The 72089-nt window shown below is 45.3% G+C and overlaps 2 protein-coding genes across 2 annotated transcripts; one reads left to right on the forward strand and one right to left on the reverse strand.

The window, feature by feature from the left end:
- The first annotated feature begins 4920 nt into the window (after positions 1-4920).
- On the forward strand, positions 4921-15408 carry LOC126540620 (defensin-like). The gene is made up of 4 exons (XM_050187462.3): positions 4921-4996; positions 5670-5823; positions 6734-6793; positions 15242-15408. The coding sequence occupies exons 2-4, from the start codon at positions 5781-5783 to the stop codon at positions 15361-15363; spliced, it is 225 nt and encodes a 74-aa protein (XP_050043419.1). The 5' UTR covers positions 4921-4996; positions 5670-5780; the 3' UTR covers positions 15364-15408.
- A 4402-nt stretch (positions 15409-19810) lies between these two features.
- On the reverse strand, positions 19811-57864 carry LOC126540619 (uncharacterized). The gene is made up of 9 exons (XM_050187461.3): positions 57617-57864; positions 50700-50826; positions 49744-49883; positions 48037-48145; positions 46639-46811; positions 39481-39625; positions 36285-36424; positions 29859-29979; positions 19811-24304 (listed from the first exon to the last, which is right to left on the reverse strand). The coding sequence occupies exons 1-9, from the start codon at positions 57690-57692 to the stop codon at positions 23917-23919; spliced, it is 1419 nt and encodes a 472-aa protein (XP_050043418.1). The 5' UTR covers positions 57693-57864; the 3' UTR covers positions 19811-23916.
- Positions 57865-72089: the final 14225 nt, after the last annotated feature.

Genomic DNA, 72089 nt, shown 5'->3' on the forward strand with positions numbered 1-72089 from the left:
GAACCGATACGATTTCAGTCGATATTCTGTGTTCTATGTAGGAACTTTCAGCATATAGGATATCTCTTACAGAGCATTATACATCACATTATCGCAGCTCACGTAGTTCCAAATGGCCTAAAGCAGTGACTGGTCATTGAAGCTTATAAAAATGGCGCCAAAACAGAGTTTAACACTACCTTTCATTAACAATACTTCTAAAAATTGTTTTGAGTTTGGAAAAACGCAATAAAATAGTTGTGCTTAGTTTTCTGAACACTTATAATATATTTTCCTGTAACCTGTTTGCTTTTATAAGTGACCGTGGTATTTTAGCAGCACTTAAAGAAGCTGCTGGTGTTTTAAGGCTCCCAATTGAAAAGAACGCATCCGCATGTGAACCTTTTGTTGATGTCTCAAACGGATTTGCCACGGTTAGTTACGACAAACTACGAAACAATTTTTGCTGTTACGTATTGAGGGCTTCTTGTTTATTCGTTATTGCATGGCCGATCCCAAATTTAGCATTGGGTAAAATTCATAACGATTTTCTTCAGCTTCACAGTGACGTACCTCAGGGCTACATACTGACGCCTATCTCCTTTAACATGTACGTATATGATCTAGATAATAACATTTAACATTTTCAAGTGTTCCACTATGATGATGACCCTCTGCTTACCTTCAGCAATCTAAGTATGCTATGATGCTATGACTAACCTGCAATAAGATTCAGAAGTTGGAAAGTGGTTTAAAAATATTTTGATTACTGTAAACAGCAGTAGGAGGAAGCTGGCACGTTTTTGTAACACTTTTTAGCAAATTTGTACCAACGTTGCATTAATTCTACATGTGCCTAGTTGTCGCTATTGTGCCTGTCTAACTATGAAATCTGTATCTTCTGTGAAGTACTTGGAAATTGTTTTTTATGCTTACATGCTTTGGACCACTTATACTGAATATGCTCGCTATGAAATTTGAAAAATTGCTTATTTTTCAGTCACTGTGTGAGCTACAAATACGAAGGTCGTTAACGTACTCTTTAGCATACAGTTTGCTGAAGTTTGCCATCTCTTGCTTTTATCTTTGTTCGAATACTTGGCAAAAATGGTCAATTATGTATGGCCTGCACAAGAACCATGACCGGAAAATGTTTTTATACCTGAATATGCCTAATTTTGATCTATTGTTTGAATAACTAATTGTATGAAGTACGTCCAAAAAAGAAAGCGTTGTGCTTGCTTATAGGCTTGACTGAGACCTCCGTTCACGTTAGCATTTTGTTGTTCCTCGTGTATGGACATTAAGCTTTTTTTTAATAATTTGCCTATGGAGACGTTCTCTATAAATGCTCACAAAGTTCTGAAGAAAAAGCTTTTTGAAGTTTATTGCGTTTAGACCTCTTATTTGTCAATTTTTATTCACTATGTTCCTATGTTTGCAGCTGCCGAGTACTTCCCTTGGAGCCCTCCTTTGTCTTTGTCAGGGGCACTTTTAGAACACCTGTTCTGCTACGCGCTTTTTTGGGAGCTCTTTTCTGCTATGTGCTTCAGCAGTTGTGTTCCTTGCTCTTAAATATTCGTCACAACCACAAAATGACGCCCTTGGAGCTCGAATTTGTCATTTGGGACAAAAAAAAAAGTACGAGGGGCCTAAATCTGACATGTTAGGAGGATGCTCCAGCACAGTAATAAAACTGTGTGAAAAACAAAAACAAAACGTGCTATCACGCACTTACTGTCACAGCTGAGTGGTGGAGAATCCAGCACCCCTTTTTCAATTAACTTGGTCACGCGTGTCCTTGTTGGGTTGGTCGCACACGATTACTCAGACGCTTCAGGATCTCCAAGCAGAAAGCTGCCTTAACAGTTTGACCTTCAGGTATAGCTGCCGTGGTGTACAATTGCACATGAGGTAAAAAAAAAGGAAAGCATGCTCAACATACTTTTATTCTTCCTTTGTTCTACGGCACTTTTTTTTTTGCTTTAGCTCATCTTTTTTTGTCCACTCCTCCTACGACTTCAGTTTGAAGTTGTGTTCTTAGATTTAAGTCTAGTCGCCAGGGACGGCCTTCTGCAAATAATTTATTGCTGTCGTCTCAAGAGTTTTAATCAATGCAGCATTTTTTTATTGCAACTCTTATTCAGGAGTCAGCAGTTTCGGCATCTTGGCTAAAACCTTTTACATTTGACAAATTTCTACGCTATACCCTTGCCCAGTTTCACAGAAAATTCAGTAGCGATCATTTATTATGTCTGTTCGTCGATCTCAATTTCGACAAAGACTGAAAATTGCTTGCATATAAGTGCGCGCATAAAATTCTTCTTTGTCATATAGCAGACTGGCCTGTACTAGAGGTCAGCCAAGTCCTTTGAAATGGAGAGAGCTGTGCCACAGCACACTCTCCAGTTTGGAGAGATGCGCCATTAAACTTGCCCTGAAAATGCACTGTTGTTCCACTTGGTTCTTTAAGAAAACGCTCTTTTATGCATTGAACCAGAAAAGTAACGAGAACGCCCATGTATTTCGCGTCACACTTTGGGAAATGATGTCTCGAAACTGGTGTCATTATGGAAATTATTTCCATGTTTTAAAGTGGCCTTTTTATGGCCATAGCATAAAGCATGGACAGCCACGGAGACAGAGGACATCCTTGCTTCAGTGCTCGGTGAATTCCCACCACTTCATTATGATGGCGCTGAGTTTTCCCTCGCAGCGCCATCTAGTGCAGCCGCCACGAAGCCTGCGGATGCCCAAAGTCGTGCGGGTGCGCAAAATGTAAAACTCACTGTAGAATATGTACATAAAGATATACATAAAGTGTATGAAGTATCCTAGGAATGCTAATCGCATTGAAAGAGTCAATAGGTAATGCTGGGAGACCCTCTTTTGATGATCTCCAAAATGTATGTGCACCCCATTTTAGAATACATATTTGTTTTACTTTCCTGTGGACCACGTTATTAATTACGGTCTTTTGTTCTACTCGAGTGTGATGCTCTGCCGTTGTGCTATGTTTTGCAAGAATTTGGCGCTAATAATGTGTTGGCTCAGGAAGTAATGTAGCCTTATTTCGTGGGAAGATTTCTATTGGTTACTGTTCAATTATTCGTGAAGGTGCACGAAGTACGATAAAAGGATTCGAAACATGTTTTGTTTGCAAGTCTGCGCTATTCTTTTAGAGTTCATTGGCCTCGATTTTACACACCTCAGGAGGCCTTTATACAGAATCTGGTTGGTCCTTTGAATGTACGTATCCGTGAGATAACCCCTGTTGATGGTCTGTGAGAATGTCTAGACATAACTTGTGATGAATCCGCGAAACGTCTCTCCTACAATAACTTATTTGGGATAATACAGGATCATTTATTGGGTCTAGCAATAGGTACTGTCATTGCGACAGATACCCCAGAATGCGAATAATGGCTTTTTCAAAATTTTCTCCTGCTTTTGATTCGCATTTTTCGATTAAAATTCTCGCCTAATTAAGCGGCTACGGCGTTGCGTTGATAAGCACGAGTTCGCGGTATCCAATACAGGCCGCGGCGGCCGCATTTCCATGAGGGCGAAATGCAAAAACACCTGTGTCCCGTGCATTGAGGGCACATTAAAGATCCACTGGTGGTCAAGATTAATACTGAGTACCCTACTGCGCCATGCCTCATAATGAAATCACGGTTTTGGCCCGCTAAACCCCAGAATTCAATTCTCACTTATAATTCCTTGCTCCATGCCAGCACCTCTGGCTGAATCCCCAGTAGTGATATTAGCCCTACCAGAACTAACTTCGTCAGTCACATCGGTTACAATATTACCAGATTCTTTATCCTCATCTTTGTCGTTGACTGATAATATTGGTGCTCACATTCGGTGTACATTCTATTCTCTAGTGGCTTCTCATTTCAAATCAATTATTCTCGTCTGGGTAGCAGGTCATAAGGGACCATTAATGAATGAAATGGGAGATAGCCCGCCCAGAGCGGGCATTATAGTGGCCCAATTATCTAGGTACTTCCCTCATCAACGTACTTCACTGCAGCCAGATTCAAGGCACATGCAATCTTGCTTGTCTTTTTGAGCCCAGCAGTTGATATTCACCTGGATGCGTGTGAGGGAAACTTGAAGGGGCTGTATATGTCGCAATGTCACATTACAGTAGGCAAAGCTGTGACAGTGATTGGAAAGGGTTAACAGTTCATTAAGATAAACTATGCAAGCGATAGAATGGGAACTATTTACAAAGACATCTAAAGACTATCAGTGCCGTGCGACTGGCTGCTCTAGGCACTTTGCTTGTATTCGCGGGCTTGTTTCGCGCTCGGAAAAACAGTTTTATGTAGTACGTACTGAGTAAAATAAAGCTGTATCAGGAGTTTTTCATGTTGCTCTACAATTTTCTCATTGGCACTTTTCATTTAACTATAATATTTGAGAAGTTGAATATTCAATAAGAATAATCATTGAATAAAGCGGAATGAAAAAAAATAATTTGAGTATCTCCAAGCGACGGCAAACAAAATGACATTAGTTCTGTCCAGCTACGTGGCATTGGCATATTTTAAAACTCTGGCTAAATTTAACTGGGACTCCCTGCATGGTGACAACATGATAATGATATTTCAGTTTAGCGTATTAGTGTTTATAACTACAAAGATAAACCTCTTTATGAAAATATGAGTTCAGGATAATCATGACAGAGGCCCCGAGGAGGTAGACAAAACTGGGGAAAGGTCACCTTGAACACAGAATAGAACACGCATTGTACTTCGTAATGGAGACAATCTGTCACCTCTCTTTTACATTGAAAAAGTAGGCTTGACACTTCGCAGAATTGGCTCATGACGTTATAAAAACGCTTTGTTGTATTCAATTTCACGCGCTCGTGTTCTTTATAGACGTTGTCACTCATACGTTTGTGAATTCGCTACATTGTACACATGCAAAAGGAGTGCCATATATAAGGCAAGAAGCTTGCCTTACGTGTAGTGTCTTTTTTGCAGGACTTCTATTCTTGCAGGTAAAAGCTCAATTTTTATCGTGGGCGCGGACTGTGAGTTTACAGGGTAACTAAAATTAGAATTGTATTGTGAGCGTTTGCGCAACGACAAAACAAAATGAAAAAAAAAGTTCCCTGCGTGTAAAAGGACGAACACCATCCCAAGCGAAATGCCAGAAGGGAGTGGTGCAATGTGTTTACATTGCTTTTCCACTGGGATTTAAGAACTGTTACTCGATGTCTGTGCTGTGTTCGGTGACCGTTCACTTGAGGTAGTGCTTTGATGATCTTTTGGGACCTGGTGGCCGCTGTTGCCTCGAAATACGCTTTCTTGTTGCTGATGTTTATTAATAACCGAATGATGACGTTGCTCTTACACAGTGCCGTAAGCACGTAATGTTCAGTCAATGCCATTTCTCGTTCTTTTTATTCGACGCGGAAGCGCCTAAGTTTTACCATACAAAATTATTTCGTTCTCCGCTTCCATGTTGGCCGATTGCTTCGCATTTTTGTTGACTCTTCGTGACCGCGTAAGGTGAGGCTGAGCTGAACGTTCCGAAGTTGCAAAGTACCTGTACCTCAAAAGACATCTTGAGATGCTTTTAAATCTTGAATACACCACACTTCTTAATCGCGGCAGCCACAATACCTCTAAGTGTTTTCTATTTTTCTTTATTTTTTTTCTCATTGACAGTGCTTGCGAACTCGGAGCTTTTTCTAGCAATAACTGGAAACCTTGCCTAGCTAGCGGCATTCGCTTGAGTCAATTGGAACCTTGCGCGTTGAGACCTGCTTGGCTTCTAACATGAGGATCCTCTCCGCTGTCTTCCTGCTGGCGGTGCTGACCGGTGAGAAGGTTGCGTCACAATGAGGCGCAGTTTTCTTTTAGTATATATATCTACGCTTAAGACCCTTGTTGCTGGAGTGCCTATGATACAATTCACTGGTACATTTGGTACTCGAGAAAAGTGCACTTTGCCCCTGAGATTTTGCTTGTGAGCGCCATCCGCTTACCGTTTTAGTTTCTTCTGCTTACTTCGGGGCGGGAGGGGGGTGGGGGGTTATTGATAGGAGTTCGTGTAATCTCGAAAGAGTTCTTGCGATAGCATGAAAGAGTTCTTTGTGCAACATGCGTGTTATACATGTGCAGCAACAATAGAGAAAAAAATGTTATGCGCGAGGATAAGCAGCAAATAAATGAATGAATGAATAAATAAATAAATAAATAAATAAATAAATAAATAAATAAATAAATAAATAAATTATTAAATACATAAATAAATAGTTGGCCTCGCATGCGTTCATTTGATTGTGAGTCTGCTAGCACGTGATCTTATGACGTTGCCGCGCGAATAGTCACGTGTTTTGCATGTTAAATGCTGAAATAAAGGAATGGAATGGAATGAATGGAATGGAATTTATGGATCGACATCCCTCGGGGATGCTGCTGCATATATTTATTTGTAATTTCGTAAACAACATCCACGGAATTGGGTTTGAGGATAGAATGTCGCACAATGAGCCAGCATTGTCCTTCTCGTCGCGTGGTTTTCGAGTGCATAGTCAAGATGCCCGTCGCTCAGCAGAGATGTCGCACCGCTCGTTACACCACGAAAGAGGAAAAAAAAAAGCATCCCGCGGGGGTTTTCGTATAGAATGCAGCCTCACGCACTTGTTAGGACTGGTGCTGTATGCAGAACTGCACAGTTGAGCCGTGACCTCGTGGTTTCTGAGTGTTTCCGTATGGTGTTCGCGCAGCAATCCTGGCTTCGGTGTCTGCTACCGAGGAGCAAAGTGAAAAGGCGCACCACAGGGTCCGTAAGTATGCAGCGCACGAGACGCCTTTGTCTGTACGCTTTTGGTCGATGCTCAGTTTACGCATCAGAACGGACGTTGTGAGACTGCGGGAGTTACTCAATGCGTGGAGGCTGTTGCCATAGTCTAAGGATCCGCGCGCACGCTGACATACACGCACTTACAAGCAGAGAACGTAACGGTGTGTCTGAAACAAAGACAGTTCGAAGAATAGTACCCGGTAACTTTAACCGAAAACACTTATTTAACGTTACGGGTATAAAACAGCGAACGCTAAAGGCTCACAAGCGTTAGAATAGCAGTAACATGTACCGCATAGAAAAGTCGTTTAAGTTGTAACGCACATTAGGCATTTCCAGCCTGCATCAGAAGCAGCTTTCGATGCTTCATTTTTGCACATGATAGAAGCTATACGGTACGTTTCAAGCTTTTAGTTTCGTCTATGAGCTTTCTTTATGTGCGCTTATGGAATCTCAGTTCACTTAACGAGAGTGCAGAATTCGGTTACGTGAACAGCCCCGAGTGCAGAGCGTACGTACCCAGTGCGTGTCCAAACCTTGGGTTGTTTGCGTGGATTTCATTTAATAGGTGGCGCTTGAAGCCCAATCGCAGCAACTGAATCCCGTCATGTATAGTTTGTGAATGCGCATGCGCGTGCAAATATCAGCATACTAACTAGCCAAGATAGAGTGCCACTTTGGTCAAGCGTGTGCAATTGCAGTCGTGGTCACGCAATTTATGAACTGTGGTCGCAGGCACATTAATTGGTTAAACGGAGTTGTGAGTACTACACTAATGCTGGTGAGGGTAAATCTCGCAGTTTAAAAGGAGCGTACTGTTCGTCATTTGATTTGCTGATCTTGTGAATAATAAGCAACCAGAAGATGTTGCTCTTTGAGGCATTTCATTCGTATTACTTGCAATAAATATAGTTAGAGCTGCTAAACAGAAACACAAAGAAACAAACATCACAGCAAAATTGTCATAGACGAAAGCGTCGCATGGCTATTCTTGACGTTTTGAAAGCTATAGAAAGACTACGCTGTGAGCTGCTTCATTTTCGCTTTGGAGGTTTAATTGAAGTTCGTACGGGCATCGTCCGATAGATATCATGTAGAGGTGCAGATAAGTAAGTTCTGACTAAAAAAAGATTGCAGGGAAGCACCAAAGCAAGTTCATGTAGGCTAGGAGAAACGAAGGCAAAGAAAGCTTCGCTTTGAAATGAAGGCCCATTCTGTGGTAAATAGGCGTGTTGGAAACATGAGCAGCATACCTAATAGATAGATAGATAGATAGATAGATAGATAGATAGATAGATAGATAGATAGATAGATAGATAGATAGATAGATAGACAGACAGACAGACAGACAGACAGACAGATAGATAGATAGATAGATAGATAGATAGATAGATAGATAGATAGATAGATAGATAGATAGATAGATAGATAGATAGATAGATAGATAGATAGATAGATAGATAGATAGATAGATAGATAGATAGATAGATAGATACCCCAGACAATGTTGGCGTTGTATGTTGCAAGAAAGACCTACTTTCTTGCCTCCTGTATATCATGCAGGAGCGCAACGTGACTTTGGCTGCATTTAGGCCGAATATTACGAGCGAGCGGGAACGCATGATATGATTTTTGAACAGGTATCTGGGCACGTATGACTCCCGATACAAGCGGAATTCGCGTCACAGATGCAATATGAAAAAGCTTTCGAAGTGCTCCTAGAATAAGCTCCATGTAAATGGATCGGAATAACTCGCAGTTCTTATCCACATGAGTTGGCTGCACAGCAGCACTGCGATATCGATTTTATCACTCTATAATTACTACAGTAATGACGCAGGAGGCTCAGATAGAAAAAGCGGCTTTGGCGCTTCGCGGTCGCTTGAAGTTCGAGCAATGAAAAACTGCGTTGATTCAGGTCAGGTGTCCCTGCTTCAGTGACGACAAACGTAATCCGTAGGCTACCTTTGTGGTATGTAAGTTCGGGAACGAATGCATTACCTTTGGATGGGTGCCACATTGCATATAGGCCGTGCCATGCATCTAACCAATACTTAGCGAATTAGAACGTAAGATAAGCAGAAGAAACCGTACCAAACTGAATTAACGGGAATCTTTGAGATAAACCGAGGAAATCGTTAGAAAGCAAGCTGCCCGTTTGTATTCTACAGAGAAAAATCTATTTCCCTATAGTCTGGGACAAAAAAAAAACGAGAAAGTTCGATAATTTCCCGCATCGTTTCATGGATATTTACGCTTTCATTCGACGGGCTTCCCCGGACAAAATCTGAAGTATATTAGCGCATAATGCTATCAAATATCTTAAGTAATACGTCTACACCACAGTGATTACTGGAAAAAGAAACAACAAACAAAAGAGGAAAGTGGAACGTCAATAATGGAACTGTCAACCGTTCGTTTGTAATACCCAGGTGTCTTCAAGGTAGGCCTTTTGTTATCAGCAAGCATTAAGAGCACAAAACATTGTCGGCGTATCCATCTTTGGAGATCAACCACAATGCCGAATGATACCGCGTCACAGAATCTCTTGCTGTAATCACCACCACCACCACCACCACCACCACCACCATAATCATCATCATCATCATCCTGGTTACGCCCAATGCAGGACAAAGGCCTCTCACATACTTCTCCACTACCCCGGTCATGTACTAATTGTGGCCATGTCGTCCCTGCAAACTTCTTAATCTAATCCGCCCACCTAACTTTCCGCCGCCCCCTGCTACGCTTCACTTTCCTTGGAAACCAGTTCGTAACCCTTAATGACCATCGGTTATCTTCCCTCCTCATTACATGTCCTGCCCATGCCCATTTCTATTTCTTGATTTCAACTAAGATGTCATCAACTCGCGTTTGTTCCCTCACCAAAACTGCTCTTTTCTTATCCCTTAACGTTACACCCATCATTCTTCTTTCCATAGTTCGTTGCGTCGTCCTCAATTTAAGCAGAACCCTTTTCGTAAGCCTCCAGGTTTCTGCCCCATACGTGAGTACTGGTAAGGCACAGCTGTTATACATTTTTCTTTTGAGGGATAGTGGCAACCTGCTGTTCATGATTTGAGAATGCCTGCCAAACGCACCCCAGCCCATTCTTATTCTTTTGGTTATTTCAGCCTCATGATCCGGATCCGTGGTCACTACCTGTCCTAAGTAGATGTATTCCCTTACCACTTCCAGTGTCTCGCTACCTATCGTAAACTGCTGTTCTCTTCCGAGACTGTTAAACATTACTTTTCTGCAGATAACATTTAGACCCACCTTTCTGCTTTGCCTCTCCAGGTCAGTGGGCATGCGTTGCAATTGTTCCGCTGAGTTACTAAGCAAGGCAGTACCATCAGTGAATCGCAAGTTACTAAGGTATTCTCCGTTAACTCTTATCCCCAAATCTTCCCAATCCAGGTCTCTGAATACCTCCTGTAAACACGCTGTGAATAGCATTGGAGAGATCGTCTCTCCCTGCCTGACGCCTTTCTTTATTGGGACTTTGTTGCTTTCTTTATGGAGGACTACGGTGGCTGCAGAGCCGCTATAGATATCTATCAATATTTTTACATACGGCTCGTCTACACCCTGATTCTGTAATGCCTCCATGACTGCTGAGGTTTCGACTGAATCAAACGCTTTCTCGTAATAAATGAAAGCTATATATAACGGTTGGTTATATTCCGCACATTTCTCTATCACTTGACTGATAGTGTGAATATGGTCTATTGTTGAGCAGCCTTTATGAAATTTTGCCTGGTCCTTTGGCGGACAGAAATATAAGGTGTTCCTGATTCTATTTGCGACTACCTTAGTAAATACTTTGTAGGCAACGGACAGTAAGCTGATCGGTCTATAATATTTCAATTCTTTGGCGTCCCCTTTCTTATGGATTAGGATTATGTTAGCGTTCTTCCAAGATTCCGGTATGCTCGAGGTCATGAGGCATTGCGTATACTGGGTGGCCAGTTTTTCTAGAACAATCTGCCGATCATCCTTCAACAAATCTGCTGTTACCTGATCCTCCCCAGCTGCATTCCCCCTTTGCATAGCTCCCATAGCTTTGTTTACTTCTTCCGGCGTTACTTGTGGGATTTCAAATTCCTCTAGACTATTCTCTCTTCCATTGTCGTCGTTGGTGCCACTGGTACTGTATAAATCTTTATAGAACTCCTGAGCCACTTGAACTATCTCATCCATATTAGTAATGATGTTGCCGGCTTTGTCTTTTAAGGCATACATCTGATTCTTGCCTATTCCTAGTTTCTTCTTTACTCTTTTAGGCTTCCTCCGTTCTTGAGAGCATGTTCAATTCTATCCATATTATAGTTCCTTATGTCAGCTGTCTTACGCTTGTTGATTAACTTCGAAAGTTCTACCAGTTCTATTCTAGCTGTAGGGTTAGATGCTTTCATACATTGGCATTTCTTGATCAGATCTTTCGTCTCCTGCGATAGCTTACTGGTATCCTGTTTAACGGACTTACCACCGGCTTCTATCGCACACGCCTTAATGATGCCCATAAGATTGTGGTTCATTGTTTCAACACTAAGGCCCTCTTCGTGTGTTAAAGCCGAATACCTGTTCTGTAGCTTCATCCGGAATTCCTCTATTTTGCCTCTTACCGCTAACTTATTGATCGGCTTCTTATGTACCAGTTTCTTCCGTTCCCTCCTCAAGTCTAGGCTAATTCGAGTTCTTACCATCCTATGGTCACTGCAGCGCACCTTGCCGAGTACGTCCCCATCTTGTATGATGCCAGGGTTAGCGCAGAGTATAAGGTCTATTTCATTTCTAGTCTCGCCATTCGGGCTCCTCCACGTCCACTACCGGCTATTCCGCTTGCGGAAGAAGGTATTCATTATCCGCATAGTATTATGTTCTGCAAAGTCTACTAATAACTCTGCCCTGCTATTCCTAGAGCCTATGCCATATTCCCCCACTGACTTGTCACCAGCCTGCTTCTTGCCTACCTTGGCATTGAAGTCGCCCCTCAGTATAGTGTATTTTGTTTTGACTTTACCCATCGCCAATTCCACGTCTTCATAGAAGCTTTCGACTTCCTGGTCATCATGACTGGATGTAGGGGCGTAGACCTGTACAACCTTCAATTTGTACCTCTTATCAAGTTTCATAACAAGACCTGCTACCGTCTCGTTAATGCTATAGAATTCCAGTATGTTACCAGGTATATTCTTATTAATCAGGAATCAGACTCCTAGTTCTATTCTCTCCGCTAAGCCCCGGTAGCACAGGACGTGCCGGCTTTTCAGCACTGTATATGCTTCATTTGTCCTACTAACTTCACTGAGCCCTATTATATCCAATTTACTGCCCTGTAATTCCTCCAATAGCACAGCTAGACTCGGCTCACTAGATAACGTTCTAGCGTAAAACGTTGCCAGGTTCAGATTCCAATAACGGCCCGTCCGGATCCAGAGATTCTTAGCACCCTCTGCTGCGTCACTGGTCTGAACGCCGCCGTGGTCAGTTGCTTGGCAGCTGCTGGGGACTGAGGGCCGGGGTTTGATTGGTGTATTCATTTGATTCCTGTAATCACTGCACGCCAGTTGAAACCTCACAGCAACGCCCCCCCCCCCCCCCCCCCCTAAATCCCTATCAAGCAATCGCGCGCGATGCGGTGGTGTCCTTTGCGAATGCGGCCTTGTCGCTCTTACATACATCAAAGCTGCATTCCCCTTGTGTCGCCTTCGTGCATCCATTCGGGGGGATTATCCGAAAAAAATGTGAGCACAGCAATATGAGTTACACAGTGCCGAAGTTGCGTGCTCGGCGAGACAGCAGCCAACAAATTCCTAGCTGCCCAAGCTAGTAGACAGTTTTGACAACCGGGCATGCGAAAGAGGTGAAACACTAAACCGCAAACTGAAGGAAGTTCCCAACGAATGCTAATGATATTAAAACCGCCTCGTGGTCAGTCATTCCTTCAAGAGTACCTCAGTAACAACAGTGCACTAGATATGGCCTATGCTAAGAAACACTAGATCTGAAATAAAATTTTCACGCCGAACAGTGTAGACATGTCTAATAGCTTATCGCGTCCAGTGGATAAGGAAGGCCAATCAATGTGTAGAGCATGAAGTTCGCAACCAGAAACATCGTGCAACGGTTTATTTTATTTTCTACAGCGCATTCATTAGTGGCGGGGAAAATACTAGCGTTAGTGATAAGGGGGTGCTAAATTGCAGTTAAAACAGCAAGAAAACTTCGAAGTTTAGTCTTGCCACAAATCATCTTCGTGTCAGGAACGTGCCGTTTAAGTGAACGAGCTAAAGTTTCCGGGCTCTTGTGTTCGTACAGTACCGCACCAATTAATCTACGTAAATATTGAAATCTCTTCACACCGTTACGAGATAAATTTAAAGATTTTTGCTTTTGTGAGGGAATATTTTTGACGCACCTTTCATTTTTTACGCAGCCTTTCTGTTTCTTTTTGATACGCTGTGATTTCATTTGAACCAGCACAATAATTGAAGCTGCTATCACTGTTTGGAAAATAAATTTTCTAAAATGGAGCTTCGATATTCGACTACTTTATCAATGTATATAAAAGTTCCTAATAAAACACGTTTGTTCGGGTACGACAGAAGCGAGAGAAATTCGGGAATTACTCATGGAAAGATATTCGTAGAAAGTTTGGCAAGGTATTCGTGGAATGTTCCTTAGGGTCGCAAAAAATGTATTGTTGAGAACAACGCAATTTCAAGCTGTCGTTCCAGAGAGATCAGCCTGAACGCTTCTGCGGTGTAATACCCAAAATTTTTTGCTCGTTCCGATTGCCTATCGAAGCGCTTCCATTCGCGTGCTTATTGTGCCTTCCTTCAGTGTTCACCAGAGACCCGGAAGCCAGCTCTGGACATTCTGTCGTTGTCCATCCCGCTCAGCACCGCGTTCAAGCATGCAATAGCGCGCCATAGCTGGGACACCCTGAGTTTCAAAGCCTGCTTTTCTGGCACTGCTTTGATCATTTTAGTAACTAATGACGCCACACACAGCATTTATCACATTGGACGCTAAAAAAATGTGCTTTTCGGCAACTAGACCAAATCAAGTTGCTCAAAAACTCGCTTGTGTTCTGGGCACGCCCAAGGAGGCCCTTTCTGAAAAGCTGAAGGGAATTTTTATTTTCTCAAAGCACTCGTGAAAAAAAAAAAGAATATTTGGAAGCTTTCAGTAAGACAAAAAACTACGAAGGGGCATTGTGATAACCGATGGCAGCATAGACTTAACCAAAGGTTTCCCACCAAAATTATCGCAGCGCTTTTCGGCGTATAGTGAAATAATGAGAATGGTGATGTAAATAAACATATTTATAAATTTTTTCCAAAGGGGTAGTTCTTCAGTTACTTTAAAATAATAAAAAAACACAAAGAAACCACCAAGTAGCACTTGCGCTTGCACAGCCAATAAGCGGAGTCACATGGAGGAGTGTTGCGCCGTTTTGAAAGGCCTTCCATGCAGGGTTAGCATATAAGCTTGTCACGATATGGAATCGTTTGAACAGAGTGCAGGACTATTTATTGTTAAAAAAGCGTATGTTTGGTTAATTTTTATGCTCATCGTCCTTAAAGCTTTGGTGATGCGTCACAGCCTTTAGAGTTTTAGCAGGCGTTATGTAGGCGATCTCACCTGTGTGTACGCAAAGTTTAAGTTTCCTGCTCGTGCGAGATTTAACTCCGATAGACATTCCCTCTTGGATGATATTGCAACCGCATGATAAGTTCCGAACCCGGAGAAGAGAGGAGAGAATAGGGCGGTACAGAATATTTGCTCGAAGAGACCCGAATAGGCAAATTATGGCCTGTGCAATAAATTGCGTGTTCAACGGCTCCGGAGCGCATACGATGGAAGTTCACGTGCGATGCAGAATTTCGCGCGCAGATTCAAATGAACCAGTCATACAAGGACAGCGTTATAGCGTATATATCATAATTACAGGCAGCTGAAGTGTTTCTTACGGTTGCTCGAACGACACAGCTACGCTGGAAATTGGGCAGCGATTCTGCAAGTTCGCACAAGTCTGCTTGTACAGCGCTCCTCAACTGCTTTCTTTGCCTTCCGTTCTCATTCCAGCGTTGTCTTGCTGTATTCCAGTTGGCAATCATCTTGCCGTAAACCTGCATTGTACGATACCGCGGCCACTGCGACCGCCGAGACGGTCCCATGCAGCACGTTTCACTACATTCCATCCGTCACGAGGCAGGCGGGCATTGTGCCGACAAGCCAAATGCTGCACCATTGGACGGCTTCCGTCTACGCTTATGCCTGGAAGACGAGCGTAGCAGTGTGCCACTTTACCATAGCAATATGTCTATCTTCGAATATCTACATAGACGCCCCGTATATATTAACGCTTTGTTTTGACCTGCCAACCTTTCCTGTCCTTGCTCTCTCTGTCTGTTCGCAGGACGAGGCTTTGGCTGTCCCTTGAGTGCATGGATTTGCAACTGGCACTGCCAGAACATTGGCCGCAAAGGAGGCTACTGCGGGAACAAATGGCGGCGAACCTGCTACTGCTTCTGGAAGTGAAACTTGCTCGGTGTGAGCTGCCAATAAATATTACATGCACGCACAGCGTGAGCTCGGTGGGTGTTGTTTATGAGAAGCCACTGCGAGCTCCGTAACGGGCTCAAGGTTAATCTTTAGCAGCCGGGCGTTATTTACCATGGGTCAGCAGCAGACGACGCGCGGCCTGCACCGCCCCGTTAGGTTTTCGCTAGGTTTTCGTCGATTCCCGTGCATGGCGCTGCGCGGAGCATGAGCCACGCGCTTGAGTGTTACCACTAACAGTGGACCGACCTGTACCTGCTGCGGCGTCTTTAGCCCACCACTCCGATCGAGCACTGCCACAGCGTGTCACTTCCTTGCCAAAAATTCCGGCGTGGCTCGTCAAGGCCCGCGCCAGCGACAACCGGCCGCTGACTCGCCCGCGAAAGTCCAACCGTCAGGTGGCATAGGAGCCCGCCCTAACAGATGACTCGCTAGAGATATACGCAGACGCAGCTATGGATGGCTGCGTTTTGCGCACCAGCCTCGTGTGGTCCATGCTACCTGACGAGTAACAAACATGCTCCCACACTACAGAGGCACCGTTTCCATCCCTAATGGCGGAGCTCGCAGCTAAACGGGACGGTTTGTCAGCCGCGATACCTAAGCTCCATTGCGTGTCGCCGAATAGATTGCTTACATATACGGACTACACGCAGGCGGTTTGAGAGCTACGAAAAGTGACTGGATCCCCAGATATCGCCTCAGACATGCACCACCTTATCGATTCGTACACGTGTCCCTCCCGGGTGCTGTAGATCCATCGGTATGCACCTGCCCAACTGGACGCAGACTGCCGCCTGCCATCCAGCGGAAGTCCAAAATCCGCTGCCTGTACTTCATCTGTCCCTAAAGGACAGCTTGCTACTGCACGAAGAATCACTCCGGCGCTCCGCGCGTGGGAATCCTTAACTAATTTTATTACAGCATCACCGGAAAAGTATTGGAGAAATATTTCGCCTAAATCCTTGTGCTGCAATACCTTCGAATTTAACGGGGAAAGCGTAACTGATATTGAATTATTGTCCAATTCATTTAACGATCACTTCAAATCTTTTTTTACTAAAGATGATGGTGACCTACCTTTTTTTTGATGTCTCCTTGCCCGTACGACAGACCTCATACTCTCAGAACAAGGTATCTTCAACACGCTGTTAAAACTGAATATGGAGAAGTCACCGGGGTCAGACAACACCCCAAATTCGTTTCCTCAAAAACATGCCGAGTGGGTGTCTAAGTATTTGCACGTTTCATTTAAAAAGTCATTAAGCGACGGCGAACTACCTAATTACTGGGTAACAGCCAGAATCAAACCGTTACATAAATGTGAAGGGAGAAACTTCTTTGGTGTAACCTTGTGTGTGCCCAACCTGTATGCTTTGTATTTATTCAAATAGTACTTTTTGCTAACCTGTGCATTTTCTGTACATACCATTGTAATGATTAATTTAAACATGTGCCGCCCTGCTAAAATCACTGTGTAATTGCAGTACTTATAAAATAAAATAAAAAATAAATGTACGACATGTTTAAACACTTGCACAGTGACACTCAAATGAGGCTACTCGCACCTTTCAGTGCTGTATAGGCTGCCGCGCACCTGTCATTTTCATTCCGATTTCGAAACAGGATAAAGAGCCCTCATTACTAACAAGTTACCGTCCAATAGCCCTCACACGATGTATGTGCAAACACTTCGAAAACATTGCTAATCGCCATCTTCTGCATTTTCTGGAATGTAACGAACTTCTTGATGGTGTGGTTTTAGGGAAGGCAGGTCCACGACCGACCATCTCCTCCGCATCGAGGAAAACATTTCATTCACAAGCAATTCTTTCTTCCTGTATTTTTTATATGGAAGAGGAATACGATACTATTTGGCATTACGGAGTATTGAGAAACCTCTCCGAAATGGGAATTCGTGGAAACATGTTTAACTTAATTGAAAGCTGCCTTTCTAAGTGGACATTCCGCATTAGAATTGGAAACACTTTGTCTAGGCGACTACTACCCGAAACAGGAGTACCGCAGGGTGGCGTACTCAGTTGCACTTTCTTTGTTGTTAACGTGAATTATTTACTTCCCTATATTCCACAGGGCATACCCAGCACATGTTGACGACGTGCAGATAGTATTCAAGCCATGTAACCTCTCCATCTGTGAACGACAAGCTCAGCTAGGCCTCAGCAAAGAGTCAAAACGGGCTCTGCGACTAGGCAAAGATGCCTAGTCCCAGAGCTCAATATTGAAATCAATGCAGAATGCGTACCTGCGAATGTAGAACGCAAATTCTTAGATATTATACTAGACCCAATGCTTGGCTTTATTCCCCACACAAGGTGTAGTGAAAGTAAATGTCTAAGAACAATTAATATTCTTAACATCCTGTCACACTAAACGAGGGGCAGTGACAGGAAGTGCCTCATGGCCTTGCACAAGAACCTTACAGGCTCGCTTTTGGACTATGGCGCTGTAGTTTACCAATCAGGTACACGCAGCGCTCTAAAGATGCTAGATCCTGTGCACCAGTTAGACATCCACTTGGCGACCGGTGCCCTCAGGAAAAGCCCAATAGAAAGTCTCTACACAGAATCGAATGATTGGTCACTCCATCTGCAGAGGTCGTACTCCAGTTTCTTGTATTATTGAAAGTACACTCAAGCAATTAGCACCGGTCCTATTCAACTATACATCATACAGCTTGTGCCACCCTTTATCACAACATATCTGCAGTAACATAGCCCTTTTCACTACATTTAAGGAACCTCAGTGAACAAATGAATGTTCCAGTGTTTGAATACGCTTTAATGGCTCCACCAAAGAAGGGCGTCAGGCAGGGAGATACGATCTCTCCAATGCTATCCACAGCGTGTTTACATGAGGTATTCACAGACCTGCTTTGGGAAGAATTGGGGATAAGAGTTAATGGAGAATACCTTAGTAACTTGCGATTCGCTGATGATGTTGCCTTGCTTAATAACTCAGGGGACGAATTGTAATGCATGCCCACTGCCGTGGACAGGCAAAGCAATAGGGTGGGTCTAAAAATTAATCTGCAGAAAACTAAAGCAATGTTTAAGTCTCAGAAAGGCGATTGGAGGATTAGTGGAAGTAGGGAAAACAACAAAAAACGGAGACGTACAAAAGCACAGTTCGCAATAGGGGATCACAAAATTTGGTTGTGGGAGTTCATAGTTGTTTTTTTCTTGTTTAACCTAGGTATGACATTAGGCAGTATAATAACAAGAGCTTGGTGGCGCAACCCACCACCCCGTTGCAATGGGGACGCTTACAACATCCACCCACCCACCCAACCACCCACCCATCCGTCCATCCATCCATCCATCCATCCATCCATCCATCCATCCATCCATCCATCCATCCATCCATCCATCCATCCATCCATCCATCCATCCATCCATCCATCCATCCATCCATCGATCCATCCATCCATTACTGGGAACAAATCGCCGAGACAAGAAAGAAAGAAGCTATTTCCAGTCTCGGAGCTTTCTTCAGACAGTTTTGCGGCCTGCCACATACAACTATGAACCCAATAGCCCAGCAAAAGCAAGTAGCGATACGAGTTATTACAATCTCGTTCTTCACAAGAAACGTCATTCGTAGAAGACTGATGAAGAAAATCCCAGGAAGAACCGACAAGGTTAGACAGTCATTTTCTGCAGTGCTGACCCACGCCGCAAGATTAAACTTTGTTGCTTCCCCCATGCCAATGGCCTTAAAAAAAAGAAAAAAAAGAAAAGAAAAGAAAGAAAAAAGAAAAATCAGTTTATCTTCTCTACCTTAGCGTAGAGTTTGTGTCAAAACGAAGCAATAGGAATTGCTAACCCAGTTTTTGAGGCACTCTTTTTCTTTCGCGGTAGCGCGAAGTCTGAACTGTGGGTAAGGTTTCTTTAATGACGCGAATGAATACCGTCGCGCTACGAGGTAAAGAGCGCGAAGACCTCCACCAAATATAGCTGGAGACCGTGCTTTGTTTTAAACATGTATTTGAATAAGCGCGTTACGCGGATTTTAAAGCAAGGACGATATGTAAATTAGTGCGCGCTGAACTGTAAGTTTTTTTTGCGTATCCTCGCAACTACAATGCTGTTATTTTTCCACGGACAATGTAGCCTTCTATGACCTGATTGAAAATTTGCAAAGTTACAATGAACAGGGCTAAAGTTTTAAGTATGCAGTATACCTAGTTATCATTAGTTTTCGCAATCAAAAGTGGTTATGAGAGATTTTCATCGGAATATATTCTAAGCCATGCTTGACCATTGTGAGACACCATAAAACTATAGGTTGTTACTAACACCACTTGTTCGTAAAGTAGAAAGATGAGCGAGGTGGAAAGGATGCATACTTATTAATTCAGCGCGAAAACAACGGAAGACATCGAGATAGGAGGACACAGGACGAGCGCAGTCTAACAACTGAAATTTATTGAACAATACGCTTGATAAAGAAAGCACGAAAATAAAAAACCACCTGCCTGCGTGCGCATGAAATGTAAGACACGTGGAAATAATATCTGAGAAAGTTCGTTTCCCAATCCAGCAAAACGACACACGGCTCAGATATACGAACATCGCGCAACCTTTTTATATGGAAGTCCTCTGCAAGTTCACGAGCCTTTCTGTCTTTGTGCCTGATGATCTCAGTTTTATCGAAGGAAGGTTTGCACTCACAGGATCTGCAATGGGCTGAGAGATGAGAGGTCGGCGTTCATTTTAAGGCATTACGCTAGCGCAGGCGCTCGTTGAGGCAGTTTGGCCATTGCAGGCTTTTCCGCAAGGGAGAGGAGTTCGATAGACTACACCTACGGCGCAGGAAACGAAGAGTTTTCGATGATTCACAGAGAAACCAACAACAGTTGGATCCACCTGCCTTTCTCTGAATCGCAGAACAAGCTTTACCGACTTTACGGTTGGTCGCAAAAACAACATCCACGTCAGAACCTTTTGCACACTCCTTAAAACGATGGGACAATCTATGTACATGTGGCCTGACAGCAAATTTACTACTACTCGTAGTGACCATGTCGTCAGTTTCAACAGGACGAGATTTACATTTCTTTATGAGTCTCTCGGACGCCGACACTAGTACATGCACAGGGTACCCTGCGTTATGTAATCGAACAACCTGCTGCTGAAAACTATCGTAACACTTATGTAGGCAAGACTGCCTTAGGGCGGAATGTAGAGAATTTCGAACAATAGAATTCTTGATAATCTTTGAATCCGCAGACGAATGGCTAAGAAGTGCTTTTTGGAACGTAGGGCGGAGGACCTGCAAACGTGGTCTTGTTGAAAAAACAAGCGTAGGTCGAGAAACTGCAATGAATTATCTTTCGGCAATTCGCAAGTGAAATTTAACCCAAAAGCTCGTTCTTTGAAAACTTTGAACTGGTTGACATAGTGAAATGGGGGACAATGCCTGCTAAAAAGAATCAGAAAATCATCGACATAGTGAAAAATCTTCAAAACTAGATAACGAGCATCACATTTCACCAGCCGATCTAGAACACTCAAAAAGATCTCGCTTAATATCGGTGCCACTCTGGAGCCAGTGCACACTCCGGACATCTGAATAAACAGGTCGCCTTCCCACGTTACAAACGTGGACTTCAAATAGAAGCTCAGAAGCTCTAAAAAGGCTTCAACCGTTACCAAGCTGCTGTTAACAAAGGCGATTTCATTATTGCGCTCAATGATGGAACCGTTGACAGACATCGTCAACTGGTAATGTGGGAGAGAATAAAATAAATCTTCTGCGTCTAGACTAACCGCGTTGCAAATACCTAAGTTATCTTTGAGCAAGAAATCAACACCATCACATGAATTAGACACTCTCAAAGGGTCTCTTATAACTAGAGCAGACAGGTGCTTCAGCAGGTAGCTGGATATTACATATTGGCACGTGTGGCGTTCAGAGACAATGCACCGAAACGGGACATCAACTTTCTGTGTTTTAGCGGCAAACAAAACCTGAAGAATGTCTTTTTGCTCCCTATCAACAATTGAGGCGATGGTTTCACAGCCCCAGTCACGCAAAAAAGTCACAGCTTGCTTCTTCACGTAGCTAGACTTCAAGGGAACGGGCTAGAAGTTCTTCGAAACCACCTTCATAGCTTTCGCGGAAAAGACCTCCTGGAGCACAACAAAATGTCCCTCTTTGTCCGACGTGATCAGTCTTAGATGGTTGTCGACAAAAACAGTTCCCAAGCGAACTCAAACTTCCAGAATGTCTAGGTGTACCGTTTAGTCGAGAAGCGGCGGAGACGAGTGACCCTTGGCACGAAGCTCGTTCAGCTTCAGGGACGCCGTGAGAGATGGAGCGAGTCACGGCCAATGTGACAAGCGCAGAGAGCTTCGGCTCGGGAAAAAATTTTGGGCCGAGTTTCACGACACGACGTATCTTGTCAGGGACGGCGACGTCACCGAGGATCTGCACGTCCACCTTCTGGGGGTTATGCTTCCTTCTAGTCGGCAACGTGGGGCGAACACAGTTCCAAAGATACTCAGCGACACGGTCAGTGAAGTGCCACTCAGCGTAATAGCTGGGGCGTTTCCCTTGGCTCCTACAGCACGATGGTAGACTTTTTTTTGCGTTTTCTTTATCAAGCTTATTGTTCAATAAATTTCATTTCTTAGACTGCGCTCGTTCTGTGCCCCTCTAACTCGGTGTCTTCCGCTGTTTTCGCGATGAATTAATAAGTATGCACTTGTTAGTGTTCGATAATACCATTTGTTAACGGAAATTTTGCTGTTTTGCGTAAGTGATAGATTGCATTGCAAGGAGCAAAATAAGTGGAATCGTGGACGAAATGCAAATATTGCATTTTAGTAAAGTGCGTTTCGCTCGTCTTTATTACGTTGTGGTCACGTTACAAAGCTGCATAGACTTTAGCTGAAGAGGCGTGATGTCTCGCATTTCTGTCACGAAATCGATGATTGGCTTCCTGGGCTGCAATGGTTGTGGTTTTATGGATGACTGATAAGAAGCGACAATGGCGGTTGGCCTTTATTAGCAGTAGTTTATGAAACCACGTACGAAAAGATTATGGACCATTGTATGAGGGCAGCAGGCCTCATGTGCCAGCGTTCAAAGCTGGAGCGAGCAATCGAAAATGCGGTGATTCCACCGACTGTGCCGCAGACGACAAAAGGCTGTTTCACATGGCGCGACTTTCAGTCAGCGACACAGCGAATTCTGTCGCACAGCGACCGCCGCGACGTCGTGGGCACTCCGCGACTGCATTCCAACAAGTTGGTCGCGCCATCGCTCAGTCGCACCGATCGGCACGATGTGGGAGGGGCAATGTGTGACGAAACAAAGCGCCGGTAAAATAGGCGCTTTCCTGTTTTACCGCGCGTTGGTAGCTCTGTGGAGCAATGTCGCGCGCCAGTTTTAGCCATGTTTAGGGCGTACCCACCAGCGTTTGCGGATTAGGAGCTTCATAAACATTTTTCTTTTCTTCCGCTTACATAATTCGTTTGAACGGAGAAGCTGCACGCTATCCAGGTCGGGAGAAGGACGCCGCTTCAACATAAGGCACCCAGCCACTTGATCGCCACCATCGTCAACCTCTTGATCGCTACAAATGGCGCCAGCTGCTTATACATGCATACTCAATAGTAGCTTGTTCTTCTGCGAAAGCAAATACTCATCCAGGAAAAGAAGTTGTGGATTCCATAGTAACAACGAAACTGTGGTGTAATAAACGGTACCACCCCACCGAAGCCACACAAGCCGCACGCTCATACTTGCGGTGTTGTGCAGCGCCTCACTCACCGTATCTCTAAGCTGTCGTAAAGTCTCAACCCTTTTAAACGTAAAAATTGGTGTACCTATTGTATTATCGAATAAAAATAGAAAATTCGAATATTTGACTAGTTTCCATGTTGTTTTTATTTAACGATGCAGGCGTGGATACTTCGTGAGCAGGAGGCAACCTTTCGCATCGCTGCGACGGAAATCGCGCTGCCGCAAACGCATGTGAAAGTTGTCAGCGAAATTCGCTCTGCGATGTGCGCGGCAGAACGATTTCTTTCGCCCCAATCGCGCCATGCGAAACAGCCTAGAAGCGGATGCCTTTGCTGACGTCACCGGATCACCACTCGCCGCGCCACCGTCGGTCGTACACGAGGCCAATAGCAATTGGTCACTGTTCCGTGAAATAAAAATATTTGAAAAAAATGTTCACAATGAAATGAATGAAAGAAATGGTTTTGGTCACATGTTCTCGCCACTGGAAGCGAATTTACCAAACAGACGGATTTATTTATAGGTTGTCACTGCCTTGGTATGTGTGATAGTGTTCGTCTCTAAAATGAAATATAACTCGCGGACCTTTTGCTCCCTGCACTGACTCTATCGTCATTTTCCCCTTTCGAAGTCACCATTCATGTTCTTTCTTTTACAGGAAGCTGAGCAAATTTTACAGCTGCGTCCGCTTCGCTTTTTGGAGTGAGAGGTTTGTCCGACATCAGCACTGTACCCCGTGCATTTACCACGCGGCTCCATCTACAAGGAGAACACTGGAAACAGCAGCACGGCCGAGACCAAACCGGCGAGAACAGACATAGTAACTGTCTGCGAGGCGACGCCATTGTCCGGGTTTCCGGACACTACGGGGATCGCAGAGCCGGCGGTTTCGATTGTTGTTGTTTCAGTTCCTGTGATCGCAGGCTCGTCTGTCGGATCGTCGTCGTCATCGCCACCGTTGCCCTTTGAGCCACTCGCTTCGTCACCGCCGAGGCCCAGCGGCAGGTCCTGCTCGTCCACGCACCACATTCTGTCCAAGAAGATCGCCAGAACCTTGCTGGCGCCGTCAACGTCGGGCTTGGGGTCGGCCTGGTCGGCAGAACTGTAGCTGTCGTTCAGGCAGCGAGACAGCCGGGTCCTCAGCATACTGCGAAGCAAGGGGTGACGATTTTTGAAACTTTCAACTTAGATCGCATGAATTAAAGAAAATAATGACAATATAGCATATTACAGTGTGTCCGTAAAGTTCGTGGTGCATTTTTGACCGGTCACAGGAACTCAACGAAACCAGATAGAAATGTGGAATCTTCACCAATGCAGACTCGTCACCTACCGATAGCCTACCAGAGCAGGGTTTAATCAACAAACTGCTGGAATCCTTCATCTGCTTATACCACTGATTAATGTTATTCCTATGTGGTGGCGCTTCGTTGTACACACGATGATATTCACGTAGCACTTTCTTCACGGATTCGAATTTAGCAAGTCATAGAACACCATGAACTTTCCTCTGTATCGTCCACATCTCGACTGGCGTGGGCTGATCCGCTGCTGCTCAGTTTGTGGTGCTGCGTCATCACCTGTGCGCGCACACACAATTACCCATCCTACTACGGAAATTTGGAGAGCTTTCCTCTTTATTTGGGGAAGATTTCACATTTCTATTTTGTTTTGTTGCTTTTCCGTAACCGTGTCCACCTAGTGGACATGTCCACTTTTTCTGCTGCTGGATTTCAGATTGGCTGGGCAGGTGTACGCGTCAGAAGTACACAGGCAGCCCCAGTAAATCAATACTTCAGCAGCAGATAAAATGAACGTGTCCACTAGGCGGACACTTACAGAATAGCCTCCATGATCGCTTTTCTCGAAAATCGACTATTTTGCTGATACCACGGCAGAGCACATGAGCACAGTGACGTCTCTCTTCGCCCGAATCGAAATGCGTGGCTGTTGCTGAAACGCTAAACCAGCGAAGTGCGCGTGAACTGCGTATATCCCCGGAGTTCTCGCCGAGAACGACAACTTTTGGGATTGCGACTTGCAGGTTACGCTCGGCCGGATTTGTCGGTGTGAGCATCGGTCGCCTGCAGTCGCTTTTTGGTCGCCAGTCGCAAATGGTCGCTCGACCTCCTCTAGTCGCCGGTGTGATTGAGCCTTTACACCACAGCTCTTAGGCGCCGTTTCCTAACCGAGCGAACGAGCACAGCGAAAGATGAGAGCGAACGCGGTGCGTAGGGGCGTATGAAAAAAAGTGGTGGGAGAAAAGGCCTGAGGAAAAAAGCGGGGAGGGGGGTGCAGCCGAACCACGAGGCGGAAAGCAGAGGAGGGTATGGCAAAAGCGCGAGAAGAAAAGCACGGTGGTGTTATGCCTAAGGACAAGCTTTTCAACTAAAAAAAAAGCGTAGTGCAGCGAAGGTAGCTACGAGATGGATCCAGCTATGCGCGCGTGGTTGGGAGGCTTGTGGGCGGAGGCTTCTGTGAATCGCGCCCACGCGTGACCCATGCGTCAGCTCTCGCGATCTCCAGGTTAGCTAGGCAGATGGCGCCACACTTCACTCCGATTGCAACGTGCTGTACGAAACCGATTGTCCACGCCAGCCAATACATCTCGAAATGAAATAACGTATAGAGCTGCGCTCAAATTTCGCATTAGGGAGTATCGTAATCGTCGGCGAATTTTTTCTCGAACGCTCTCTTTTCACTCTTTTCAGGCTGCTATATTAAGGTCATATGAGGAACCAGCGCTGGAGGTTCCGGCTGACACACAGCGCCCCTTTGCAAAAATCGCGTCATACAAACAGAAGAAAATGCCATCGGTGGTACGTGGGGGGACGTGCAAAAGCCGTGAAAAAAGAGAAGCTTGGAAGCCGTCGTTATTCATGCACAGTTATTTGCCACAAGTAGGAATGCCGTAATATAGCCCTCCACTCTATTATTTTTCGTGAGCACTACGAGCATGAGCGACGGCGAGGTTGAATTCAGGCAGGCGCGATTGCACGCCGTTTCAACTATTTCTACAGCTTCTCTGAAAAAATATCCATGTACATTTTATTTTCTTGAAACCGGAAGCGGCAATGATTCTATAGCACAAAAAATTGGCAGTGGCTTAGCTCGGCTATGCCAGGATATACATAGCGAAAGCTAAGGCATAGCATGGTTACCCTTGGTTAATCTTGATTGCAAGTCAAGGTTAGTCTGGTTGTCTAGCTATGTTGCAGCGTTTAGCCAGTCGTTCGGCGCGCTGTTCGTCTGTTTCCTGGGCGATTTGTTTCCTCTTCATTTCGTTGAGATGTCGATTCCAGGCCACCTCCTGCTTATCAAAATTGTCGCCGTCCATACTGCCGCCTCAACTGTGGTTGCGGCGCACGTGAGCTCACCTTTTCAATCCTCCGACATGTTATCAGGCATGCGACGCAGTTGGCGAAGCGAGCGGAGGAGAGCGCAACGACGAGGAACGCGGGTGACGTCATACCAAACGGCGGTGGCGGAAATTTAGGCGCGGCGCTGCGCAGCGGCGGAACACCTGTGGCTCGGTGCTACTAGTGGCGCATGCGCAGTAGTGACTAGGGAGCGAGCGAGAGAGAGAGAAATATCCGCGGCGAGGCACGCGTTGTGACGTCATGTGCCTCCTCGGAGCACCGTTACGGCGAAGTCGCAAGTTCGCGGTCAGTAAAGCTTTCGCTTTAAAAATGTATACACATTTTCAAAAGAAAAATATATACAGCCGATATGTTTTCGGGGGCGCTAAGAGTAAAAGCTTGGAGGACACTTAAGCTTCACCTTTAAGAGCGGAACGCGATAGCATTCTAAGATCCCTCAGTGCTTCTCACGCTTCCCGGCAACTGCAGCTTATGTAACCGTAATGTTTACCGGGAAACGCTGGCGGCGTGAAGCACGCTATGCACGAAGTGGTTCTTACCCTCTTTTTTTTTTTTGATGGTGTGCAAGGAACCGAGGAGGCAGCGCCGCTCGTACTAAGACGGACCTGAAATGGCAGCTGGAAAACGCTATCGCGTCAGGAGAGTTTCCTATTTGAGCTTCCGCGTAACGAAATTAGGTTTGCTTATTGTATATTCAAATTGCAATCCGACGCTATAATGTCTGTAGATTGTGTGTAACTCGTACATTACGATTATTCTGACGCATTTTACTTTGAAAAATTCAATTGTTTCAGTGACTTCCTTGCGCTACAGGGAGGACCTGCGTGGTTGGGTATGCGTGATTCGGAATGAGTTTCCCCAGAATGTCGGTCGACGTCGGACGCCGACGCTAGGTTTTCTGCTATATGGGGTCAGGCGTATAAATGCCCACTTGGTTTCCAGCGGCACGTGCAGTCTTTAGCAGTGCCTGGTGACAAAATAAAAACGAAGAAAATGACAATGCTACTCATACAATCTAACAGCGAACGTAAACGGTGAACACTTCCTGTTTACTGCAGAAATAGCGCATGGATGCTGCACCGACGCGTCTACGCGACCCGGCGACACGAGCATGGGTCATGCAACTTCTGTTCCAAGCAATATGGTTGTCCGTTGGAGTAAACTGACGCGTAATGTTCGCTTTGTTAAAAGCCACGTCCGCGGTCACACGTATAGCACCAACGAGTTCAGGTTCAGCTGCAGTGCATGGGTGTACCGACGGCGCCGCAATATATCAGCACAGTTTCTTCTTCGAGTGAAACGATTCCCAGGAGAGGGTAAAGTGGCAGCAACGGTAACAAAGCATTGCTCCTTGGAAGCGCCGGCGGTTAGCTCTGAAGCGCCGTCAGCTACAGATTCGAGGTGAACCGGAATAGGCCTATAGCGACGATATCGGTGGTGAGCGCGATCATCGGCGGTGGAACTATCGGCGCCGCCAGAGGGCAGCCGCGCCCGCTCCTGTGTCGCCGAATGGCCGCGTCGCCGAGCCGCTGGGAGGCCCTGTGTGTGACGGGAAGATCTCGCCGTTTGCCAGCAAGACCGCCGTCTGCCGGCGGTCCGCGAACTGCAAACGGCGTGGCGCCAGTTGCCGCGTCACTAACGGGGACACACGTTCACTTGCGGCGCCGTGGACAACATAAGTGATTCCAATGAAATCAGCGTCGCGCTGCTCGCGAAGGAATTGTCACTATTTACGTCTGGAAAATGCCGAAATGTAACAAGCGATCGCTTATTTGAATTTTGGACGACGTTTATGTGGCTTCTTTTCACTCGTAAACTGTATCTCGCTGAAACCCTGAACCGCCGTTGTGAGGCATCGTTCTGTCAACATATAGAAAATAAATTACTATACGCAGTCCTCGCCCTTTTCGAATTAGTTTGCATCAAGGAGCTCTTACAGAGAGTCGCTCCTTTTGAAACCATGCAACAACGCAATCGGCTGCTGGTGCACGACTCTCATTAAGTTTTTTTCTGCGCAAGAAACGTCTACGGCATATTTCACAAATAAATTCTTCCTCGATGATCGTAGCCTCTTCACTGTTTTCAGTATTCACACTGAGAGGCACGAAAAATAAGAACTGGTGGCATTGACTAAGTGAACTTACGAAAGAAGCGTATTCATAAGGCTAAAACTGTTCGTAAGATGAGCAAGCTTGGGATGCCCGCCGCTGCAAAGGCGAGGGCTGTAGTTGAAAAAAAAAATACATGCGAACTTCATTGCTTCCTCCAATAGTAAACGTAATTCGGTTCACCAAACCTAAACAGCTGCCTCAGATGACGACTTAAGAAGACATTTTTACGATTGACGTGTAGCAGTCTTAAGAACATAATTAGACCTATTTCCGCCGCTCGAGCTGATGCGGGTAAGCGTTGTAACGCGCTCTTGCGGCTGATTGGCCAGATGCCACAGCTGGTAGCGGAGGATCGCACGCGTTTATATCTTTGTGGCTCGCTTTGATTTGTCAGCTCAAAGTGCTTTGAGCTGTTTCAGTGCATAATGTTATTGAGCACGCGCTGCTGAGGAAGGCAGTAGCATTAATGCTGTGCGGCTAACTTCTCCCAAATGTCTGATACACTGTGTTTCTGTATGCGCGCAATAGCCTGAATTTTCATACTCGTCATGACACTCTATTGGGTGTAAGCTACTAGAAGTTCAGTGTCCGTCTCTGACAACAGTCAAGCTTGTCATTGATGTGTTTTGAGCACTTCTACCGCACTTGTTTTTCTAGTGTGAGCTTTCTCTTGTTCATAGGGCTGCGCGGGATTATTTCTTTTCCAACGCTCTGTGGCTATAACTTTCCATGCGATGTGAAATAATAATAATAAAGAAAACGCCTAACCATTTCTAATTATTAGAACTTGTTGCTGTTGCACAATTCGCTGTCGTGTTCCGAGCTGTTATCCTTGCCATTCTATTCAAAGATCATAGTTTCGGTTTAGCGATAAGCCGAAGCAACGCAGCTTCTCTGCCCACGGTTTTGCTCATTGTGTGGCCTACGGTGTGAACCAACATGTGCGCACGACGGATCGCAATCTTGTCTATGATGTGAAGCCATGCCATGATGTGAAGCCATGCCATACGATGGCATACAAGAAACAAAACGAAGTGACGAATAAAATCACGCCCCACCATTGATACGAAAATCATGGGGACTGCTTGAACAAGAGTGATGCTGTGAAATAAAACGCACCTCAGGAACGGATCAAAGAATTGTCAGTCTGTCAAAGAATTGTCTTACCTTGGCACAAAAATATTGTTACAGGTAGAAAATATTTTTTTACCTGCAGTCATTGTGGAGCCTTGCTGTTGCATACAGGTAATCCGTGATGTAGTTTACTTGCACATTAGTTGAGCACCTTATGAAGTCATCAACTTTCCACCATTTGTAGGTGAGCAGAAGGTCTGCAAAAGGTCAAGAAAGGGAACTGAACGATCACATCTTACACTTACTATTCGGGCAACGTTCAAGCAATGGAACGCGTTAAAACCACCAAGTCTAAAGACATAATTCGGTGCCCTATGATGTGGCGCCTGGCACAGTCCATCGTGTCCAATAACCTGACACAACCAGTGAGAGCATGAAAAAGTACATGAAAACAACGGTGAAACGTGAGACAAATACCAAACCTTCGACAGAATACAAGTTGACATTTTACAACAGACGCTTGCTCGATGGTTGTTTTCGAATATTACAAGGAAAATGATGCTTTAATATACAACTAGGCGGCAGCTCTTACAGGTATGCACGAGATGATAGGAGCACCGTCGTAAGGTAATCTAAAAGTATTGTTCTCACAAAAAAAGGAAAGAAAGAAAGAAAGACAAGAAGGAAGAAAGAAAGAAAGAAAGAAAGAAAGAAAGAAAGAAAGAAAGAAAACAGAGGAGAACAACATACAGGGCTGCTTTAAAATGGGAAATACTCCCGTATTGTTCGATAACGCATTTTACATTTGAGACGCAAAAATTGCATCAAATTGCCAGTGAGAAAATTCAGCATAAAGCTACCCGGTCTCTTTTACGTAACAAATACAATACGTGTGACCAATCTAGAGTTAATGAGTTGTCCATGCGTTACTGCCGAAGTTTAATTGACCCATTTGTTTAAATACCAACCGCAACACATTCCACGGGCTAACTAAACTGGTTATTCACTAGATAATTTTATTCTAGATACTTCAGTCAGTCATTAAATCCCAGTTGCAACAAAGTTTTGCCTCGATTAAATTGCTTATAAGTAGTGAATGCTGTTGAACTAATATTGGTGAAGTTGCATGGCCAGTAATTGTATAATTGTTCTTATTTAACAGCTCTTAAATAACACCTAAGTACACCAATAGACGACGCTGACACCTATGATGAAAATCTTCATAGCTTCCGATATTTTCAGCAAGATGCGAGTGACGCACGATGTTTAGGAGGACTTGCCCAGGGCATTGCCCAGGAGCCATGCTAATTCCCAATATTCCAGGTTCTGCGCCATTTCCGGCGAGTGGAAATAATGAAGGTGCTTTTTTTTGAGGTATATGGTATCGAAAACACATTTTTTCAAGATTTCTGTGACACGCCCACTTGACCTGCCTCTTACGCGACGTCACAAAACCGCAAGAACTTACTGCGTCAAAGTGACGCGTACGCGTTAAAGATGCATTAATATGCCGAACAAAACTGAATTTTCTTCTGAATAGCCGCCGGCTGTCCCGCTCCGAAAGGAATAAAAGCTGGCTCCCGCCGATTGCTCCCGCGCTGGCTACTCGCCCCTGCTCTAGAACATGGGCTTATTTGCATGTAATAAAGCTTTTTGCGTGGCCGTGTAACGTTTTCGACAACTTTCGGCACGTTTAAACCTCGTTCTGCAAACTCTTCTTTGCTGAGGATCCGTTTTAGCGTCATTCTTAAGCTTCCGTTGCATGCCGCCGCGATTGTCGACGAGCCACCGCAAGCTAAGTAAGAGAAAGCGGACCAATCGCAGACACCGGCACCACCCTCTTCGTCCGGCTATCGATATTCAGTGCAGTAGCTGAGCCCATCGAATCCCTCTCCACTTGAGCATGCTCCTTGCCACTTGTGAGCCAATTAGATAAGACCAGCCGCTCAGTGCAGGCAAGGTTATTCGTTTTTCAAGCAAACAAAAGTGACCTCCTATGAACGAGGGGAGCCTTTGATTGGCTTGTTCAGACAACCCTGCGGGTGACCAACCGATGCTTGCATCGTCGGTCACGCAAATTTGACGTCAGGAGATTGGAATAAAAACATATTGGAATAGTTTTACGTTATACGGCCCCAGGCCTTAGTTTGCAATTATTTATTATTCAGGCACGCCGTTGTTATCGCCGGGTTAAGCCACTCTGTACGACGAACACACACACACACACACACACACACACACACCCACACACACACACACACACACACACACACACACACACACACACACACACACACACACACACACACACACACACACACACACACACAAAAAAAAAAAAAAAAAAAAAGAGAAACATGGTAACTACGACGCACTTGTAATTTAATTGTAATCCTTCGTAATCATTGTTCAAACATTTGAACTAAATCCTGTGCAAAGATACACATGATGCGTTCAATGTTATTTCATGCCCAAACAAGTGCAACGAAGTGTTCACCGTGTCCTGCGTTGCGTTTTGCAGGATATAGCGAACACGTGCTTCCCTGACAAACGCTTGTTCTTGGCTTTAAGAGCGAGCTTCGCTCTCGTTACATTGGGGCAAACGCCTCGGGCTATGAAAACAGCGCTGTGTTGCTGCCTTCGTGGACGTATGGGCCACAATTTCCAGCGCCTGTAGGCGGCCGCATTTTCTTGTTATGGTGATGATGATGATGGTGAGGGTACTGTCGAAACAGCGCAGGCAGTAGCGGGCCACAGCGCTTTCGCAGTTGTCAGTCGCCTGAGATGGATGGTTCCGAAAGCGCTGCAGCGGTCTTGTCGTCTCTGGATGCCGCTAAATGTGCCTTCTTTAATGCGATAACATTTTAGATCGCAGAAATATACCACGAAGATCATTTAGCGGCAGCAGCCTTCGGCGTCGCTTGCTTCAACGGAGCTCTAGCGTCGTGTGCTTAATTCACTGCAATTACAATGCATGTAGTGGAGTGAGTCAAGGTTTTGTCTACGAGATCTGCTTAATTATGCATGTTTTTCAACGAATTGATGCACTGCATGAAAGAGACTAGACGACATCTAGTTCGCTACACTGCCACTATGACGCCTTAATAAGTTTTTTTTTTTTTAACGCGAGTGTCATATTTGTGCCGCATGCTACCGCGATGCATGAATTGTGCTGCATTTTTATCCTGCTTTGTCATCTCGATCGTCGTGTACTGTCAGCTTACCACGATCGACATGAGCACAATAAAGTTATTTTCTATGTTTTTCACGCTGCATGCAGTCGCAGGGAAAGCTCTAGCTAATGCTTGCTTACGTAAGACTCTGACACGCAGCATCTATGAGTAGCATTTACTTCACCCTGACAACGGACACAATCGGCCCCATAACTAATTAGTGGGCCATTGCAGTTTGCACGAGATAGAAACACTACATTTTATATCGCCTGAGCAGCCAGTTATAGGTGCTTAAATGTTTTCTGTGTCTCAGTCAATAGCGAACGCACAATAATTTGAGCGTCCGACATCGCTGAAGAGGGCACCAGATCTGTTAAGAACGACCGAGCATGTTTATCGTGGTGTAGCTGATTGTGGAGCATCGCATAATTATAGAAGTTGAAGCACCCACACATTGTGCGAAAGAAAGAAAAAAAATCAAGTGAGGCATTCATACGTGCACAGCCCTGTTTCTGTGCATGCCGCTAGTCATGGCGCTTTCTGTTTTCGCGGTCACGAGTATTCGAATGAGGCTAATTGATGTGAATGAAAAACAAAGGAGACAAAAACCGCGTGTCGCTGACTGCCGGCAGCTACTCAAAGCAGTCGGTCAGAGAAGCTTGCGGCGTGTTCCAGGAGCAGGCAACACGCGAAAACCCTCCCCAACCGGCTCCTTTCTGTAGCTGCCGGCAGGCCGCGATACAAGTTTATGCTTGCACCGTCGTGCTAGCAGCTGCATCTCCATAAGCGAAGGCAAATTTGTAGTTTTTTTCTTTAAAACCAGGCAATTAACAGCGACAAGTGTTGCAGTGAACGACGTAGAGTCCGACATGCAATCGTTCTGCAAAATTTCAGAAAGAACAGTGCAAGGTAAGCGCCAAATCTTTTTTGGCTTGAACAGAAAAGTACGTGACTCGCTCTTTTGATTAAAATGTTTAAGGAGATCTGCGCAGCTTCAAGGACAACATGAAAAACGGCCGCGAATACAGGACAAAGAGAAGGCACACAAGTCTCGCGTGTACTTTCTCCTGTGGATCCTGTCTTGCCGAGAGCTGTTCTTTTTCCTGATGCAGCACGAAGTGTCACAAGCTCAATCTTCTAGCTTGTTGCAGGGGTAATAAATCGTAGACAGCGAACGGCTTTTATGCTGCAGCAGCAGTGTGGCCACATACACGGTTAGACGAAACCCTCTGCTCCTCTGCTCCTCTGCCACGATTATGATGATGATAAGGATGAATTATTGGAATCCCCTTTAAAACGGGGCTCTGGCAAATAGTCACCTAGCCTGCTTGACTTACTTAGGCATGCTTAACAAGTTTTTCATTATAGCATTTTTGTATACATCTCCTTAATCTTTTTTTTTCTTCCTCGAAACTTCTATATCTACCCTGTGTCGCTACCTATGCCTGTAACGGGTCCGGTCGTATCAATCTCTTCCCTGCTTTTTTCCCACACCAATAGTCGAAACATCTCTTGCTTATCTCGACTACTGACCGGCTGACGCTTCCGTCCACGTTAAATCCAAGCGCTTCTGTAAGGTGCACGTTACCTACATGATGAGCAAAACGCGAACAAGGTAAATGCAGGAGCCAACGTTTCGACAAGTCCACTTGTCGAAACGTTGGCTCCTGCATTAACCTTGTTCACGTTTTGCTCATCGTCTTGAATTTCCATCTCCCGCATTCCCCGTCTTTTCTCCACGTTACCTACATGTCTCACTGGATGAATGCCATTACGCGTGACGCTATAGCGGCACTTGTGGGTAGTTTTTACATATAACCTTGGTGTGTCGAGTAGGCGGCTTGGCTAGAGGGGAGGACAGGAATCGTCGCGGTGCCGAGGTACGTCAGTCATTGCTTATGCCTGTACACTGCACCGTTCACAAGCTATCCCGCGATGCAAACACAGTTGAGGCTATTAGATTCGTCGGACGGTCCTACCGCTGTCGACCAGATGTAGGAGTCGTCGGACTATCTCGCCGCTGCCACCATTTGAAGGAGATGAAGGTCGTAGACAGGAACTCGGTGAACAGGATTTATTTACATATTAACAGTTTAAGCAGGATACATTGGCAGACTAGCGCGACTCCCCTATGGAGCCCGCAAAACTAACATACAGCAAACAGTTTACGAGCACACAGCTCACTAGTACATTTGTAGTATGACAGAGCACTCAGCTCCCGACAACGACCACGACACGAGCACGCCCTAGCAGCCGGCAAACGCTGCTTATAAGCCCTTGCTCGACGTCATAGTTCGACGTCATTCAAGATGACCCGCCTTTTTGGAGGATGGGGTGTGCAGACTTGGAGGGTGAGGTGTGCCGGCTGGGAGGATGAGGTGTGCCGACTTGGAGGATGGGGTGTGTCGGAGCAGGAATGGTCGGGAAGGTTCGTCCAAGCATTGTAAACTCGCCGCCGCCCCGCACTATGGCTCACACACACAAAGGCACACACATTCGAACCCATACACACAAAGGCTCCGGAGTCGACGACCGAGGGCTTCGTAGAACTGTGCTCCGTCTCGGGTGGTGCGGCCAAGTACCAACTTCCTGAGTTGATCGCGCGCCACGTGGCTGCCGGTCATCCGCAGTTCTCGGAATGGATCCCTGTCTGGTGGGCTTGGAACACGTGCAGCGGGCTGAAAGCTGGCCCGTACGGCCATTCTTAACAAGGCGTATGCACACTGTGGGATGTGGACGCAGCGACGTCACGAGGACGAAGGTGATGTTTGATCATTGTGTGCGAGTGAGAGGTTGTTTGTTAGTACATAGTTCTAGATCAGGGGATGCAAGAGGCTTGAGTTCCACCTGCGGCCGCAATCCCTTGGGTCCCGGCAAAATACAAGCAGGCTTTGGATTCTTGCTTACACAAGCGGCCTGCGTACTCCGATTGAAATCTCTCTGCCAGTAGTAGCAGCTGCAGCAGCAGAATCAGCAGCAACTTCAGTACTACTACTACTACTACTACTACTATATCATTATTACTATAATATATATTAGTTATATATTATAATATAATATATATATATATATATATAATATAATAATAATAATAATAATATTATTATTATTATTATTATTAGTAGTAGTAGTAGTAGCAGTAGTTGTAGTAGTATTTATTCGGCTGAGGAGACTCGGACAGCCATGGAGGGCCGTTTCGTCCATGCCGAGGGAGTCCATAGGGCTTTCAAAACAAAAAGAATGGAAGTGGAAGAAAAAAAGAAAAAGAAAGGTTTGATGTAGAGATAGGGAAGTGGTTATGGAACACGGCACGGACGGTCAGCACGACGTAAGAGTTGCTGCCTGAACGCAGCGTCAACCGGTGTTCGAAGTAAAATGAGCCTACTCACTCTTTAAGAGAGACCTGTCGTCTTGGCAGAGCAGTTGCTGCGCCTTGTTCATGGACTCCTCCAGCCTCCGAATGGCGTCTCTCTCATGCTCGGGGCAGGGTTCTATTTTGTTGTGCTGGTAGCAGGTCTCTCGTTTCCTTCTGAAACATTGCGTAGACAGTTCCTTGAACTTTGCGCAGATTATTTGCCTTAACTGCAATATCCACTCATTTGTATTTGATGATGGATGACGGAGTTGAAAGTTAGCTTTGTCGGTAGTTTCTCACTGTGAGAACAACGTTAGGCTTTATCACCAGATCCTCTCCTATGTCTGTAATAATACCGATTTTAACGAGTAGGCGCTACGATCTCCGCCACACGCATCCTTGCATATGCCACAAGTGCTAGATACCTTCAGGCGAAATAATAAATAAAAAAGGAACTGCCCGTTAAAAAAGAAGAACTTCAGGGCACCAAAGGTGGATTTTTTTTGTGCGTCTTCCGCAAGCACGGCACTTCTCAAGAATTTGCGGAACTGTCAGGCTTTTTATAAAAAAGCTCGGAGGATGCTTAGCTTCGCCTTTCAGAGTGGAACCCGATAGCATTCAAAGATCTCTGACTGGTTCTCCCGCATCCCGGCAACTGCAACTTATGTAACCGCGATATTTTCCTCGAAACGCTGGTGGCGAACGCTATGCAGGAAGGTAAGCTTTCTGGTTCTTTTTTTTTTCTTCCCAGCCACGTCGGGCGCCGCCGCTGCCGCGAATTCGCGGAGGCGAGCGCCATCTGGATGGTGTTGCAAGGAACCTAGCGGGGCGCGCCGCTCCTACTACGAGACCTCAAAGGGAAGCTATAAAAGGGGTTTGCGTTTGAGTTTCAGCGTAACAGGAATATGTTTTATCGTACATTCAAATCACAATCGTATGCTATTATTGCTGTGGGTTCTGTGTAAGTCGTACTTTACAATTTTTCTACGTATTGTACCTTGAGAAATTCGATTACTTCAGTAATTTCCTTGCGCCACATGGAGGGACTGCGTGGTTGTGTATGCGTGGCTAGAAATTATTTTTGTCGAAGCGATGTGTGACGCTGGGTGCGGGACATCGCGTTAAAAAGAAAAAGAAAAGGCATACGAATCTAATCGCACATGCGAAGGTGATTACGTCGGCGAAGAGAAGGATGGGACTGTGCTGCACATATCAGTTCGCATTTTATCCTAATTAGGCCAACGTTAAGTAGTAGCCCACATTACGCCAAAGCACGTGCTGCATTCTGTAGTTCGCAATAGATGCTGTCAGAAAAAGAGGGAATTATTCGTGACGTAATCAGGGAAGCGCCCACAAACAGACCATCGTTAATTGACGACATATTTATAATATGGGAACGCGGCACAAGCGCGTTAACCGACTTAATTAGCCATTTCAATGGCTTTCACCCGAGTATTAAATTTACTGCTCACCACTCTCCTAGTCGGATCAACTTCCTCGACACGACGGTCTACATAGAAAACGGAAAACTGAGAACGACACTTTACCAGAAGCCTACGGAGAGCCAGGAATATTTAGAGTACAACAGCCATCCCCCGCGACACTGCAAGCAAGGGATATTTGTGGGACATGGGAAACGAATAAGAAGAGTATGCAGCGAAGACCACGATTACTTCCACCATCTAAATGACCTTAAAACAACGCTAGCAGAAAGAAACTATTGACAAATTCCTCTCGATAGAGCTTATGACGTTGCGTCAAGAAAGGAGAGACAGTCGGAATTAGCGAAGAAACAACCGCACCAGAATCTGACAGACCGGCAGCCTTTATAACAAAATATTCCAGTGCCCTCCCAAACATAAACAATATCCTACGAAAATACCACCCAATATTATCAAGTACCGAGCGTCTGATAAAAACGTTCCCGGATGTACCAAGGGTTAGTTATCGCCGCAACAGGGATTTTAAAGACATGTTAGTGCACGCAAAAGTCAGCCAACTACGTTCCCCTGTAATAAAAGCATGTTGTCGCCCCAGGTGTAAAACATGAAGGCACCTTCGAAATGACATTAAAATTAAAAGCACCGCAAATAGTTATAGACACGAAGTCAAATCTGGCTTCATTTGTACAAATCCGGATGTAATTTATATGCTCGAATGCTCCTTCTGTAAGAAACAATATATTAGTGAAACTGTAGAATCAATGAACGTCAGATTAAACGGACATCGCGCGGACACAGCTAAAAAGCTTCTCAAAGCTGTCGTCGAGCATTTCAAGCAACCAGGTCACAAGTTTGATGAACTTAAACTCTACATCTTACAGTCAAATTTCCGTTCTGAACGAGAAAGAAAATACAATGAATCATACCTTATCCATAGATTCCAAAACATCACAACCAATATTCATAAACCTTTCAAACGTAGCTTTAGAATCTATTCGCTATGCTAAATTTCAAGCTATAGGCAACAACACTTAGTTTCGTTAGCGCGTGTTGACTTCATTGACACACTGGTTTCGTTGCTCAGTGTTTTCTTTTCATTTCTTTCTGTTTTCGTTCTTTCTTCTTTTTCAAAATAATTTTTATTCCAGTTCAATTCTTTTTTACGAGCACCGGTTTCTGTCGCTCCTTCTATTATCGCTTTCAGAGACACAATAGCCCACGACCACCAGACATACCGGCTGACACACGGCTGTTGACACACGATTGACGGGCGGCCGTGTCCCTGGCCTTGTTGCACAGCACCCCTTTAATCTCAATTCAACACCCTCGCCACTAACACACCTTCTCTCGATGCCGCACCCACCCGCCTTACGCCCTCTCCCATTTAAAAGAACCCCACCTATATATACTGCGGCCAGGAAAGCATATGTCGCCTTGACGAAGACAAGTCCACTTGTCGTTAACGTTGGCTCCTGCTTTCACCTTGTCCTCGTTTTGCTAATCGTCATGACTTTCCCTCTCCCGCCCTCTCCGTGTTTTCCCTGGATTCCTTACCCTCTTGACATTTTCGCTGTCGTAATGCATTGTAAGTATAGCCGCGACACGTGTAAGCAAATCAACTGCCGGACGCGTTTTGCTTATCTCTAGTAGCATCGGCGGGAGCACTCAACATCTGTATGCCTCTCCATAAATGCTGCGAGATATCGATGGCACCCGTACCACTATCAGTGCTCTATCTCTTTAACCTTAGGCGCGGTTGTCTGTCTGCGCGCATTCGCGTCTGCCTACCTGCATATCGCCCCGCTGAAGTCGTCGTCGGGTAGCAGCCCTTTGTCGAGGATTCTCGACATTGTCGTCCGGATGTCGTTGATCTGTTTTTCATGGCATCGCTTGAGTTGCTTGTACGAGCACGTGTTTCCATCACCATTGGGTTCTTCAAAGTATAGAAAAAAATGAAGCAAAGCAGATAAGTTGACCATAACAGTCATTTAAGGTAAGTTATTTGGCGGCGGCTCACAACAGGCAAATGTGTGTCCAAGAACAGTTCACTGATTGCGAAAACCTGCTGGACATTTGGGAATTCTTGATGTTGCGCTTCAGCGGCTGCTCTACCTCACCACTGATTGCTAGAATCTAGCGTTTTAAGCTGCACCCGGACTATGATAGACATTGTAGTGTAAGGTCTGGTTGGACCTGGGACGCGTACGCTTGTTTTGAATAGCACTGAAGCCCCACTGCTCGAACGCTTTTTGCATTCTGCTTCATCGAGTTGCACACGCCTTTTCCGGGATTTGAATCAAAGGCCTTTCTGGGCTTAGGAGCAGATAAGGCTGTAGAAAATGAAGCTCTGCTGAGGTTGCAGAGATAGCTGAAGCTGTGTTGACTTCATTGACGCAAAGGTGGCACCAGCGCTAACATCAGGGAAGCACACACAAAAAGAAAGCATAACGACAATGAGACACGAGTAATATCGCAAATAATAAATCATTTCACCCGCCGTCGTCGTTCAGTGGCTATAGCATTGCGTTGCTGAGCTCTTGGTCCTGGGTTCGATCCACCCACGCAGAGGCCATATTCAAATAGGAGCAGAACGCGAAAATGCTCGTGTGCCATGCACAGCGGGCACCTTAAATGAAATAAAACCCAGGGATTAAAAATTAATACGGAGTCCACCACTACGGCGTGCCTCGGAAAAAGATCGTGGTTTTCATTGATATTTAATTTATTTGCCCTAAGATCCCAGTGCAGGGCACCGCATATGGGAGCACAAATCAAACTGCAAAAGAATAAAAGGCAACAAGATAAGTACAAATGCGACAATAAAGAAAACAAGCCAGATAGCCAAGGCAACTAAAGAAAAATTCAGCGAAACTTACCGTAATGAGGCACGTGAAAAAAACGTCAGTAAGCAAGACTTACAAGGATTGCGTGTTTTGGCACGCAATATCCGATAGTTTCGGTTTTAGCAAAACGCGCGAGTTCAGCAATCAGGTGGAGAGCTACTCCTGTGGCATCAGCGACCATCCAAACTCATGGCATATGTCCTCCTGTATCCTACTAACCCTATATCTTCCGTTGCTTTCGCACTGATTTATGAGTATCGTGGCATCACGTTTAGCGTGCCGTTATAACGACGTACCTTTGGGCGTCGTCGTAAAGGATACCTCATTATCGTGAAGAATATACCTCACTGCGAAGTTACAAGAGCAGACGAGCACAAGCGTCAAGCATAGAATATCCACCAAAGCGACCATGCCGGGTGTACCTCACAAGAGAGAACTGGCATGCCACTCGTAAATTCTAAATAGTAGCACGAGGTTGAAAGTAATACTTCGTGCAGAATGAAGAATTCGCTCAGCAAGTAGATATAAAGCGCGAGAGGAAAAGGCCAGACAAAAAAACAAACACATTTGAAGCGCAGTCTAGGTACGCCTATATTGCGCACCAAAGAAACTTTTTTGCCAGTGAAAGTGACAGACGGTGACCTGATGCAGCCGCTAAACTTCGCCGGAAACATGCAAAACGGCTCAATATTTGCACGGTTTTTGTTTGTTTGTTGTTGCATGCTTTTCTGCTTGATGTCCAATCTGAGCAACGAGGTGGCTTTTTCAAGGAATGCCGCGCAACCGCGTCTTCTGCATTCTGCAATAGAAAGCAATCAGCCGCTCACGCGTACTTCCACTGTCTTGGTTTTAAATTCAGGCATCTTCCAGTTCGCCCGACGTAGGGTATATGTCACACGACAATGGAATACTCTATCCATCGGCGGAGTCACATTATAAAAAATGTTGTTGCGTGGTCGTTTCATTTCCCCCCAAAATTTGCTACGCCGTGCGTGCGGTACACTGTGGACCGCGTTTGTCCAGGGAGGGTCCTGTGGCGAGTGGGCCAGGGTCGCTTAGCGGTAGCTGCTGTGTTCTGGATGTGTTGGCGAGGAGGCGTGGGATTTCCTACGATAATTGCTAGCGAATAGCTCTGGCAGTACTGTATGCGGGCGCTGCGAGTGTTGGATTTCAGCCAGCGTGGGAATTATGGGCAGTAGATGGATCTGCCTGAACTTCGGTCTTCTGGCTTCAAGCAGATTTGCGAGTGCAAATTATTCGTTCTCAACATGATATTCCGCCATAGATGCAACAATGCGCCATGATTACGCATGCGCGTAGAGGCTGTATGCTGTCATAATAAACTTCACCGCAAATATGACCACAGCAGGGACCAAGGACAAGGCGCGACTCTCAGTTGGCATCTTTATTACGTCACACCCGTACTTTTTCGATGATATGATAGCTACCGCTATCGCAAGCCTGTAGGGTTAGATAAGTAGGCATGTGACGAAAAAAAAAAAAGAAGCACATTGAGAGTAAGCGCCCTGAGTCCTCTCTCCTCCTTTTGTCGGCATGTTGTCATTAAGGTCTATTATGAGTATGAAACAACTGGCCCGTCAATGCCTTCTGCCGAACCAATTACCTTGCCGTAATAAGACTGAAAGCCGGGCTAGTGTTTAACTTCATTGTGGAAAGTTTCGCGGACACTGAACGAAGACAAGAAAAGGACACAAGGACCTGCGCAGTTTAAAAGAGCCCGAATAACTAGAAATGAACAGCAATAAGGCTGAACAGCACTGGGAACTGCGCTTGTCTTTGTGTCCTTTTCTTGTCTTCGTTCAGTGTGCGCAAAACTTTCCACGATGATGCCTTGCCGTGTTCGTAGAAATGTACGAGAGCTTGCAAATTTGGAAAGACAAACGATAAGTAAGAAAGGTTGCAGCAATGTTTGAAACCCCAATCACGAATATTGACAGATTGATGTGCTCACTGTAATTCCCGCGATAGCTGAAGAACGGCAGTGCTCAAGTTTTCTAGTGAATTCGGCTGGAAACAACCAAGCAACATTTCGAACATGCACGCATCGCGGCCTCGTGTGACCTTATCGCGGCGACGTCAGCGCCCAACGTTTCTCGGGAGCTATGGTGAACAAATAGATGCTTTTGGTTTTGCGCGCTTTGCGTACGACGAGTGCAACGGCAACTGTTGGCGATAAGCGGAATGCATTGTGCGCAGCAAGCGCATCCGTGAAAGATAAGCGATCGTGCCGTGACAGGTGAAAGTGGTCTTTGATAATCGGCGCACGGTCGAATGATTACATCGAAGTCGAGTAGCAGTAAACACTGGGCACACGCCAACCATCACAAGGTGCGTTACAAATGATGGATGCTCGAAAATGCTTATTGCCCAGAGGTGCGACTGTGCACAGCCTGCGATACGAATGCGCCGATCTGGTCGCCGTCGATGGCGAGAAACGATTACACGGTTTGCATGCCGGCGGAGTGATAAGGCCTCGTATGGCCATGACGCCCGACTGATTGAGGCTCTCGTAGAAAACAAGATGCCGCACACAGGCAACTACCTCTAAAATCGAGTGCCGCTCCGTTCGCAGCCGGCCGTTGGACCACGTTAGACAAGCGCGATTGCACTGAAGTAGTCGAATTTAGGACGTCTGTTATTTATTTATTACTTGGCCAGTCTCACCACGTTCTAATCTTTTGAAAACAATTCGCAATGACGTTGTAGGCTATCACACTCCTCACCCTCAATGAGCACAACAATGTGTATGTGTCCAATGACGCGCTGTTGCCACCTTTCATTACTTTCATCGCCCTGGTGCCTGAGATGTCTGAAAACACTTGCATCTCATTTGCAAGGCCCTAGTTGGGGATGATATTACATAAATGCGTCAAATAATGTATATATGCCTGACATTTATATTCAAGAAATTTGCGCGCGAAGTTCACATGTCATGTTGTATTGGAAATGAGAAAATATACGATGTTCGATTCGATATTAGGTGGCGTTTTCTATTGGATATTCATATTTGATTCGATTTGGAAATTTAACTATTTCGACACCCCTACTTCATTTAAAGATTAAAAAAATTATTCGATACTCAATTCCCTATTAGGTGGTTGTTTTTCTTTATTATTCGTATTGGATTCCATAAGAGAGAGAGAGAGAGAGAGAGAGAGAGAGAAAGCAAGGATAGGAAAGGCAGGAAGGCCAACCAAAAGAGCACCCGGTTTGCTACCCTACACTTGGGGGGAAAGGGGAATGGAAAGAAGAAAAAGGGAGATAGTAAGCACTGAGTGAGTGTGGGAGGGACACTATAAGCGGTCTCTTAAGCCGGCGCACTTCAAATATTGTATTAGTAGTGCACGAATCGCTTTTCGTGCCAGTGTCGTGTGTGGCCACGGACCGACTATCTTTGACTCGGTGAACGGTCTTGAGTCAAGTCGCTGTAAAGTTGGCCGCAGAGAGAGGCGTTGTACATCGTAGCGACGGCAAGTACACAATAGGTGTTCGATGGTTTCCTCACACCCACAGGAGTCGCACATCGGGCTTTTGGCCATTCCCAAAAGATAAGAGTATGCGTTCGTGAGGATTCCACAAGAAAATTTCACTATTCAAATATACCTAAACTTAAGTTATTTGAAACCGATGCGTAGCTAGTCGCAAAATGTGAATCCACTTTGGCGTGCTCACAGAACATTGGTAGGCGCAATACATCATTTCGAGGGAACCTGCGTCGCGGTTTGCCAGCAGAGCACCTTGTCGCTGCACTGCGTGTTACCTACTTCTGTTCCAACATGTGGGTAGTTTGAGACAATATTCTACCTATGAAAAGAATTACTGTTTGTGACCCCATGCGCACAATCTGCTGTTATCATTCGCTACCCCACAACATAAGATGGCACCAGAGCGAGGCGGAAAATTTCGTTCTTTCAAAGTCGTGAGGCGAAGCATATGATTGGGATTTTCCCAATCCACACCACAATACCGGGAAGTTCTCTGTAATCAAATGAAACTTCCCTTTTCGCATTTCGTTCAGTGCATGATTATGAACCTTCCATAAAAAAAGAATGTTGCAGTTGCGCCCAACAGGCGAAGCATCGATTGCAACAGCAAATCATGAGACAGCTGCACGAAGTAAAGCTTTATCGGTGTAGAAACTATAGGAAACATTCGCTTACGAACTACATCAGCTGGGGTGGTGTTACACGCGCACAGGCAAACAAGAACACATCTCCCTCGAGGACCACGGACACTCGCTGGCAGCACTGAGTGGAATGAAAAAGGGATTATTTCGTGCATGGAAGATCGCCGATTGTATTCTCCGCCGCCAAGAAAACATGCGCCATCAAAGGCACAGTTAATCGGTGAAAGGGGCGCGTACAGCTTGCAACGAGGGGAAGTGCGATGGAAGTGGGGGGATCGGTAGAGGTCGGGGCCCGTAGAAAAATTTGTTTACTAGCGGTCTTTGCCACTATATTTTAGCAATATTTTTTTTAGGGCTTGATGAATTTTGTTTGTGGTTCATCTCTCAGAAACGTGGCTAAATGCGCGAATGGTGGGACAAGAAAGGCAGAGAGAGAGAGAGAGAGATTGTGGGCGGGTAGAGAGAGAGAAGGCAAATAGAGGAAATACAGGCGTTCAACCACACCAGCATCCGATTTGGCACCCTACATTGGAGATAAGCGAAAACTGAAAGATTTCGCCGATGATTACGATACTTCCTAATGTGAATTTTGAGCGCAGCTGTTTAGATGTTTTAAGTTCGCCGTATCTTGTGGCAAAGAATTTAATTCTGATCGACAGGGTGCTCTCGGCGGTGGCGCTGAGCCTCTGCTCGGGCAGCTCGTTGAGCAGCAGCGGCACACGAAGCATTTCCACCGGTTGCGTCGCTCATTGTTCAGAAAGAAAGCGTGAGCACAGCGTGCACGTGGGTGTATACATAGGAGGGCTGTAAACGGTCGCTCAGCCGGTGCATTCCAGGAACTGCATTACTGCACGAACAGGTTTTTGTGCCTACGACGGGCGTTGACGGTGTACTCTGTTTATGTCTAGTATTTCTTATTGTACTCTTGGTCATGCTTACCATGAGGCGTTTTTCCAGCACGGCATTGTGCCCAACCTGAGCTGTTGACGATGACTTGGACCACCTAATTTGTGTTTGCAGGTGGTTTACTACTAGTGCTGTCTTGAGGAAAGCTATGAAAATGCCATACGACACGCGACTCAGCTGCGGATGTTCTTGGTTCCTGGCGAGCGTCCTGGTTCTGAACTGCGCCCCACAAAGGCATTTGTAGCTTTTCGGTAGGTTACAGGCCTCATTGATACAGTGTAAATTTTTGTGTTGGTGTTGGTCGATTTTGCGCGTGTATATATGTGAGTGCGTGTGTGCTAAGGTATGTTTGCTTTATTTTCTCACATTACCTTTTTATTGAGATAGAAACAACGAGGACACACCAGGCGAATTTGTGCAGTCAGTCATTGTGGTGCTCTCTCTGTATGATGTCGAACTGTGACAACATCCCATCGGGCCCCGCGGCGCTGTATGCTGTAGGCTGTAGGAGTGAAGGAAGGCATAAGAAGGCGAGCTGAGAAGGATGGTGGCTTGATGAGCGACGTCCTCCCGCTCGCCTAACGTTGTGCGGTAAAGGGAGGAAAGGGGAGCGCGTGCGCCAAGAAAGGGGGGGGGGGGGGCACGAGGCGTTCGCTCGCTGCTGCTGCCGCTCTTCATAACTCGAGTGCTCTTACAGTGAGTGTCCGCGGTCATCGAGTGAGATCTGTTCATGTCTGGCTGTGCGAGCAAGGCACGATTGTCGGCAATTTAGTTAATATGCAAATGTTTACTTCAGTTTATATAGCCGATAAATCTAGTAACCTAGCTGTCTAATGATTTGCTACCGCAATCGATGCTTCGCCTTTTGGGCTAAAGGGCGGCGCTTTTTCTTATACCTCACCACCTCACCAGGAGTGGGGTGTGAAGTCTGTCGATAGGCTATCCTCTCGAGATAAAATGAAGGTTTCTCACTCCCTGTCATTGAACACTGGACTCGTGGATCCTTCAGAGAAGCGCATATTCTCAATTATCAAAGCATGATAGGCTCACTTGTCGGCGGTCGCTGTTCGCCTTGCACAAACGGGTTCCCGTCGTTGGGGTTGCAGCCCGTGCTCTCCACCAGGGCCTTCACTGTTTTCTTAGCGTACGTAGGACGTTTTCGATTCTTCAAGCACGACGGTCCTGGCTCAATGAGACAGCTGGTGAGCGCGGCTCCAAGATCACTGCGCGCGGGCGCGAAAGGTGGCTGAGACGTCAGAGCGAGACAAATAAATGCGTAAACAGAATGTGAAAGCTTTGAAGGCGGCTGTAATACATTTTATACTACGCGGTAAATTTAGCCACGTCAATGACGGTGTGTGAATGGATGGTATTCATGCTTTCACGTCTTGTGGCGTTGTTCAATCGTCCACATCTTTAAAGGAGCGCGCTGTATACAGAGTACAAGTAATCCACGTGAAACAATAGGTGTGCTTGTTCATTTAATGGTGTTGATTGTTGGTTTTAATACAGCGCAAACAACGGAGACGAAGGGGAGACACGAAACGACAGGACGGAATTACGACTCGGGAATTATGAATCAATACCAAGAAGCCCAATTCACAGTTCTCCTAAAAGTTGGTTTTAGACTGGCAAACCTGTTTTCTGCGACCAACGAAACAGCGGCGTGTTCGTGTCAATTGTAGGAATATTTTCTTTTGGAGTGCTTGGAGTATGCTCTGAGCACTTGCTGGGGCTTGAACCAAACAGGAGGGACACATCTTCACCCGAAATTATGTGCGAATAATATATGCGGGGGCCTATACTCAGCGATGTCAATGGGGTTGAGGCGCGGCGTGGTGGATATAATTGTAACCACTCAGTTTCCGGGTTAAAGCCTGCCACAGCGCTCGTGGCTTTTCTGAGATTTACGTTTGGACTGCTGCCTGTCATTCGGCTCAGCACCTCTGGCAATGTTCCGATGAAGATCAGGTGGCGTAGCTGGGAAACACTGAGAATAAATGCCGAAAGCATGAAACCTGAGCGATAAACCTGTTTTCATAGCCTTGGTCACTTTGTCCACACATTTTTTTTTTTTTTTTTTGATGGCTCCCGCTCTGGCGATGCTTAACTTAACATCTTGAGACTGGTGGTCTGGTGGCCGCCTTAAATCACCTGATTTGTTCAGCGATTACATCTGTTAAAACATTTGAAGTATATACGAAGGCCAAGTTCCGAAAGACAACGATGTTTTTACATATCTGATAGCGCATGAATATTCATGTTACTGTACAGGAAATAAATGTTGAAATGGTGAAAACATTTCATACTTTTTGCTTCAGTACCACGTCAGTGCGCGCAATCGGGTCGTGCCACCCAGTTTGTTGCCTCTAACAAACACATACCAGTTGATCTGGCTGGTGATGATAGCAGAGCAAGCTTACTTGCAACTCACTTGACGATACTCACTTGCAACTGCTCTTGGCGTCATCTATGGACATTTGAAACTCCTTCATCTTCTCTCGCAGACAAGTCTCGATCAGTGGAAGTGGAGCGCACCTGCCCATTGGCACAAATGCTGTGAAGAAGATAACGAAGACAGTGTATAAATAAAAGAAGGAGGTTGCATGGCCCTTAAGTGAGAGGCAACCGTAAGTGTACTAAAATACGAGGCGGTTAAAGAATGATCAACGACGGTTTCACGGCATTGCATCATTTTCTTATAGTGTACATGTATTTAGTGCACCGTGCCGCAATGATGACTATACGAGGGACACTTTGCCAATTTTAAGGCGAAATACTTAAGTGGCTCGTTGCAATGCCTCATACCTAAAGAACGCGGCGTCTAGTCGAGTGGTACAAAAATATCACTATCGGCAATGGCCCATACTCCCGTAAGCATACAAGATACAGAAAAGTATACGTTTCACTAAAGCACAAGCCTAAAACAAGCAACGGTACCATCAATAAAGCATCGCGTAACCTCCTCGGAAGTGCGCTATGGCCGAGTATGCTGGACAAGTGAGAAATGAGGTGCGACGTGCGAAGTGGCGGGAGCAATGCTTTCGACCGCGAGTGCTGGCCTGCTGAGAGGAGGCAACGTAAAGTAGAAGACAAATCGTCGTCGGCGCGAGTCCGACCGCGTTATAGGAGCGTGCGAAGCTGCAGCTAAGCGCCGAAAACGAGCTGAAGTAGCCGAACTGCGAAAGCAGCAACGCGACGATGCGAGACGGCAATGTAGAGAGGAGGCCGAAGCTCGAAGTCAACGGCTCGCCACACGTTTACATCACACTGCGGCTCGTTATGTCTTGCAAGAAATCTGACCCCTCCGATCCTATAGCTCAATGCATTACCAAGTGTGCAGCAGGCTCTCTCCTTCACGTGTTAGATGAGGGTAACATGCTGCCATACTTTTCTTACCATGAGAAGAACATCATACTGACCATAACGTGAAATATGCGCTAAAAGAAAGTGAACGAATGAACTTTCGCCACGACTACGGGATCAAAACCCGAGTCCTGTGGGATTGTAACTTGACTTTCTCTGCTATTTGAGCATGCTAATGACGCAACTCGTGCGACCAGCGCCTGGTCGCTCGAGCAGATTTAGTCCGGAGAAAGATTTACTCAAGAGCCTGATAGGGCAGACCATCGCTGGCGAGAGTGGTAATCCAAGCTCACCTGTGCCTGTGCTGGGAACCAGCAAAGAAGAAAATAAGCTCAATGAGCTGATTTACCCAAATCTCTTAACATCCACGCGCGCTTGACTCAATCAAAAATAATTTGCCATTTTAACTCAAGAATTCATTCAGCATGGTAACGGCAGATAGAGACACAGAGAGAAAACATTTGTTTATGGGTATGGCAGGCCCGCATTGCCGCTTTAAGTAAATACAGCCGGTGATAATAAAGACGTCAGTTGTGAACTGCTTCGCGTGGCTTCTTGAGTGCAGAGAATGCAGCAATACAGGGGACGCCAGAGGGCGTTCGTTGTGTGTTCCGTGAGCCTGGAGAAAAGTTGTCCCTGTCCCATCGAACGACGTCGCGGCGGCCCATGGGACTCGGAGGCTGTAGTTACAGGGTGAAGTCAGAAGTTCACTTATTTGAAGTGTTGGTAGTGTTTTGTGGAGCACCACACAACAGGCCTTTCTGTCTAAAGGCTACCGAACCGACTTACATTTGAGCAGTTTGAAGTTCGTGTCGTTGCAGGCGTCTTCGTATATTGCATTGTACAGTTTCTCCATGTCTACCAACGCAGGGTGAGTGTCGGAACAAGGCTGTAGGTCCTTGTTGCACAATGACTCAACGTCATATTCCCTGCACCAGGGAGGTAAAAACCGTCCATTTATGCATGTCGCACAAAGGAATGGCCAAAGTGATTAACTACGTACATTCTTTTTAAAGTTGTTAGGACAACTGATCAATGTGCAACATATGTGCATACGTATGCCCAATTATGCTACAAATAGGGCTTAGCGGTTCCAGTACATCTTTTTCCAGAAATTTAGATTTTTCAGCGTATATATAAAGGATCGTAAAAAAATATTTGACAAATTGCTCAAAACCACAATTTGGACACTCTCTTCTGGACGTCGCGTCTATTTCTCCAAACATGGTCGCAGTACGAAGACTTCCTGTTCCGCCATGTTTCAGCATAGTCTAGTCAAACATAGCGTCCTCCTACGATTTTAAGCCTAAATGTGGGAGTGTACTTAGGCCTCTATGCAAAGAAAGAAGCTCCGGCCGCCAAGAAAATGAACAGTAGAATGATGAACATGAACGAGAGTGAGTGTCCTTCTTATGTTGCAGTAACTTGCTGGCTGAGTGACTTTAGACACAGCCATGTGAACGTGTAAGGCAACTCAAGGTGAAAACGGCCCACCATTTTAACGATTTGGAAGGTTCAGTCACAGCGGAAAGCCTTACAACAGGGCATCGCCAAATGAAGGCGCCCGAAATTTCCGTGGAATTGAACATTTTGTATGGCAGTGATTGCACAATCGTTCATAACACGTTAAACATTGCAAACGTTAGACACTGCCATATTTATATAGGAAGCTTCATAGTCTATCTGGTCCACCTTAGACAACGCAAGTGTATTATTGTGAGCACGCTAGGAATGATGGTACTCACTTGCACAGGGTCTCCAGTTTGCTCGCGTTGAGTGGTCCACGTGTGAACTCGTTGAGAAACCTTGTGAGGATGCCGTTGTAGCACTCGTGGACTTGCGTCACGTTGCATAGTCGGGTGGAATCCGACGCTGTGGGAGGAATGCGAAAATCTGCATTAACTATAGGAGTATTTGCCCAATTATTCATTAGGCGAGCGCTTTCCGGCCTTATGCGCAATAGCAACACGACGAAAAGAGGACACACACGCGGCGATGTTATTTGTCTTTTATTCCTGAATTCGATACCCCTCTGCCAACCTTCTGATTAGGAAGGGCCGTTATCAGCAGCATCTCTTACGACTGCGTTATTCTCAGATTTAACGGTTTCGATGCCAACGTAAAGCCTTAAAACGGAGCGTGGCGTCAGATGTGCTTCACTTATATCTAAACTCATGTGAAAGAGTTCGGCACACCACGGAATTGCACTAATTCTACCTAGTCTGAATATTTCCAATATATTGCTTTTGATGTTCGTGCATGAAATACCCAGAAAAGAGTGCAAGATGGACGTTGATTGAGAGCATGAAGTTTCTGTTTAAGCCACCGCTTATTGTTATCAAGCTTGGGGCACTGAAGAAGTACGTGACGTATGGCGTCGCCATCATGAATCCAGGGGAAAGCAGGAAACAATAGACCCACTTGATTATATTGCACGATCTGGCAAGAAGTGAATATGACGCCTCCAACTTGTAAATAACTATTCAGGTTCGTTCGGTGAAGTTTGCGCAGGATATCATCATCATTATCATCACCATCATCATCATCATCAGCCTGATTACGCCCACTGCAGGGCAAAGGCCTCTCCCATACTTCTCCAACTACTCCGGTCATGCACTAATTGTGGCCATGTTGTCCCTGCAAACTTCTTAATCTCATCCGCCAACCTAACTTTCTGCCACCCCTTGCTACGCTTCCCTTCCCTTGGAATCCAGTCCGTAACCCTTGATGATCATCGGTTATCTTCCCTCCTCTTACATGTCCAGCCCATGCCCATTTCTTTTTCTTGATTTCAACTAGGATATCATTAACTCGCGTTTGTTCCCTCACCCAATCTGCTCTTTTCTTATCCCTTAACGTTACACCTATCATTCTTACCATAGCTCGTTGCGTCGTCCTCAATTTAAGTAGAACCCTTTTCGTAAGCCACCAGGTTTCTGCGCCGTACGTGAGTACTGTTAAGACACAGCTGTTATATACTTTTCTCTTGAGGGATAATGGCAACCTGCTGTTCATGATCTGAGAACGCTTGCCAAATGCACCCCAGCCCATTCTTATTCTGCTGATTATTTCAGTCTCATGATCCGGATCCGCAGTCACTACCTGTCCTAAGTAGATATAATCCCTTACCACTTCCAGTGCTTCACTACCTATCGTAAGCTGCTGTTCTCTTCCGAGACTGTTAAACATTACTTTAGTTTTCTGCAGATTAATTTTTAGACCCACCCTTCGGCTTTGCCTCTCCAGGTCAGTGAGCATGCATTGCAGTTGGTCCCCTGAGTTACTAAGCAAGGCACTATCATCAGCGAATCGCAAGCTACTAAGGTATTCTCCATTAACTCTTATCCCCAATTCTTCCCAATCCAGGTCTCTGAATACCTCCTGTAAACACGCTGTGAATAGCATTGGAGAGATAGTATCTCCCTGCCTGACGCCTTTCTTTATTGGTATTTTGTTGCTTTCTTTATGGAGGACTACGGCCGGACAGGCTGCCATTGGAATATGAGCCTGGCAACGTTTAACGCTAGAATGTTATCTAGTGAGGCGAGTCTAGCAGTGCTATTGGAGGAATTAGAGGGCAGTAAATGGGATATAATAGGGCTCAGTGAAGTTAGGAGGCCAAAAGAAGCATATACAGTGCTAAAAAGCGGGCATGTCCTGTGCTACCGGGGCTTAGCGGAGAGACGAGAACTAGGAGTCGGATTCCTGATTAATAAGAATATAGCTGGCAACATACAGGACTTCTATAGCATTAACGAGAAGGTGGCAGGTCTTGTTGTGAAGCTTAAGAGGTACAAAATGAAGGTTGTACAGGTCTACGCCCCTACATCCAGTCATGATGACCAGGCAGTCGAAAGCTTCTATGAAGACGTGGAATCGGCGATGGGTAGAGTGAAAAGAAAATACACTATACTGATGGGCGACTTCAAAGCCAAGGTAGGCAAGAAGCAGGCTGGAGACAAGCCAGTAGGGGACTATGGCACAAGCACTAGGAATAGCAGGGGAGAGTTATTAGTAGAGTTTGCGGAACAGAATAATATGCGGATAATGAATACCTTCTTCCGCAAGCGGGATAGTTGGAAGTGGACGTGGAGGAGCCCGAACGGCGAGACTAGAAATGAAATAGACTTCATACTCTGCGCTAACCCTGGCATCATACAAGATGTGGACGTGCTCAGCAAGGTGCGCTGCAGTGACCATAGGATGGTAAGAACTCGAATTAGCCTAGACCTGAGGAGGGAACGGAAGAAACTGGTACATAAGAAGCCGAGCAATGAGTCAGTGGTAAGAGGGAATATAGAGGAATGCCAGATCAAGCTACGGAACAGGTATTCGGCTTTAACTCAGGAAGAGGACCTTAGTGTTGAAGCAATGAACGACAATGTTGTGGGCATCATTAAGGAGTGTGCAATAGAAGTCGGTGGTAACTCCGTTAGACAGGATACCAGTAAGCTATCGCAGGAGACGAAAGATCTGATCAAGAAACGCCAATGTATGAAAGCCTCTAACCCTACAGCTAGAATAGAACTGGCAGAACTTTCGAAGTTAATCAACAAGCGTAAGACAGCTGACATAAGGAAGTATAATATAGATAGAATTGAACATGCTCTCAGAAACGGAGGAAGCCTAAAAGCAGTGAAAAAGAAACTAGGAATTGGCAAGAATCAGATGTATGCGTAAAGAGACAAAGCCGGCAATATCATTACTAATATGGATGAGATCGTTCAAGTGGCTGAGGAGTTCTATAGAGATTTATGCAGCACCAGTGGCACCCACGACGATAATGGAAGAGAGAATAGTCTAGAGGAATTTCAAATCCCAGAAGTAACGCCGGAAGAAGTAAAGAAAGCCTTGGGAGCTATGCAAAGGGGGAAGGCAGCTGGGGAGGATCAGGTAACAGCAGATTTGTTGAAGGATGGTGTGCAGATTGTTCTAGAGAAACTGGCCAGCCTGTATACGCAATGCCTCATGACTTCGAGCGCACCGGAATCCTGGAAAAACGCTAACATAGTCCTAATCCCTAAGAAAGGGGACGCCAAAGACTTGAAAAATTATAGACCGATCAGGTTACTGTCCGTTGCCTACAGAGTATTTACTAAGGTAATTGCGAATAGAATCGGGAACACCTTAGACTTCCGTCAACCAAAGGACCAGGCAGGACTCCGTAAAGGCGCAGGATATATGCGTGTTTTATTGCGTTCACGGGGTTAGGCACAGAGAAAACTCGAAGACTTGCCTCGATTCACTAGTCTGTCCTCTGTACATGAACAGCAGGTCTAGACAACACCTAGATACCAGAAGGACTGCGTGCTCTGACTGTGATGTGATCTGACTCTGACTGTGAAGGAGCACATGACTGATCCAGTATGCCATTTACACACTTGTCAAAGGCGCTCAGAAAGATATCTGAAAGAATGGGTGCAAGCGACGAACCAATGCAAATACCCTTACGTTTTACATACTGTTGGTTTTGGAAACTAACGACATTGGACTGAAGGTAAAAGTTCAAATGTTCTAGAAACTGGTCACTATTCACTCCGGTTGCACTACTGAACCTAACTTCACCAAGTCATCTGCTCCTTCTGGAATGAGGTACGTCGATGACTACCTGGTGGTTGTTAACGTGGTACTAGGGTCGAGGCTAGATGACACTGTAGAATCGACAATTAAAACATTTAGGAATGCTTCGGAGGCTCTAAGCTTCACGTACGAAAGGCCGTGTGATAATTGAATTCGCTTCCTGGACCTCAATCTCCCTTTAATGAACACGCATATTTGTTTGGAATACCAGCCAAGGTTGAACAAGCAGCCAGTTTCATATGACAGTGCGCACTCCAATTTAGTAAATAGAGCAGTTGTAATGACCTGTCTAAAGAAAGCTCTAAATAAATCTTGCATCCACAAAGTAGAAAGCAGCTTTAACAACCAGGTTACAAGGCTGCGCCTAGCCGGTTTCCCTTCACATTTGGTTTCTAGCGTCCGTGATAAGCTTCTTCAAACGATCAAACAGCTAAAGGAGGGCATTAACAAAGAGAAGCCAGTTCATAGAAAGTGATTACAAGTGATTCCATATTGTCACAGGGTGTCCCACAACCTCAAGAAGGTTGCGCAAAGGCAGAATGTTAATCTCTTCAGCGCACCGTGTAATGTGACCAAGATATGCCCTATGCTGACAAAGGCAAAACCCGAACCATGCTCTAAGAAACATGTAGCGCAGTACGCGGAATGCACTAGAAGTGTCGTATATGAGATACCCCTAAGCTGCAACCAGGTTTATATCGGTCAAACCGGATGGTGTTACAATGAAAGGGTGCGTGAACACAATTGGGCGATAAAGAATAATGCGGGGGCCATCTGGCTGAACATTGTAAATTTCACAAATGCCGTCCGTATCTTCGTGACACCAGGCTTCTGGCACGTTCTAGAGAGTGACTAGAAAGAGAGATATTAGAAGTTTTCTGCATTGCAAAGGACGAGGGCACGTGCATTAGCTGCCCATCAATGGCACTTACCGAAAGATGGATTGCTGTTCTGATGCGATAGAGGGGTCCTAAAGTCACGGTTTTGCTTTTCTTGTTTCTATATATATAAATCCTGTTTCTTCAAATAAACATTTAGTTGCAAGTTAGCGCCTGTCCTTTGTACATGTTCTTCTTATAGTCCGCGTCTTTGTAGCGCTCATTTCTTTTCTTCAAGTATGTTAAACCAACTCGCCCACATGAAACTTCTGCTGCACCTGATTGATGACATGAATGTGATCCATTGTAGATTATCCCGTCCTGAAGGCAGCTGGATTGATACGGTATCTTTAAAGAATAGTACCATAAGATACTCACAAATTAAATTTTGATGTTGGCATTGTTTGGTCACTAACATTAAAGAGTATGCATCACATTAAAAAAAGACAAAAACTATCCTTCATAGTAACTAGATCAATTGTTGCCACGTTTCGGCACTAACACTGTCGTCACGTCAGGAATTCTTGCTGTAACGAGAGATATTAATCATAAGCATTCCATGGCTACTTCTTTCGGACATTCGTCCGTCCGTCTGTCATTAACGCGTGACACGATACGCTGCATAGGCATACACGGGGTCCTACACACACACACACACACACACACACACACACACACACACACACACACACACACACACACACACACACACACACACACACACACATATATATATATATATATATATATATATATAGTACACATATGACGATGCATTACAACAACGCATGACTGCTGATATTTACGATTATGACTATATATAGTGAGCGCTGGAAAGGCATTAAGGGTAATTGAGGTTAATTAGAAAATAATAAGAACATTTACGAATACATTGATTAAGCCTAAATAAGGTCCCTTCACACTAGTGAAGGGTAAGCAGCATAATGAAGACTAAGTACGATGAAATTATTCACGCACAATGACGATTATTTAAGTTTATATATAGCGTGGCTAATTAAAATTATTCTAGGTTAAATTGATTAGCATATTCGAGCGTAATTATCGGGGAAGTAATTCAGCCTAATCAATATAAATAAAGGTACTTCATGTAATTAAGTCTATATATGAGTCATTACCCTACGCGGACTAAGCTCATATTAATAATTAAGGATGATTAAGATTACTTACACCTAATTAATATTAATTATGATGACATTGCTTAAGGCCAATGAAGAATAATAAGTATAAGGAAGAATAATTCATGCTACTATACTAGCCCTAATTCAGATTACTTACGACTACAATAACTTCACCGAATAATATTGATAGCGGCTAAAGAGGGTCACCAATTATGCAACGGCAGCAAGCTATTGCAGTACTTGCATCACATTCCGGACATCCATCACACAGTGAGCCGCTGTGTACGTAACCCGGCTGCTCAAGCAATGATTATTTTTATGAATGAAAGATGAGCGACCAGGCCAGTATGTCGAGACCACAAAAAACGCTGACATGACAAGGTTTGAGACTTAAGAGAGCCGTTTTAGTCGTATTAGCCCTTATTTGTCGAATTCTCGACAGGTAAACGTCGTGCCTTGCGCTCCTACCGCACATGGCTAGGTTAGTTTTGCGAAGATGCACTTTGGAGGCCATATATATATATATATATATATATATATATATATATATATATATATATACGTGAAATCTAGTTCATGACGTCAGTTTTAGCCTGCTTGAAACGATACAACAGGCGTACGTGATGACAGCTTATTCCGAAACTACGCACAGCGGGATGTTAAAGCAGTACGCAGAGTTGAACACTGTCAGATCGAAACTATAAGGTTACATGCCACTTGTCGATTTATTCATTCAGATAACCCAGCATTTATCCATGCTACCAGGTTTTGGGACGAAACAAAGAAGGTGTAGGTTCCCTAGTTCTGTACATAAAGAGAAAAGGACAATTTCTCGTGAAAAAGCTTTTCTCCCGAAATCCGAAACCTTATTTCTTTTCGCCGCATTCGCATTGCGATAAAAAAAGTTCGACCGCACACTTCAAAAAGATTGAATTCACATTACCGACATTTGCCGCACGTGGTCTTACACTTAGGGCGTCAGACGCACGCAAACACATGCGCCACCAAGCTGGAGGCCAATGGCGGAAGCACAAACATAGCGAGGACACGAGACGTCTCACTCACCGTCGGTCGAGGCGGCGAACAGCAATATCGCCAGTATCCATTGTGCGTAAAGGTTTCCGACGCCCATTGCGAGCATGGTAGACGCCGACCGCACGGCAGCTCGGACACAGGTAGGATGGGATGTTTTTTAGCGGTGTCTGCAAAGCGCGCCGGGCAGCGGTTGTGCTTGCCTACCGCGGGAAGACGAAAAAAAAAAAAAAAATAGAACGTGCAGGCGCGGTAACGTCAACCGGAAAGAGGGACAAGATAAGCGAACAGGCTATGAGATAAGACGGTAGTTTCTGGCAAAATCGGCCCTCATGCGGAGTAAGAGAGTATGAGATACGAGACAAGTGGAGTATCGGTAGATTTAGCTGTGAGAGACGGTGTTACAGCTCTTGCTGGAAGCTGATTATTCCAGAAATCTGCACCCCGTGCGCTTGCTTCACGGAGAATCGCGCAACTCTACGAAGTTAAGCGCGGCGTAGAGGAATAAACATGAGAATAAATTAGTGAATTAAGTCGTTCACAGGCAAGGGCTGTGACGGACAACGGTTCTCCTTTAGTAAATAAACGAATAAACAATTTGTTGGAAGCGTCCTGTTTACTGTTTACTTCCTCTTTCGTTTAGGTCGTTTTTTGGCATATATCTCCTGTTACGAAGCTTGCGTCGTTTGAATAAACGACCCGTTGATCAGAGGAAGCGTCAGTAAATACCCGACCATGGATGATAAAAAAGCAAAAAACAAAAACAAAACAGGTTTATCAGATTAGATAGGTACTGACCGAAAAAAAGCCCGTGTTCGTGAATCGCTTGGGGAGTTAGAAGGGTGTGATAAGCGGTATAGCAAATATGTGCACATGAGCGCAAATGCGATAGCCTGGGAGATGAGCACATATAGACGTCAAACACGGAGTTATTTAGGGCTTGGCTGCCGGCTTACCATGTACTAGAGCGAACGGCATTATGCTTCCCGCTTGTCGCACGTTTAACATGAATCAAACTCACGTAGCCCGTATTATTTTTCGAGGTGGTATGTTTAGGCACCCGATTGAACATTTTGATCCGTGACGTAGTCTGTTATTGTTCCAGTTCCTTTTTAGACTAATTTCTTTCGTTTTTAGTCTTTGTACCTGATATTTATGTGAATTCTAGGGTATATATTATGTGTCCAAGTACCTTGCGGGTGTTTCCCTTTTATTCGCGCGTGATGGCTGTGCGTGCATACCTGTATCATTGCCTGAATCATTATTTCAGAAATTTTCCATTTGCGTTCATTTTATATGGTTAGTTAAAGTAGCAATTATAATGTATTCTACGTATCATGCGTATATAAGTATGTAAGATGCGTTAGGTATTATACTGTAGCATAATTAATTAGGATTTTACACCGCCCTCTGTGTAACGCCCTGAGAAGTATCGTTAAGATTGATTGATTTATTTATTATTTATTAGTTACCTGCATCGCCCCATAGGGCATTACAGCGGGGAGGTTACAAACTTGAATGAATACACGAACAAATTATTTCAACGCGTGGAAAAAAGCATCATTTTCTGTGATGTATAAAATGCTCGATGGCAAACTGTTCCAATCTCGAACAGTTGTAACAAAAAAGGAATAACGAAAGAGGTCACCCTTACAAGAAAATTCCCTGACCTTAAAACAGTGGTCAAGTCGCTTAAATGTATAGTATAATATAACAGAGGTAATGACCGAATGAATGAATCTATTAATTATTGAATTATTTAATGAATTTGTAAACCATTTGCCCGACGTTAAGCCCCAACCTACGAGTGCGTGACACAGATGCACGTTCTATTCTTGTGTTCTCTGCCCTTTCTTCTTTTATTCTGTGCCCTGTACTTTGCTCGCCGTGCCCTTTCCCTCCTACTCTCTCTCCTGTTCTTCGCTCCCTATCCTTTTTCCTGTGACCTTTTCCCTTCTTGAACCGGGTGGCGTTGTGCCCTTCCACGTTGGGGGCATTTGCCAGCTAGCTCCATTTCCCTTACCTGAGGTCGTTAGTATTTAACAATTAAACCTAATGACAACAGTAGCGAAACCAATTTCCCACGACATGAGATATAAGAAGAGACGCAAAACCTGAATGAGTTTTCATTAAAGTGATATTGCCATATATGTTCTGACAATTATCATATTTTTGTGTTTCTGGCGTTATCTTGTATTATTGATTTATTTAAGCTGTTGACTTATGTCTAACGGCAACAACTGCATGACGTGTCTTTTTGTTTCTCTTTTTGTAGTGGCTGCATGTTCAAGCACGTTTGCGACAAGTGCTTCATTGTCAATCAATCAATCAATCAATCAATCAATCAATCAATCAATCAATCAATCAATCAATCAATCAATCAATCAATCAATCAATCAATGAAAAACAAAGGCACATAATGGATGGAACGGCTGTCGTGTTTCACATAGGACAGCAGATTATCAGCCGGCGTGACGCAATCCGTAAAACCGCAAGCATATGTTTGAGCCGACATGCATTGGACAGAGACAAAACACCCGAGAAAGGCTCCCGTACGTGGCGTGGATTGTCCAAGGACGGGGCGGACGCCTTATATATCGTCAATGATTATTAGGAGCGGCAGGCGCACGAGCGCTGGCTGATAAGGAAACGATCGTGCCTACATAAGTAGGGACCCCTGAAGCACATTCGAATTACATGTTATTTCCTTGCTTCTTTTTTCTTCATACTTAACCCAAATTCTAATTTTATGCTCGGGTGAAAAGGCCGTCGACCGAATCATAGCAGGCCATAACATTTGGCATGGCCATGTTCTTACGCGAGAGAATTTATGCAAGAGACACAAATAACCCCTACACACACACTAGGGCAGCGATATGCGAATGGGCGCAGGTGAAGTCTAAAGCGCCTCTGCCATATATGGCGCTTCATAAATAAGTTATGCAGAACCATTCGAAGAAACAGTCCAGGAAACTTCCAAGTCTCTCTTACTGCTGAAGCCGTCGATACCAGACCCGATGGCCTCGAAAATGACAGCATAATCATGGCCAGGCAGAGAAAAAGTACATATACCTCATGGCAATGGAATTGCACAAATTACCGAAATAAAAAGGCGAATATCTAAAAACTAAAACAAGCCAGACGTAATAATTCCACAAGAAACAAATGGTCTCGCCAGACTACCAGGGCACCAACCGTAGGAGAAACTGTAGGAAAAAGCCGTAGGAGGAACCAAGGCCCTTAGTACCTTAGTCAGAAGAGACCATACGGTTGTACAACACGAGTCACAGACGCAGCCAACATACTAACTGAAATTATGCCATCAAGGAAGAGAAATAATAGCATATTTATTCTAAACGTATACAGTAGTCCAAAATTCAAGATACACATATTCTTAACACTATTGAAACGCACGTTGAGCACAGCAGGTGACCGGAAGGTGATAATAGGTAGAGACTTTAACGCCGCCAACATCACGTGTGGGTACAAGTACTTCCACACCAACGGCAAAATCTATGACTCAACTGCCAACAGGAAGGCCTAACCCTCGTCATAGACCCAGCAAGGCCCACAAGGCAAGGCAACAGCGTCTGTGCCGACTCCACACCAGACCTCACCTTCGCTAAGAATATACAATCAATAAGATGGCTAAATACACAGGAAGACCTGGGGAGTGACTACTCCATAATCGAAATCGTGCTCGAATGTACCGGAATCTTGGAAGAACGCTAACATAATCCTAATCCATAAGAAAGGGGACGCCAAAGACTTGAAAAATTATAGACCGATCAGCTTACTGTCTGTTGCCTACAAAGTATTTACTAAGGTAATCGCAAATAGAATCAGGAATACCTTAGACTTCTGTCAACCAAAGGACCAGGCAGGATTCCGTAAAGGCTACTCAACAATAGACCATATTCACACTATCAATCAGGTGATAGAGAAATGTGCGGAATATAACCAACCCTTATATATAGCCTTCATTGATTACGAAAAAGCATTTGATTCAGTCGAAACCTCAGCAGTCATGAAGGCACTATGGAATCAGGGTGTAGATGAGCCATATGTAAAGATACTGGAAGCTATCTATAGCGGTTGCACAGCCACCGTAATCCTCCACAAAGAAAGCAACAAAATCCCAATAAAGAAAGGCGTTAGACAGGGAGATACGATATCTCCAATGCTATTCACAGCATGTTTACAGGAGGTATTCAGAGACCTGGAGTGGGAAGAATTGGGGATAAAAGTTGATGGAGAATACCTTAGCAACTTGCGATTCGCTGATGATATTGCCTTGCTTAGTAACTCAGGAGACCAATTGCAATGCATGCTCACTGACCTGGAGAGGCAAAGTAGAAGGGTGGGTCTGAAAATTAATCTACAGAAAACTAAAGTAATGTTTAACAGTCTCGGGAGAGAACAGCAGTTTACGATAGGTAGCGAGGCACTGGAAGTGGTAAGGGAATACATCTACTTAGGGCAGGTAGTGACCACGGATCCGGATCATGAGACTGAAATAACCAGAAGAATAAGAATGGGCTGGGGTGCGTTTGGCAGGCATTGTCAGATCATGAACAGCAGGTTGCCACTATCCCTCAAGAGGAAAGTGTATAACAGCTGTGTCTTACCAGTACTCACCTACGGGGCAGAAACCTGGAGGCTTACGAAAAGGGTTCTGCTGAAATAGAGGACGACGCAGCGAGCTATGGAAAGAAGAATGATAGGTGTAACGTTAAAGGATAAGAAAAGAGCAGATTGGGTGAGGGAACAAACGCAGGTAAATGACATCTTAGTTGAAATCAAGAAAAAGAAATGGGCATGGGCCGGACATGTAATGAGGAGGGAAGATAACCGATGGTCATTAAGGGTTACGGACTAGATTCCAAGGGAAGGGAAGCGTAGTAGGGGGCGGCAGAAAGTTAGGTGGGCGGATGACATTAAGACGTTTGCAGGGACAACATGGCCACAATTAGCACATGACCGGGGTAGTTGGAGAAGTATGGGAGAGGCCTTTGCCCTGCAGTGGGCGTAACTAGGCTGATGATGATGATGATGAAATCAACGCAGGCGATCTCACAAGAGGATCAGCTAGAAGCGATAGACAGCAGGCTCTCGCACATGTGGGAGGCCAAACAAGGTTAGCAGAAACGATGGAAAACGCAGAAACATAACAAGAGATTAAGGAAGAAGATAGCCTTACTGAACAAAGAAATAGAACAATATGCATAACAGCTCCAAAGATGACAATGGGAAAGACTATGTACGGAGAAGGATGAGCCACTGAGCACGAGCAAGACGTGCAGGTTGCTCGAATATCTCCTTAACACAGAGGAAATAAAGAGGTCTTGAACGAGGTTGAAGTCAAATACATATCACAGGCATCGCCGTGTGTTCATTCCGAATGCGAGGAAGAACAGGACATCGACCTCGATGAAGAGTTTAGGGAAGCAGAAATAGCAGTACTGCTCAAACTCAATAGCAAATTGGCACCTGGCCCAGACGGCCTTACAAACACGACACTCAGAAACCTGGACGACGCATCCATTGACAAGCTAACACAATGTATCAACGAGTGCTGGAAACAAGGAAAGATATTGCAGCAGTGGAAGATGGCACAAGTCATCCTAATACCAAAGCCTGGCGAACAACTACAACTCGGGCATCTAAGACCCATATCGTTAACTTCCTGCTTGGGCAAACTAATGGATCATGCTTTCCTCGCGAGGTTCACGAACTACAGAGAAGACATTGACTTACTCCCAAACACGATGATAGGATTCCGAAGAAACATGTCTACACAAGACGCCATGCTGCAACTGAAGCGCCAAGTAATAGGCGAACCAGGGGGATCGACTCGAGCCATCCTCGGGCTAGATCTCACGAAGGCATTTGACAATGTGGCTCGCCTAACCACACCGCACCAAATCAGCAACCTTGGCTTGGGCGAGCGGACGTACGAAACTTCTTAATGACGGAAAACTTCTTAATGATATACGAAACTTCTTAATGGACAGAAAAGCAAAGATCACGGTAGGAGATTTCACGTTCGAGAAAGTACCTATTGGCAGTGCAGGCAGGGATCTTTATATCGCCTATGCTCTTTAACCTGGCTCTGATTGGTCTTCCTAGCAAACTACACAGAATCGATGGACTTAACCACACAATCTATGCAGACGACATCACGCTATGGATAAACGATGGCAGTGATGGATCGATTGAACAGAGACTACAAGAAACAGTTGAAACAGTCCAGAAATACCTAGAAGGCAGCAGTCTAACATGCTCGGCCGAAAAATCTGAGATGTTGGTGCACAGACCAACGCCAAAGGGGAGACTCCTCCTCCCCCCCCAAGAACCACAACACACAAACCTACACAGACATATAACCCAAGGCACAAGACGGACAACCCATACCAAAAGTCGAGAAGATAACGGTGTTCGGCATGATCATAGAAGCCAAGAGTACCAAGGGAGAAACCATTCACAAAATCCAAACCAAAGTTTCTCAGATGATGCGCTTGATCAAGAGAATCACCAACAGGCACGAGGGCATGAAAGAAGCAAGCGTCATGAGAATCATCCAGGCGTTCATCATAAGTCAGATCACGTATGTGGTGGCATACCGCACATGGCACGCGGCAGAAAAGAAGAAGCTAGGTGGCCTGATTAGAAAGGTATATAAACAAGCGATTGGATTCATGCCAAGCCCGAGCACGGAGAAACTCCTAGAGCTGGGGCTGCACAACACGCTAGAGGAGCCAATATAAGCGCAACGTATAGCACAATATTAATGCCTTTCCAAGACCACGGCGGGCTGACACATCCTAGATAAATTAGGGACCCGCTACCACACACAACACGGCGACAAACGGGACATACCCAACTAAATAAGGGTCAAACTCACGGTACCCTACTACGCAAGAATATACATCCTGTACACCCCGATGGCAGGAGAAAGAGCAGTGCATAACATGGTGAAGAAACAAGGACGCGGTCTTTGTAGACGCTGCACGTTACAAACACTAACGCAGCTTTATCGCAGCAGTACTTAACCACAACAGACAATGCTGCACAAGCTTGACTATAAACACGAGACGCATAGAAACGGCGGAGGAAGCGACTATAGCATGAACCATAGCACAAACCAATGCATACTATATAATTAGTGATCCCCAGACGGCAGTACGCAACTTCACGAACGGCCGGATCTCAACTGAGACGCTAAACATACTCAGAAAAAGCAAAACAACAAGGGAAGACAGATGTGTCCAAATCTTATGGATACCAGCCCACACCTCCGACTCAACGGGAGAAGACACCCCTAACGCGGTTGCACACAACGTAGCTCGAGGGCTCACTTTCCGAGCTGCGACGAACGTAGAGCCCTCGACAGGGCCTTCCGAAGTATGGGAATGGGAAGACAGAATGACCAGGTTCAGCGACATCACCAGCCATTACAGGATGCAAATATGCACTTATCGACCCCCTCATCCACAACTCAGTAGATCGCAAGCTGTCCAGTGGCGACAACTACAAATTAAATCATACAAGAGTCCGTTACTAATGCACGCTATTTATCCAGACATATACACAACGGATAGATGAAAAGTGCGCGGCTCCAAAGCCACGCTAAAGAAACATGCTATGGGAATGCGAGGGACTGATACACGACAGTGAGAGCGAGAGCTCCGTCGACAGCCGCCGCGCGCGATGGCAGGCCGCGCTGCTGAGCTCGAACATGGAAGACCAAGTCTGGGCACTCCAACGTGCCCAGGAAGCCGGCGGGAGGCAAGAACTCTTCGCCTCAGCGGGTGCCCCAGCCCACTAACTCCCAGATGCGAATTGTTCTGATTTGAAATAAAGTTTTCTCAATCACCCATCGCAGATGGCTATATAAGTGCAATAGAAAAACGTTGTCTCGCTACTGAAATGGGCGACACGCTGGCGCTCGCATTCACGCTTGTGGTCTTGTCGGCGTTCCTGAGCTGCATCGGTTCGTGAGGCATAGCTGCGACTTACTGGGGCAGCACGGCATTGTTTTCACTCGTGTCTTATCGGCGCCATCTGCTTTGAGTCATTCTCCTTGGAGGTGTCCTATATACTGCAAAGGCTGCCTGGTTCTGCGCACGCAACATACGTATCACGCTCTTAGACGATGACGGGGATGTTTTAATGGCATCTCATTGTGGCGGCGACAAATAGTCACCTAGCCTGCTTGAAGTAATCAGGTTTCATAATATGTGCTGCAGCCTAGCAGCTTGCCTATGTCTACTTCATATGAACACGCTTCATATTTCCACATTGTAAAGTTATGCTTGTAGCGATGCCCGTTCTATCAATATCTTCCTGCATTTGCTCCTCCAGTAGGCTAAAGGCTCGCTCACACTGTGCCGACGCCGACAATCTGCCGACGGTCGGCGGAGAGCTCGGCGTCGGTAGAGGGTGACAGAGGCGCCGACACGAAAGAAAAAGAAAAAAAAAACGCTGTCACCGACAGCCGGCAAACCGAAATCGGTGTCGCGTTGCTCTGGTGTGAATGAGCCTCAAAACGACTTTTGTTCATCTTGACCTCGGACCAGTTCATGCTTTCGCAAATTTTGAATACCAGCACTTTTGGAAAATGGACGTCCCATATTGTCCTAGTAGATGAATATCCTCGCTTTTCTTTACAATACGCTGAGTCACCTCCGTACTTTTGCTGCACAATACACATGCAGCCAACTCTGGCATTAAATAGCAAAGTACAGCCCTTTGTATTACCACAGAAATCACCCCCCGCCCTAATTTCTTGCTTGCTATTTTTAAATATGCACGCACTTTTTAATGCGACGGGCGTTCTTTGCCTACTTCAGCTGTTTTCAGCCTGCCTGCCTGCCTGCCTGCCTGCCTGCCTGCCTGCCTGCCTATCTATCTATCTATCTATCTATCTATCTATCTATCTATCTATCTATCTATCTATCTATCTATCTATCTATCTATCTATCTATCTATCTATCTATCTATCTATCTATCTATCTATCTATCTATCTATCTGTCTATCTGTCTGTCTGTCTGTCTGTCTGTCTGTCTGTCTGTCTGTCTGTCTGTCTGTCTGTCTGTCTGTCTGTCTGTCTGTCTGTCTGTCTGTCTGTCTGTCTGTCTGTCTGTCCGTCCGTCCGTCCGTCCGTCCGTCCGTCCGTCCGTCCGTCCGTCTGTCTGTCCGTCCGTCCGTCCGTCCGTCCGTCCGTCCGTCCGTCCGTCCGTCCGTCCGTCCGTCCGTCCGTCCGTCCATCCATCCTCTTACACCGACCCAGTGGCCCAAATTGTCTAGCAGCTTTGGCGACTAGGTATGTCCTCGTGGACGTTCCGTCGTCGCCATTCTTACTTCCTGGTCCGACACTCGACATGCCGCAGTCGTCGCGCCTTCTTTGCCGACCCAGTGGCCCAAGTTGCTTGGGTAGCTAGGTATCAGCTCATTGTCGAGATGCAGTCATGGTCGTAGCAGCGTCGTCATTCATGCTTTCTCATTCGATTCTAGTCGTACCGTCGTCGTCATGCTATCGTCGTAATGCAGTCGTCATGCACTCGTCATCACGCTGCCGTCATGAAGCCGTCGTGGTCGTTCACTGCTGTCACTCCAGCTTCGTCATCACACTCTTGTCATGCCGTTATCGTCATGCCATCGTAGCGATACAGGCTTCGTGATATCGTTGACCTGACGTCGGTGTCGTCAGGCACAGTCGTCATCCCATTCTTCATATCGTTGTCATGCCATCATTGCCATTGAGCCGTCGCCATACAGTAGTAGTCATGCATTCGTTGTCATACAGTCGTAGTGATGCCGTTGTGGTGGTTGCATTCTTGTTATTTTAACTTCGTCATCGGACTCTGGTCAAGCCATTGTGGTCCTTCCAGTTTCGTCATATGGTCGTCCCCTGTCGTAATGCCTTTGTCGTTCCATTGACATCAATCCTTCTTTGTCATTCAGTAGTGATTATTCCGTAATGATTATGCCGTCTCCGTCATTACACCACCGACAGATATTCGCTTTCATGCATTCAGTGTCATGCTGTCGCCGTCATATTTGTGGCACAGGCTTCGTGGAGCAGTCGTCATCGCGTCACTGTCGGCATAGATTCGTCGTCCCATTCCTCATATCGTTGTCATGACATCACTGTTATTGAGTCGTCGTCAAAGAGTAGTCTTGATGCCATTGCCTCGCGGTGGTTGCATTGTCGTTGGTATAACTTCGTCGTCGGACTCTCTTCGTGCCGTCATCCCCAGGCCGTCGTCGTCACGGAGTCTTCGTTATGCCCGTTATGCCGTCGTTGTCATGCCGCCTTCGTTGTTCCATCAACGTCAATCTTCCTTTGTCAGTCGTGATTATGCCACCATCATTAAGTCATCGTCGTCAGGCCGTCTTCGTCATTTCGCCTCTGTCGTTCCATGGGCATCGTTCATTCTTCGTCATTCCATCTTGGTCACAGTGTCAGGGCTTCGCAGTCATAGGGCGCGATCGGAGATATCTTGTTCGATACGCGTTCTGTTCAGTTGCTGCAATGTCACAAAGTTGCAGTATGCAAAATTTGTGACAGCGGGGCGGAGAGAGCAGCCAATCAGGAAGCGCGGACCTCCCCGGAAGTTTACTTCCGTCGTTTGTCGTCTGCTTGCAAACAGTATACTACAAAACCAAATGTTTCTCGTCTTCCAAATGAATTAAATCTTTATCTAAAAAAATGTATTTTTTCTTCTCAAGCTTAAACACGTTTTCAAATAGTAGTACGTGTGACTACTGCAATTTATAACTATTAGGTTCTTTGCGTCGTCCCTAGGTGGTGTCGCGCACAGCGAGAAGAAAAAAGAAAAAAAAAAAACGACGGGAAGAGTGGCGCACTTTTCAAGAGGCAGCGACAACATTCCAGTGGCTCGTTGGCACCGATGATGTTGTCGATTTCTCTGTACAACCAACGAATTATTTGTTTCGAGACACAAAAACGACGCCGGAATTCACTTTCTGCCATTTCTTCAAACGCGTTTCGCACCGCCACCCGCTCTCCTCCTTCCTCTAGAAACGCCAGCGCAACAACCTAAGTTCCCAACGGAAGCGCCATTTTCTCGAATTAAACTATGGATTGGATTCAAACATGCTATTCCGTAGCCGAAAAGGCCGCCTGTTGGATCCAATCCAATCCACCAGACGTACCATGCGAAGCCGTATGATCGCTCCTAACTTCCCAGCTCCCGTCGGGTTCGGCGCCTAGCAGACGAAATGCTCGGTGGGAGGATGATTGACAGGAGCGTGTCGTCATTTCGACGTCACCAAAAACGTGGCCGCGCCCCGTGGCTGGCGACGTCGGCGCGTAGTAGGCCAATCGCGCGCGCCGGTAACCGAACGAACGCGCCGAACAACCATCTCCGATCGCACCCATAATCATGTTGCAACGATCATAGGCGGCCTGTCAAGCGAATGCCATAGCAAGATAAGACGATATTGCAGTATGCCGCATATCGCCGAAGAAACGGAGATCTCATCAGAATGACAACTAGAGATGTTAAATGTTAAATAATCTCTGGGTCAGGCCGCCAATGGAAACTGACCCTTCCAACGTTTAACACCCGAACCCTCTTGAGCGAGGCTAGCTTAGCGGGGCTCTTTGAGGAAATATCAGACATTGTTTGGGATATTATCGGCCTTAGTGAGATTAGAAGAACTGGTGAGGCTTACACATTTCTAAATAACGGCCATGTCCTCTGCTATAGAGGCTTCCCTGATAAGAAGCAATACGGGGTAGGATTCCTAATCCATAAGGACATAGCGGGCAACATTGACGAATTCTACAGCATTAACGAGAGGGTAGCAGTAGTTGTACTCAAACTCAATCAGAAGTATAGATTAAAGGTAGCACAAGCCTACGCTCCAACATCCAGTCACGACGATGAGAAAGTAGATCAGTTTCATGATGATGTTGACTTAGCGATGATAGAAGTGCAAACTCGGTATAAAGTAGTAATGGGTGACCTTAATGCAAAAGTGGGGAAAAAGCAGGCGGGTGAACAGGCAATTGGCAACTACGAGGTCGATACAAGAAACGCTAGAGGAGAAATTCTGGTAGAATCCGCAGAAAGGAATAAGCTGAGAATAACGAACACCTTTTTCAGGAAACGTAGCAAGAGAAAGTGGACCAGCAAAAGCCCTAATGGGGAAACAAGAAATGATTTTATGCTTTCTGCTGATCCCAGCATAGTCCAGGATGTAGAAGTGATAGGTAGGGTAAAATGCAGTGATCATAGGTTAGTGAGTGCTAGGATTCACCTCAAAGCAGACAAATTTAGGCTGGTACTTGCAAACAAATATACAGCCTTAGAACAGAAAGATGGTGATGCTGATGATGACATAGAGGTAATGAATGAAACCGTAACGAGGTTGGCTTCAGAGGCAGCACTTGAAGTGAGAGGCAAGGCACCAAGACAACCAGTAGGCAAGCTCTCCCAAGTAACAAAGGACCTAATAAAGAAACGACAAAGAATGAAAGTGTCCAACTGAAGAAATACGATAGAATTCGCGGAACTGTCAAAACTGATCAACAAAGCGAAAATAAGTGATGTTAGAAATTACAACGTGAGAAAGAGTGAAGAAGCCGTAAAAAGATGGACGCAGCCTGAAATCAGTGAGAAGGAAGCTTGGCATAGGTCGAACCGAGATGTATGCACTGAAAGATAACCAGGGTAATATCATCAGCAATCTCGAAGATATAATAAAGGAAGGTTGAGAACAACTTAAGGACCGCGCAAAGAGTGATGGAGCGAAGAATGCTAGGCATAACTTTAAGAGACAGAAAGAGAGTTGTTTGGATCAGAGAGCAAACGGGTAAAGACAATGTTCTAATAGACATCAAGAGAAAAAATGGCGCTGGGCAGGTAATGTAATGCTCAGATTAGATAACCGTCCGGCCATTAGGGTGACAGAATGGGTACCAAGAGAACGGAAGCGCAGTAGAGGACGGCAGAAGACTAGGTGGTGCGACGAAATTAGGAAATTTGCTGGTGCTAGTTGGAATCGGTTGGCGCAGGAGAGGGGTAATTGGAGATCACAGGGAGAGGCCTTCATCCTGCAGTGGAAATAAATAGAATGATGATGATGGTGATGATTTAAAATGCGGTATGTCGCTTTATTCCTCGAATGGTAATCGTTTTACTATCGATATTCAGTGTGAGATGAGTTCTGGGTAAGTTTTTGTTTTCATTTATTTCTTGCAACCTGTTTACCGTCCCCGTATCTATAATTTTGTTTTTGATAGCTCCGGATTGTCTATATTTATTTATAATTAATATGTACAGTTTTGCAGAGGTGCGGGGGGGTCATAATACCATTAGGTGTGTAGTGACAATTAACCATTATTTCCTTCTACAGGTAATGTGCGTGTACGGAACGAGTAAGTTCCCAAAGCTTACAACGCAATGAGGTACATGAAATGGACTTGTACTTCTTGGATTGAGTTTTCGCTTGCTTTAATCGCTGATCTAAAGAAGATTGGCTACATTGGCCGTGAGTTATGAATAAAGGATAGTTCAGGTTATCAGGAGTTGCAGGAAAACGAAATGGCGACCTTGTGCGCTTAAAACGTACGTTCTCGCTAAGCGAAGTACTCCGCTGGTATTCAGTGTGAGGTGGTAAAATAAGCCAACAGAGAGCCCAACGTGCACTCTGCGTGGATATCATGAGAAGCCAACAAACAAGGACACCAATGGCAACATAGGGGAAATTACTCGTACTTACTAATTGAAATAGAGAAATTATAAATTAATGGCAATGACAGTCGACGAAAAAGCAACTTCCCGCAGTTCGGGAACAATCCCACGTCTTCGCATTACGCGTGCGATGCTCTACCAATTGAGCTACCGCGGTGCCATTTTGCCATCCACTTTTTTGGGTATTTATGTTTTATTATTAGAACTAATCTTAGGAGTGTTAGCCAGCACCACCAGTCACAAACCTTGGCAGCGGATGAACACCCTTTCTGCCACAGGTGTCAAGAGTACGTGATTTGGGACAAAATTGTCAATCGGCAGGGCAATAAGTCAAGTGTCAATATGCAATACGTCAGTAATAAGCCGAACGCAGGAGTGCTTGTTAAATTATTTACTGCTTATATTGCAGTGATACAACGTTATATTTTCATTGCGCAGCGTTGTAAGTAGGCGTTTTCTGCGAATTATGAGCTATTCCAAACAGCGAAGAGCGGCGTGATGGTGTATTCCAGAATGCGTAATCAAAAATCTTCATCATCTCCTTGATGAGAATCACCAGCTGTAATAGGCGAAAGCAAATGTTGGTTTTTAAAACGCGTACGAGACAGCGGCGCAGGTAAGTCATTGCAGCTCTTATGATAAAGTAAGGCGAAAAGACGTGCTAAATAAACCAGCAATGAAATAAATGTGGGTCGTTTATTTTTATCTACAGGTATGCGCAGAACCATGAAAATGAAACAAACGAGTTCCCTCAAGACACATTATGGGTGCCATAAGG

This window comes from Dermacentor andersoni, chromosome 2, assembly GCF_023375885.2.
Source record: "Dermacentor andersoni chromosome 2, qqDerAnde1_hic_scaffold, whole genome shotgun sequence".
In the NCBI taxonomy this organism is placed as follows: Eukaryota; Metazoa; Arthropoda; class Arachnida; order Ixodida; family Ixodidae; genus Dermacentor; species Dermacentor andersoni.

What these genes read in the sequence shown, in the direction of transcription:
- LOC126540620 (XM_050187462.3), top strand. Translation starts at nt 5,781, where the DNA reads ATGAGGATCCTCTCCGCTGTCTTCCTGCTGGCGGTGCTGACCG. An exon ending in CCTGCTGGCGGTGCTGACCG is followed by an intron (nt 5,824 to 6,733) that starts GTGAGAAGGTTG and finishes GTGTTCGCGCAG; the next exon opens with CAATCCTGGCTTCGGTGTCT. An exon ending in AAAGGCGCACCACAGGGTCC is followed by an intron (nt 6,794 to 15,241) that starts GTAAGTATGCAG and finishes GTCTGTTCGCAG; the next exon opens with GACGAGGCTTTGGCTGTCCC.
- LOC126540619 (XM_050187461.3), bottom strand. Translation starts at nt 57,692, where the DNA reads ATGCTCGCAATGGGCGTCGGAAACCTTTACGCACAATGGATACTGGCG. An exon ending in AAACTGGAGACCCTGTGCAA is followed by an intron (nt 49,884 to 50,699) that starts GTGAGTACCATC and finishes TCCCTGGTGCAG; the next exon opens with GGAATATGACGTTGAGTCAT. An exon ending in CGACAGGTCTCTCTTAAAGA is followed by an intron (nt 29,980 to 36,284) that starts GTGAGTAGGCTC and finishes GACCTTTTGCAG; the next exon opens with ACCTTCTGCTCACCTACAAA.